At 44.0% G+C, this 72,089-nt stretch overlaps 1 protein-coding gene across 1 annotated transcript; it reads right to left on the reverse strand.

The window, feature by feature from the left end:
* Positions 1-13,470: 13,470 nt before the first annotated feature.
* LOC120975836 (uncharacterized) lies at positions 13,471-17,352 on the reverse strand. The gene is made up of 7 exons (XM_040402565.3): positions 16,413-17,352; positions 16,187-16,342; positions 15,896-16,126; positions 15,726-15,793; positions 15,154-15,648; positions 14,464-14,740; positions 13,471-14,385 (listed from the first exon to the last, which is right to left on the reverse strand). Exons 1-5 carry the CDS (start codon positions 16,929-16,931, stop codon positions 15,375-15,377), a joined length of 1,248 nt encoding a protein of 415 aa, XP_040258499.2. The 5' UTR covers positions 16,932-17,352; the 3' UTR covers positions 13,471-14,385; positions 14,464-14,740; positions 15,154-15,374.
* Between the last annotated feature and the right edge of the window lie 54,737 nt (positions 17,353-72,089).

Here is a 72,089-nt window from a genome sequence, read left to right on the forward strand (position 1 = left end):
GCTCCATCACAACGGAGCAGTACCCCGGGCTCCATCTCAAGATGCCTAAGATCTTCTTCCCCTCCTCCGATAGCCAAGTCAGCCGGATCATCCTCACCGACCAACCCAATCACGCTAAGATCGACATGGCTTCGCCAAAGAGGTTGTACACTTGTTGCATCTCTTTTTTACTCTACATGTTATATATATTGTCCACTGAGCACACGCAGTAACATGAAATACGATTAGTTTCTCCTACTATATGACAAACAGTGAGGTACCAGGCAACTTAGCTATCCGTGATAGACTCTCTTGAACGCCATCATTATTTATCTCTGCGCGTTTGAGCTGTGCATTTGTCGATGGGCCTGGGAGTTGAGCTAGTAGGGCAGTGGCCTTTGTCCAAAGTAGTTGAAGTAGCACAAAAACATTTTTTGAGTGTAGGCTTTTCCTTGCTCAAGCTTGCCTGCTAGAATCACCAGTGCTTGAAAGGAAAAGTGAATGAAAAACATAGGAATAGGAAAGTTTCCTATGCTACTACTATTCATGCATTTGGTTCAAAGGAATGGAGCAATGGAAAACTGTAGGATTTGTTCCTTTAGTGTCTCCTTGAAAGAAAAACCGTAGGAATTTTAATATCCACTGTCCTCCTTTTCAAATTCCTATTCATGAAGCACAAGACTAAGAGATAGTAGCATAATAGCATTACAACCGTACATTTTCTAGTGGATTGACTTAATCTCACCATGCTTCTTTGCATCCTGTGATCTTCCAATTCTTGTGAACCAAACACCCAGATTGGCAGAAATCTTGTGTTTTTAAATTCTCTGTTTTGCACGTGCATTCCTATCCTATTACTGTGTATTATTACCTATCCCTGCGTTGTTAGAATCCTCCAATTCAAACGAGCCCTTACAGAATTACTTCTCTTACAGATAGTTGTCAAAGAAAACCTTGTGTGGTTTGTCCCGATCCTGCTGCGCCGTTGTCCACCCCAGCTCAGCTGCTCCAATGACAGAAGGGTCCAGCACAGCAGGGATCCAGCCTCCAGACTGTCTTTCGCCGCCTTAGATCTTCTTCCCCGCCGCTGGCAACCATGACAACTGCATTACCATCATCAACCAAGCAGATGACCTCAAGGACTACACGGGTCCGCAAGAGAGGTCGCACTCTTTCGTGTCTGCTTACGTTATGCATCGCTTAATATTACATGCTACTTTATCGTCCTGTTCACCGGTTAGACTCTGAGTCAGCTCCAAACTAATGGTCAAACTTGAGTTTTTAAATGGTTGTGGGGTACATATCAGGGCTGCAATCAATAGTATCTATCTACTATCTGGTTAATCTCCGGTGTCTACTATGAGTTTCATGTTGGGTGGGAAACAAACAGTAAAGAAGCCATTATCTGTATTTTTTAAATGAAGCCATTATCTGCCTGCTATCATTGGTTTTGGGTCTATCCACAGGTTGCTACCATCACTCTAGATTTCTGCATGCACTCCCTACATAATCTCACTATGTTTTATTCCTATGCATGTCAGTTATTGTACAGAATGGAACTGAACATGTAGAGCAAAAGAGATGAGCCCTGCGTGGCAATAAAATTTCATGCAGACATCGCTCCATGGTAGGCGCAAAAGCAACCCCCCCTCCACCCATTTCGGATTGTAATCGAGAGGAAGGTATCTGTTCTGAGGGGGATTCAGAAGGAGAAGACCACTCCTTTTTACCCCCTGAAGTCTTCGCTCTAACTTGGCATGCTGATGTTGGTTATATCATGCATATGGTGCCTTGCATTGCTTACTTTATACATCAAATATGTCATATGCTTACTTTAGACATGCTTTGTGTGAATGCCATATGTTTAGTTTATTCATCGTTTATGTGAATTATGCAACGCCCTTATTTAGCCAGGCATCATATATGTGAATTTTGCAATGCCATCCTCCTTATCCAGTCATCTTATATGTGAATTATATCAGGCCATCTTTTTTCCGTTACGTATTACATTTGTCAACAATGTTAGTACATTCAACTACTCTTCGTGTGCATCAGCCATTTGACACGGTGATGGAAAATTCTGGAGTGAAAACAAGGTCTTCAGAGCAGACTATGCTATCTGACGAAGCGCATATCTCGCTGGTTACGGATAGCTCCTCAGAGGAGGATTCAGAGACAGATGACCAGTCCTATTTCCCCCCTCCCCCCCCCCCGAGGTGTATGCTCTAACTTGGCAGGGTTATGTTGCTCATATCGTGCGTATGGTGTCTTGCATTGCTATGTCATTTGATTAGTTTAGACATGCTATGTGTGAATGCCACCTGTTTAGTGTCTAATTACCATATATGTGAATTATGCATTGCCATATTGTTGCAAGACATTATATATGTGAATTATGCAATGCTATCTTGTTGCAAAGGCATTATATATGTGAATTATGCAATGCCATGCTGTTTAGCCAATCATCATGTATGTGAATTATATCATGCTATCTTTTTTTGTATTAAGTGTTCCATTTGTCAACAATGTTTGTATATTCAACTACTCTTCCTGTGCATCAGCCGTTTGACGCGGTGATGGAAGTATCTGGAGTGAAAACAAGGTATTCAAAGCAGACAATGCTACCTGCTGAAGCAAACATCTTGCTGGTTACAGAGAGCTCCTCAGAGGAGGATTCAGAGACTGATGACCAGTCCTATTTCCCCCATGAGGTCTATGCTCAAACTTGCCAGGGTTATATTACCCATGTCATGCATGTCTTGCATTGCTTAGTTTTTACATCATATATGGATTGCCACCTGCTTACTTGCTTACTATATAAATCATATATTTGAATTATATCGTGACATCATGTTTACATACACAGCATCTATCTGAATTATGGCATGGCAACCCATTTAATAAGGACATCATATAGTTATATCATCTCATCATGTTTAGTGTTTGCAGTCATCATATTTTGAATTATGTCATTCTATCCGTGAATTATATCATTCTATCATGTTTCCATAGGCGGCATGTATGTGAATTATGGCATGCCAACCTATTTAATAAACACATTATGTAGTTATATCATGTCATCCTGTTTACATAGTCATCATATTTTGAACTATCTCTTTCCATCTTTATTAGTTAGCCATCATAATGTGAAATTGTGGCATGCTACCCAGTTTAGTTAGCCATCATATATGTGAAATTGTGTCATGCTATCCTGTTTGGTTAGACAACATAAATGTGAATTATTTCATGCCCTCTTTTATTCCCCACTATCCATTGCACATGTCTGTCATACAATGTCTGTACATTCAATTACTTTTCTTGTTTATCAGCCATTTGAATTGGAGAGGGTGTTGGCAGTATCTAAGGGAGTAACAACACGGTCTTCGGAAAAGATAGTGCCACCAGTTGATGCAGATAGAACCACGGTTGTACTTGCCCAAGAACCAGCCCCACCACACATAACCCAGACTCTCGCAGATTGTACCCCTACCCAGTTGGACAGAGAACCAGCTACACCCCTTCTAACCCCAACCCTAGCAGATAGTAACCCAGTTCCAGTTGACACAGCACCGTCTCCACCACAGAGCACCAAAACACGAGCAGTTAGTAAGGGAATTGCGGTACCCAAAGCACGAGGACCACCACTCCGAATCCAACTCAACGCTTAAAGGAGAAGAAGAATTGTTCTCAGGTCAGGTTTTGTAGCTATGGTTCATACTCCTTTGCTCTTGCATCACTGTATTTACTCATACCAACTATTTTCAAATTTGAAGGATGGAATTGAAACTCCAATGGTGCAACAGGTATGTTTTAAACCTGTTTCTTTAACTGGTTTGCTGTTGTAACTTGCTCTATGTTGATTTCAGTTTCAATTGAATAAACAGTTATGTTCTCACGTCATGCACATTACAAGTGTTGTTATTTCTCTATAGTTTCCCACACTTATATTCTGTCTATTCTGCTTTGTCTTGAACAAATATTATTTGAATTGTGTCTCTATCTTGATTTGGCAACAAAAACTAGAATGCTATAGACCATAAAGTGACCATGGTACATAGATATATGTTTGTTTCATGCTGTTATCCTGTCAACTTTACTACTAAACTAATTTACCAAAATGAGTTTCATATACAACATGGTAAACCTGTGATGTGTCTGCTTGTTTCTCTTTTAGAATGCGGACAAAATATTGGAGAACAGTACCCCGTTATGCAATGGTAAAAGAAGTAATGCAGATAAGGTTCAAGATAGTGAGACATCCTTGTTGGTCTCCAAGAAAGCTGATAAAAACTATCTTGATGACAGTGAGAGAACCCATAAGTCCTGTCTTGATGTAGTGTTCGAGTTACTGGCCACTACTGCTAGCACAAGCTCTTCGAACTCACTGCCTGAATCAGTTTGTCTTCTTGAGTCTCAACTTCAAGTTGAAAGACATCGATCAGATGTGCTGCGACAAGAAGCTGAAGGACTGAGGAAGTCCCTGCAGAATTCAGATGCATACTTTCTGGTGCAACAGCAAGCTCTGGAGGATTTAAGCGCCAAACAAGAGAAAGTTAATAAGCTTGCTAAGCATCTTGCCAGCATTATGGGTAACCAGGATATTGTTTCTTGAGATCTTCTAAAGTGGTTTCAGTTCTGGACTTGTTTTGCTGCAGCGTTTATTTGCACTGGTCGCCAACTTTGACAACTAGTGTATATGATATGTTGCTTTGTTGCCTATATTTGCACTGGTGGCGAACTTTGATGTCCAGTGGATGTAATACGTGTAATAGCCGTGATAGCCTAACGTAAGTTGCTTGCTTATTTATTTCCTTGTTGTCTTGTTTATTTGTTTGCTTGTAATTAGTGCAGTTATTTTTCCGTGGTTTGGCCGCAATAACCTATTTTTTAAAACTAAGACACAATAACCATGGGCTACATATTTACTGTAGTTACCATGGGCCTCGTACGGGTCGTAGAAACAATAGGCCTTCTAAGGGCCGTAGAAACAATGGGCCTTCTATGGGCCGTAGCATCAATGGGCCTTCTACGGGCCGTATGATCAATCGACCAAACATGGGCCAATAACAGACCACATTATGGGCCGTATACGGGCTAGATTTGGAATCGTCCGTTCATGGGCCGACAATAACGGGCCGTCGTTAATCGGCCGTATTTGATGACGCTATGAAAATGGCCCAACGGATTAACGGGCCGATTGTAACCACGGCCTCAATTTGGCCCACAAGGAGAAAAGGCCAGTATCGGGACGTAAGTAACCGAATGCTAGAAATAAGCCCAAGAATAACTGGGCCCTGAGAAGGCCGAAAGATAACACGGGTTGGAAACGGCCCAATGGAATAATGGCCGCTAGTGGGTATGAACATTGCGGGCCAGATTAACTACGGGCTGTTAATGGGCCAAGAGTTACAAACGGCCTCGTATGGGCCGAAAGACATCATGGGCCATACATGGTGTTGGGGATATTACTACTAAGTATAAACCGCCCAGGAGGGGCCGGATTATACTCATAGTTGCTTACTTATATTGAAGCCCATGAAGACATACAAGATGGCGTTTTATGCAAGAGATTAGTAGGAAGGCCCAGAGCCCAAGGGCGAGTTAGGGCCCATATGTGTGTAAACCGCCATAGGCGTGTAACTTGTATTGTAAGGCTAGGAATAGTAAATACCGAGCCGGACACGTTTATGAGCCGACCGGGACTCTGTGGACCACCGGGCGTCAACCTCTGTATATAAAGGGACGACCCGGCGGCGGTTCAAGGACAGGAAACAACAATCGAGAAGCCAGGCAAAGCGGATTCGCTCCCTGGTCATCGAAACCCTAGCAATACCACCTCAACTAGATTAGGCCTTTACCTTCACCGCAAGGGGTCGAACCAGTATAAACTCCCCGTGTCCTTTGTTCTATTTAAACCCTTCAGGCTAACCTAGCTGCGATGGCTCCACGTCTAAGTCCTCACACTAGGACATCTGCCGTGACTTTTCCACGACAGTTGGCGCCCACCGTGGGGCCAGCGCATGGTGGTTTCGAGTTCTTGAAGGGCAACTTCGAAGGGCTCAAGGGATACGCTGTGGGCCGGATGACTAAGAGTCGTCGCGGCAAGCTCTACATCGACGACGTAGGCTGGGGCCTCGAGGCTGGTTCAATTGAATACGGGTACCTGGTCCCCTTCGGCGGAATACATGTCTTCATTGGTAAGATCACCGAATCGGGCCCTGAGCCGGACATCTGCACCGACATCATCGAGACGGCTCAGCGTGCGAGACCTGCCCGAGTTCAGCCCGCCAGGAGTCGTGCTTTTGTGGGATTCATCCATGGTGCGGAATCTGAGGGTAATCCAGTGTCTGATGGTGAGACAGCTGTCTATTCTGACGGCGAGTCGTCCACCGGTGAAACAGAGTCGTTATATCTGTTGCAAGACGGCGTGCTCGGGGGCTGTTCCGATGGCGACAGTATTCTGGACCCCTACGAACCGCCAAGCCAGGTTGGAATCTTCATGGCTGGTACGCAGTCGGTTCAAAACCCTTCAGCTGCAAGAGCATTAATTTCCGGTTCAGGAGCGGCAATAGCGGCAGGAGGCCCTGCGCGCCCGCCGGGTCAAGTCTTGTCCGATTTACTTGATGCCTTAGCAACACTGTTGATGAGGGAGGTCACTGCGGCGAATCGGGATCAGCATAACGCAGAGGTCACGAAGTTGCGGGAGGACATAGCTGAAGCTAAGGAAGACCTAGCAGCGGAAGATGTGAGGATGGCCGCGGAGCGGGCTGCTTTGGAGGCTCAGGCGCAACGAATCCAAGCAGAACAGTACCGATTCATGTTGGATCAGAATGCCTCAAATGACGTTATGAGGAGGAGGCACCGGTCTCGTCTGCCGCCGGTGTATGAGGCAAGGAATCTCTTTAACACGCCAGGAGCAGGAACCAGTAATCCGCCGGAGCACAACCGGGTTGAAGCGCCAGGGACAGGAGTACCGGTTCAGCCGCACATCACGGACCCACCTCGTCAGAACACTAATCCGCCGCAGTACGTGCCAACGCCATCGGGTCATTACTCCAACCCTTTGGATAACATGATTGCTGCGGCGTCCCGATTGGCGACTATTCCGGTGGAAGGTGAATCCCCAGCGGCGGTCGAGACACGGAGGGCCAGAGAGCTTCTTCAGACGGCTTTGGTGCAGCAGCAAGCTTATTCTTACAGCCGTGACAGGATTCATTCTACACCTCGCCCGAGCAGGAGTTATAGCAGACACATTGATGAACTAGCTATATCAAGCAGCGGATGGAACCATAATCTGGCGGGCGGTGTCGGTGCTCAGCAGGTAGTGGATTAGGGTAGGGCACGGCGAGAGGCCGAACTGGTGGCGCAATACGCGGCCCGTGAACCTACTCCGGTTCGTCCCACCACTTCGGTGGAACCAGGAGTCACCTTTCGAAATTTGGGTGTGCCATGTTTAGTGCCAGCTATACGTAATGAGCGTTTGCCCAAGGATTTTCAAGGGTCCCCGTAAGGTGCCCAACTACACGGCGGATCAACCCCCAGAGGCTTGGATCGAGAGTTATGAGATGGCCATGGAATTACTGGATGTTAGCGAAGAGGCCTGTGCTAAATACTTCCCCCTGATGTTGGAAGGGACGGCCCGCACTGGGTTGAAGGGGCTCCCTACTAATACCATCGGATCATGGGCTGAGCTGAAGGCCCGGTTTGTCCAGAATTTCAAAGATACGTGCAAACAACCCATGTCAATTGTGGATCTGGATGCTTGTGTCTAGGAGGAGGGCGAGTCAACAACCCATTGGGTACACCGAGTTTCAACTGTTTTGCACTCTTCGGATCGCACCAGTCCCAGTTTAGCGGTGATCATGTTGGAGAAGAATTGCCGTTTTGTGCCCCTGAAACAGAAGTTAGGGCGGCTAAAGTACCATTTCAGTGATATGGGGGAGTTAATGGCGGCTCTGGTTAAATACGCTGACTCTGATGGTACCAAGGACCCCGAGTCTGATGATGATAAGCCGGGAAAGGGAAAGAAGAGCAGCAACAATAGAGGACAGCAGCATAATCCGGCGAGTCAAGGAGGTAATGGTAAGCGCAAAGCTGATGGCAATTTGGATTTTGTAGCTAACACCAATGCGCAGGATAATGGCCACCATCGGAATGGTAGACCGCCCCTGAAGACCGGAGGGTCGGGCTTGAATCTGGAACGCATACTGAATGAACCTTGCCCGAGACATGGAATGAAAGAGAGACCGGCTACCCACCTCTGGAAAGATTGCTACATCATGCAGCTGTTTAAAAATTCCAATAATGGACCGGGCGGCGGTTCAGGTTCCGGTTCTCAGGGGCCGGGTTATGGCAATGGCGGTTCAAACTCGGGATTTCAAGGTCATCAAGGCAGTCAAGGCAATCAGGGTGGCTACCACCAACAGCCAAATCAGGGGAATCAGCTGAGTAGCAGTCTGGATATCAGAGTAACCCAAAGCAGTTGAATAGTGGACTATACCACGTCTTCAACACAAGCTTGTGCAAACGGGATCAAAAGCTTCATAAACGGGCAGTGAACGCTGTTTAACCGGCGGTGCCCCGATATTTGCGCTGGTCTGAGCAGCCTATTGTGTGGAGTCGAGAGGATCATCCGCCCCGGGTTGATAATCCGGGTCACTTGGCTTTGGTTGTTGCACCCCAAGTTGGAGGATACAAGTTTACCAAGGTACCCATGGATGGAGGGAGCAGCATCAATATCCTTTATTATGAGACCTTTCGTCGGATGGGGTTGACAGATAAAAATCTTAAACCTTCGAACACTATTTCCCATGGTGTGGTACCTGGTAAATCGGTATATCCGGTTGGTAAGATAGCTCTGGATGTTGCTTTTGGAGATGATCATGATTCTAGGTCGGAGACATTGACCTTTGAGGTGGTCAAGATTCACAGCCCGTATCACGCTCTGTTTGGACAGCCGGCTTATGCCAAGTTCATGGCACGACCTTGTTATGTTAATCTTCAGCTCAAGATGCCGGGTTATAAGGGGAGCATTATAGTACATGGAAGCAGGAAGGTAGCCTTGGAGTGTGAAGAAGGTGATGCTGCCTATGCTGAGTCAGTTTGTGCAACAAAGGAGTTAAAGTTCTATAAGGACAATGTTGATCCGGCAGACATGACGTCCTTAAAGAAGCCAACTGCAGAGCATGATCCGACTTTAAAGTTTAAATTGGCAGATGACACTAAGATGGTTAAGTTTGTTCCTGGCGATTCATCCAAGCAGTTCAGCATCAGTGCCAATCTGGATCCAAAATAGGAAAGCGCGCTCATCGAGTTCATCCGTGAAAACCGGGACATTTTTGCATGGAAACCTTCTGACATGCCAGGTGTACCGAGGGAAATTGCTGAGCACTCTCTTAATATCGATCCTAAGTTTAAACCGGTCAAGCAAATTCTCCGGCAGTTTAATGAGGAAAGACGAAAAGCCATTGGTGAGGAGGTGGCCCGGCTTTTAGCGGCTGGGTTTATCGTTGAAGTTTTTCATCCTGAGTGATTGGCTAATCCGGTGCTAGTACTTAAGAAGAACGGCACTTGGCGGATGTGTGCGGATTACACGGATTTGAATAAAGCTTGTTCGGCAGATCTTTTTGCTCTCCCTCGTATTGATCAGATCATTGATGCTACAGCGGGTTGTGAGCATTTGAGCTTTTTGGATGCTTATTCGGGTTATCATCAGATCAAGATGGCAGTTAAGGACCAGGAGAAAACAACTTTCATCACTCCCTTTGGAGCCTTCTGTTATGTGTCTATGCCTTTTGGGCTCAAGAGTGCCCAGGCGACTTATCAACGGTGTGTGTGTGCATAATTGCCTTCATAATCAGATCGGGCGTAATGTTCATGCTTTCGTGGATGACATTGTGGTGAAATCCAGAAAGAAGGAAACCCTGATTGATGATTTGAAGGAGACGTTTGATAACCTCCGGGTGTACAAAATGATGCTTAACCCGGCCAAGTGTGTTTTTGGTGTACCAGCAGGCAAGCTTTTAGGTTTTCTGGTGTCTAACAGGGGCATTGAAGCTAATCCAGAAAAGATCAAGGCCATTACTTCTCTGGCTAAACCAAAGTGTGTCAATGACGTTCAGCGCCTGGCAGGACGGATTGCAGCTTTAAGCCGGTTTATCAGTCGCCTTGGAGAGAAGGCCATCCCGTTGTATCAGATGCTGAAGAAGACAGATGACTTTGTCTGGAGTGATGCGGCCAATGAGGCGTTTGAGGATTTAAAGCGGCAGCTGGCTGAACCACCTGTCCTTGCTGCTCCTGTTGATAAGGAGCCATTGTTGTTATACGTGGCCGCTAATGCCCGGGCTGTCAGCATAGCCATTGTGGTGGAGCAGAAGGAAGCAGGCAAGGAGTATCCGGTTCAACGGCCGGTTTATTACATCAGTGAGGTGCTCATTGAGTCCAAACAGAGGTATCCGCATTGGCAGAAGCTTGTGTACGGAGTCTTCATGGCAAGCCGGAAGCTCAAGTAGTATTTTCAAGGTCATCCCATCACGGTGGTCAGTTCTGCTCCTTTGGGAGACATCATTCAGAACAGACAGGCCACAGGCCGGATTGCCAAGTGGGCTATTGAGCTTGGACCGCACAGTTTAAAATACATGCCCCGCACCAGCATCAAGTCTCAAGCACTTGTGAATTTCATCAATGACTGGAGGGAGTTCAGATGCGTGAAGAAAAACCAGATAACACATATTGGACTATTCACTTTGATGGGTCCAGGCAATTGGAAGGCTCTGGGGCCGGAGTTGTATTAACTTCCCCTCGAGGTGATAAGTTTTGTTATGTTCTTCGATTGATGTTCCCTTGTACTAACAATGCAGCTGAATACGAGGCCTTACTCCATGGTCTTCGGATGGCTAAGGAGATGAACCTAAGCCGTGTAAGGTGCTTTGGCGATTCATATCTGGTGGCTCAACAAGTCTCTGGTACTTGGGATTCGAAGGACCCACTCATGGCGGCTTATCGTCGTGAGGTTGATGCTGTGGCGGGTTATTTCAAAGGTTATCTGGTGGAACATATTGATCGCAGAAAGAATGAAGCGGCCGACGCCTTAAGCCGGTTGGGTTCTCAACGTAAACCGATGCCGCCTAATGTCTTTCTGGATGTTTTGCATAACCCGTCTGTTAAGTTACCTACAGAGGAGGATTTGGCTATTCCCGATCCGGAGGCTCAGCTGGTGGCGGCGCTTCATGTTATTCCGGATTGGACCGTTCCCTATTTAACGTATATGACCCAGGGCGAGTTACCTGAGGATGAGATTTTGGCAAGGCAGATCACCCGGCGGTCCAAGTCTATGACTATTGTCAATGGGGAATTACATCATCGCAGTGTCACAGGGGCGTTTCAACGTTATGTGTCATCTGAAGAAGGATGTGAGATCCTACGTGAGATACATGAAGGGGATTGTGGCCATCATGTTGGTTCCAAATCTTTGGTGGCTAAAGCTTTTCGTCATGGATTCTATTGGCTAACTGCTCATGCTGATGCAGAGGACCTAGTCAGTAGATGTGATGGATGTCAGAAGTTTGCACGACGCACTCATATGCCGGCTCAAGAATTGAGGATGATTCCAATTGCTTGGCCGTTTGCGACTTGGGGGCTTGACATGGTTGGTCCTTTCAAGAGATCCAAGGATAAGAACACCCACCTATTGGTGGCAGTTGATAAATTCACCAAGTGGGTGGAGGCAGAGCCAGTTAGCAAGTGTGATGCAGCTACAGCGGTTCAATTCATGAAGAAGGTGATCTTCCGCTTTGGCTTTCCACACAGCATTATAACAGACAATGGCACTAACTTGTCCAAAGGAGCTATGGAGGACTTTTTTCAGCGGGAGCATTTACGGCTTGATGTTTCTTCCGTGGCTCATCCTCAGTCCAATGGGCAAGCAGAACGAGCCAATCAAGAGATCTTGAGAGGCATCAAACCCTGGTTTCTGGTCCCTTTGCAAAGGACGCCGGGTTGTTGGGTGGAAGAGTTACCTTCTGCGTTATGGAGCATTAATACCACCCCCAACAGGTCGACGGGTTATACCCCTTTCCTCATGGTTTACGGAGCAGCGGTTCTCCCTAGCGATATACGTCATGACTCGCCCCGTGTGGCAGCTTACGTTGAAGCCAACAGTGAGCAAGCACGTCAGGAAGCACTTGATCTGTTGGATGAAGAGCGAGATATTGCAGCGGCTCGGTCGGCGGTTTACCAACAAGATCTGCATCGTTATCACAGCCGCCGGGTTAAAACCAGAACTTTTCAAGAAGGTGACTTGGTGCTCCGGCTCATCCAGGATTAGACTGATATGCACAAGCTATCCCCACCTTGGGAAGGACCCTTTGTGGTCAGCAAGAACCTGATTAATGGGTCATACTACCTTATCGATGTTCGAGACCACAAGGACTCACGCACTTCGGAGGAGGAGACCCGCCGGCCATGGAATATTGCTCATCTTCGGCCTTACTATACATGAGCCATAGGATCTTCTTATGTACATATCCATGACAATGTATATATTATGATCAATATAATAAACCGGAGCCTCAGCTAAAGCGGGGTCTCTGTTGTTTTTTACATAATGTGTGGTTACTTAGGGGCATCTGGTTTATGCCGAAGTTTGATTACCCTCTGTGCCGGCTTATAAAGCCAAATAAAAAACTTGGGGGCTTACCACCCAAGATAAACAAGTACCAAAGAGAGTCTGTTGCTAAAGAACAACTCAAACATAGGTACCCCTTGAGCACAACTCAAAATGTTACCTGGGGGCTCTTTGCTTGCACAGCAACAAAGAGTCTTAAACCTTGTAATAGGCTATCAAGCCAGGCTTGGAAGCCATGTGTATTCACCTAAAACCCCGGGTTATCCTACCTCTTTATGTAAGTCACTCCGTCCAGGTAATCCTGGTATGACCCGCCGAACGTTTGACAAGTCAATCTTATAAAGACACTGAACTTGTCAGAGTTAAAACAACGATTGGTTAATGTGAGGTCCATCTTGGATTAACTAAGTAGCCTGGCATCTCATAAAAAGCCTCGACTTGAGGCCTGGCCGCCCACAAAAAGCCTTGCATATTCTTATGTTTTTTATTTGCCAAGTTTTTTCTCCTTTGATGAAGTTTTACAGAAATTTATGATAAACCGGCGTTTATTGACCCGGACTGGTTTTTGACTACAAGTCACCAGTATGAGATATCATCTTAAACCGGTGTTTATAAAACCCGGCCTGGTTTTCATTACAAATCACCAGTATGAAATACAGGTCAATCTGGCGTTTATTAACCCGGTGTCAAGTTGTCTCTGCACAGCGGTCTATGATAACTATTATTGTTCAAAGTTTGGGTTATCACCCTTACCACACTGCCATGGTAAAACCAACAGTATAATCATATACCACAGGTATGCTATATTTTCAATATGATTATATTTCATCCTATCTTAGTTATTAGCTATGATTTTGTTTTGGGCGTCATGACCCATCCAGCGGTAAACCGCCTGGACCCCTTTTTTACTTGTCAAATGCAGGCACAGATTATCTATTATTTCTGTCATAAAAGCATCAAGGGATATCTTAAATATGGCAGATTGTCAGTGTCATGTAAAAGCAAGTATGCATGATGGCATAGCAGAAGAAGTGTTTAATACTAGCCTATTACAAGGCGCTTGGTGCCCACAGAATAATTGTTTCACATAAAGTATTGGAGCATGCAGTTAAACTGGCCGCCGGTTCATGAATCTTGACCCGGCTGGCTTGAGGGTTGCGGATCGTCTTGCGCCGCTTCATCTTCCTCTCTTCTACCCAGCAACTGGAAGTCATTGGTGGTCCAGGCGATACCAGTTAAAGCCCTGAACACTGCTTCGTCGTGTATAAGGGATGAGGGGTCAATGTCAGGGGCATAAGTATGCTTATGAAATGGCGGGATCAGGCTTGGCGCTTCATAGGTTGGCGGGTTGGCTTTCTTGTTATTGGTATCATAAGCCGCATGGTGATATGAAAGATCAGTCTCCTCAGCCAATTTGCTTGCCCAGGGACGCATTTCCCTTGTTAAGGCTCTGAGATCATTGTTATCAAACTCTGACCCGTCCTCCTTCAGGCTGGGATAGCCATTCCCCAAATCAGCCGGATTAAGATCAGGAACCCAGGCTTTGGCCCGGGTTAGCGTCGTAAGGGCACCTGCTCTGGTAGCTGACTTCTTGAACTCAATCAATCGTCCGGGTATCATGGACAGCCATCTCAGAGTTTCCTTGATCAAGGTTGGGGGCGGTTTATCATGAGATGATGTGCAACTAACCCGTTGGACGCCGGTATATAGCTGCTCTATCAGAGTATAGGCAGCCTCCAGTTTTTGCCGTGAATCTGAGCCAAGATGTGCAACACGGGATCCTACATCAAAGAAAGTATCAGTAAAATGGCGTCTCAGATAAACAGTATATATGAAAGGAGAGTGAAGGAATGTCTTACCAAATACAGTAGTACTCATGGCATTTATTTGTTACCTTAAACCGCCCAACTCTACCTTCACCGGATTGAGAGCTGCTTCAGCATCTTCAGCCCGTTTCAAGAGAGTTGCCTTTTCTGCATCCCAATTTGCTCGGTCATTCTTGAAGCTCTCTTTCAACTTTTCTATGTTGGCTAAAGCGTCGTTCAGTTCCTCTTTGGCCTTAGAGGTCTCTGCTTGTTGTGACTTGATATTCTCCTGCAAATCAATAACTTGGGAATCCTTTTTGACAAGCTCAGCCTGCACAGAGTTATAAATTTCAAGAGTTACACAATGCAAGATTCATAAGTCCCAAGAACATAACAAGTTTTATCCTTGGCACTTGGGGGCTAATGTCTATTTGCTCTTTCTTCAAAGGTTTTTATAAGTCCCAAGGTTAATACAAGTTTTATCCATGGCACTTGGGGGCTAATGCACTAATGCTCTTATTGAGGTTACAACTTCAATGGAAAAATTTCAAGCACAGAGATTCTATGATGATCCGTCTACACTACTTTTACTCTAGCCGACTCATGGGGACTACCCAGCTGATTTTCAATATAAGTACAAGGATAAAGTCCCGGTTTACTCATCTTGACTAAACCGGCCCTTAGGGGCTACAGGTGATGACCAACTCAGGGAAGTAAAATTAAAGCAAAGAGTTCAGTATTCACCTCATACCGTTCCTTCATCATGTTTAATAAACCGGCTTCATAGTCACGATTTGTATAGAAGCGGTTCAAGAGGCCGGAATGAAGGTCCGGAGCGTTGAGGTGGGCAAGGTTTTCCAAATTTGCCTTCATCTTGCCTTTATCCATAGCAGCAAATTCCTCTTTGGCACTATGTCTTGATAAAGCCATCGGATTACCCGGAGCTGTGAAACCCAGACCAGTAATCATGACATCGTCAGTCTAATCATCAGCAGGCTTGGAGGAGCTTGGCGGGTTAGCAGCAGACGGTTTAACAATAGGGCTCGGCGGGTTGGCAGCAGGACTTGGCGGATCAGTCTCCATCTGCTCCACATCGGCGTCATGGCTTTCAGGTGGCGGGTCATCCAGGACAGCCTCGTCGGTCTGAGTATGAGCCTCCGGGTGTTCCTCCGGTTCAGAAGTTTGGGTTCAACCGCCGGACTGTTGGGCTTTGCCCGTTTCCTGGCTCTAGCTTGGGCCCTGATATAGACAAATGATAAGTCAGTATGAGTAAGGAAAAGCATAAAGAGATGGCGGATTAAGTTAAGTGTACTCACCCAGGAACTGTCTTAAGGACGGGGACTTGAGTCCCTGTGGACTCACCAGAAGAGGAATGAGAGGTTACCTGGTAATTCGAATCAGACGGATTAAGAGGTTGGCAAAGATAACCCGCCTTGGGATAAGATGCATCAAAAATATTAGAGACCTCAGTGCGGCGTTTACTAACCGGTGTGTTCGGTAAACCGGAGGAGGTGACTTTTTGGCCACTATGCCGGGTTTGGCGGCGAGCTTCGACTTGCTGTTTCTTCAACAGAAAGTTTTTGTCCAAGTGAGCTAGGGGGTGAGAAAATCTTACTTTCCGGATTACTCGCCGAGCTTTTTGAGTGGGCAGAGATTCTGAACCGGATGAGAGAATAATTACCTCTACGTCACCTGCACGACTGACGTCCCCCTCGCCCTGATAATAGTCATCGTTAATGAGGTGCATGAAAAGGGAGCCAAGTGAATCAAGTTCTACCTCTGACTCTTGGTTGTCAAGGGCGTCATCAGCATCAGCTGAGTCAGCGGTCTTCTTCTTGCCAGCCTGTTTAGTGACCTTGTGCTTAGGACGACCCACCCTGGATGGTTTGGGCGCTTTATCCTCAGGCTTTTTCTTCCAGAATGGATCATCACCCTGTTACAAAACGAGAAGATCATAAGTATCCAGAATCTCGATTAAGACAATTGAAAGATAAAGTTCTTACCCCTGGCAGTTTGTTCAAAGCGTAAAAAGGACTAAGTCCTGTTTTGCTGCAGTCCTCGACTGGTTCATCCAGCATTTTCTTCACAGCTTCAGTAATTTCAGCCTCAGACAGCTGAACGTCAGTGTGGCGCAACAGATCTGTCACAGCTCCTGTATACTCACACATTAAACCAGAGCGGCGGCTTAATGGCAAGATACTCCATGATAACCAGCAGCGGACAAAATCATTGCCCGTTAAACCGTTGGCCATAAAGGCTCTGAGTTTTGACAGCTGAGGTGCATATTGGGATCGTTCCTTAGCAGTCATTCGTTGAGGGAAAGGATGAGTGTTGGGAAGCCTGTGAGCACGATAACCCGGCAAGGGATTTTTGCCTTCCGGGGAGGTATCTTTACAATAGAACCAAGTATGGTTCCAATCCTTAGGATGGCTGGCATGTTTTTCATGGGGGAAGTCAACATCTTTTCTTTTCTGAATAGCCACCCCGCCAAGCTCAGTGTTTGGTCCATCTGTGAACTCCATATGGCAGTTTAAGTAAAACAAATCCCGGAATAGGTCAACTGTGGGCTCCTCTTGTAGATAAACTTCACAGAAAACTTGGAAATTACAGATGTTGGACACGGAATTTGGACCAATGTCTTGGGGGTGTAATTGAAAGGCAGCAAGCACATCGCGGTAAAGTTTTGACCCGGGCAGGCTGAACCCTCGTTGAAGATGATCAACAAAATGACAACTTCCCCATCCTTGGGTTGAGGGGGAAATTCTGTGCCCGGGGCTCTCCAGTGGATGTTTTCTTTATTTCCTCAAGCGCCTGTTAGGACGCATCCGTTCAGATATTCCACAGTAATCCGGGACTTGGCCCAGTTACAGGCGTAAAAGGTTTTGGTCATTTTGTGGCAGCCTGGAAAAAGATTATGCCGGTTTAAGATTCATGGTTAAGCAGGTGGTAACTATGGAAGATCATCAAGTAGAGCATATCAAATACAGGTGTTTATTTTTGAACCGGAGAGTAATCTAATCAGATCACGAAGATGCATACATGGCAGTTTATCAGGGGACTAATGGTATATGCCGGCTTATTATTACTTTACAAGACTAAACCAGCAACAGGAATCTGAGAGCTACAGATCTGAGCCTAAGAAAATGATTAAGTGACGGAAAACAAGTTTCACAGATGGATGTGGCAGTTTTGGATCTGTCGCGTTACAGGAAAAATGGCAAATATTCAGGCGTAAATATTGATACAGCGGCAGTTTTCTGTAAGGTTCAGATGCGATTTTTTCAGATTAAAAAGGGATGTTTCTAATGAAGAGAAGGGATCATAGCCATGGATATATAGAATAAATGTCAAGATTTGGGTCCACAGGCCGTTCTACAGAGAGGAACGCCGACGAACACCGATGAACACGACGAACACAGAAAACCCTAATGGCAGATCCATAGCAAGGGGAAAGAAGACTTACTGATGCTGATGAGACAGCGGAGGGGCGCCACGTTTCTCTGGTGCGTTCAGGTTGATGCAGCGGCCGGAGTTGAGGTCGAAGGCGGAGCTTGGCGGTGGCGGCTGCGCTGAAAGATCTAGGGTCGTCGCGAGGAGAGGGATGAAGCGAAGAGGCACGAGGGGGGGGGAAATGGAAAGGACCCCCGGCTTTATTTATAAGGCGAAGGGATAAAGTGACAGGCGCGAGAATCAAGGAGGTCAAAAACAGATCTGTAGGCGTGCGGACGCTTCGTTTTTCAAAGACTCATTAAAGAAAAGGGTGTGCATTAAAAGATTTGGGTACAGTTTGAGGATAATGGAAGGTGACGTCACGGCGGATTATCAAGATCTCAGAAGATGACGTCATGGCAAATTACAGGTTTTTGTGAAGATGATGAAGAAGAAATTTTCCTAAGTGTTGAAGATTGACATGAACAAGTTCGTATCAATCTGGGGCCTAATGTTGGGGATATAACTACTGAGTATAAACCGCCCAGGAGGGGCCGGATTATACTCATAGTTGCTTACTTATATTGAAGCCCATGAAGACATACAAGATGGCGTTTTATGCGACAGATTAGTAGGAAGGCCCAGAGCCCAAGGGCGAGTTAGGGCCCATATGTGTGTAAACCGCCATAGGCGTGTAACTTGTATTGTAAGGCTAGGAATAGCAGATACCGAGCCGGACACGTTTATGAGCCGGCCTGGACTCTGTGGACCGCCGGGCGTCAACCTCTCTATATAAAGGGACGACCCGGCGGCGGTTCAAGGACAAGAAACAACAATCGAGAAGCTAGGCAAAGCGGATTCGCTCCCTGGTCATCGAAACCCTAGCAATACCACCTCAACTGGATTAGGCCTTTACCTTCACCGCAAGGGGCCGAACCAGTATAAACTCCCCGTGTCCTTTGTCATGTTTAACCCCTTCAAGCTAACCTAGCTGCGATGGCTCCACGTCTAAGTCCTCACACTAGGACATCTGCCGTGACTTTTCCACGACACATGGATCGGAAGTTACAACGGGCTGGAATCATATTGGACGGCCCAGATGAAGCTACTGGGCTTAATTCCGATAGGCCGTAACGGGCCGTAAATGGGCTATATAGGAACAGGCTTTCCGTGGGCCGGCCCGTTACCTTTTGACCAAGTCAAACAGGCCGGCCTTTCACCGGAATGGGCCTCTGTTGGGCCGTGCCACGTGTTGACCTATCATAGGCACCTCCTATCCAATGAATGGATGACATCTGTCCCAACGGTGAGCCAACACGTGTTTCCTTCGGCCAATGACAATTTTACACGTGGAAAATCCTAATTGGTCCGGGCTGTTAATGGGTTATCGGATCCAAAACTGGACCCGATAGCTTAACGGCGTCCCTTTACGGTGGATGCCACGTGTCGGTCACCCTTGACGAAAGCACTTCTACGACACGCGATTTATCGTCATGGAAGTGGACACTTGCGTGATGATAATTTTGGTAATGTCATGGAACACTTCTACGAGCACAGGTATGACTATCTTGATTATGTCATAAAATCGTCATGGATGTACATGCATGACAGAAAACATGACCTACTGTGACAAACACGTATCATCACGGAAGTGTTTTTTTGTTGTAGTGATAGCGTTGTCATTCTGGTTGCGAACGTGTACGTACATACTTATCGATCGGTCTGTCTGCAGGCTGCAGCGATGAACCGTGGCCGAGTAAGGAAGGGCACGTGTCGTAGTAGAGGCACGGACGTAGCATGTACATGTACGTACATCTAGGGTGCAAGAAAGTAAATACGGCCACATACGTACATACGGGCGGGGTCTTGAATGCCTACTCGCGCATACGTACGGCCAGGGCGTGTGTACATGGCTGGGTCGGAACAGAGAAACTGCGTCCTCGTGTTCATCAGGAGGCAACGAAATGTGTGATGTTCATCGGGAGCCAACCGGCTTGGACGGAACAGCCGATCGAAACGAGGCCTGGCGTACCACAGAACAGAGGAAACGGCCTTGTGTTCGACCACCTACGGTTGAAACGGGATCTTGGTCACCGGGAGGGGTGTGGCATACCGCAAAACAGAGGAAATAGACTACTCTTTGACCTCCTACGGTTAAAACGGGGTCCTGTTGATCGGGAGGGGTGTGGCGTACCGCAAAACAGAGGAAACGGACTTGTGTTGGAGCGCGACCTTCGAAACGGGGTCCTGTTCATCGGGAGGGGTGTGGCGTATGGCAAAACGGGACTCCATGGGCTACTGTTCATCTCCACCGTCGACCTCCTCCAGCCTCCACGGGCTACTGTTCATCCACCGTCGACCTCCTCCAGCTTCCATCTGCGACTGTTCATCAAGCCTCCACCGGCTACTGTTCAACCAGCCCTCTCCCCGGGGTCCTGTTCAACCACCCCTCAACGGGCTACTGTTCATCCAGCCCTCCACCGGCTACTGCTCAACCAACCCTCCACGGGGTCCTGTTCATCCACCCCCAACCGGCTCGATCGATCGGGGTCCTGTTCATCCAGTGACAACGGCCTCTGCTACCATGGGGTCCTATTCATCCAACCCCCACCGGGAACTGTTCATCCAACCCCCCAACAATGCTCAATGTTCATCAAGAGGCAGCAGGTTCGATCGGCTTCAGCTAGCAGCAGTAGCGAAGGAATCGCTCGATTGGGTTTAGTTAACAGCCAGATCGATCGATCGCCCGGCTTCAGTAATGCTTAGCCTGCAGTGCAATCGCTCGGGTTCAGTAGGCGAATGCCTCGCCCGGGTTCAGTTAGAGCCCAACGCCTCGCACCCATGCGCGTACGTGTACGAGAGAAACGTGCATCGCTCGGCCCCCGACCACCCACCGTAACCAGGAACTCCCCGATATTTTCCTCGCCCACGCTTCTGCCACGGTTTTTTCCATCATGGACAGCCCAAAGAATGTCATGCAGCTGCGTCTCCGGCCCGCCCAGGACGAAAAGCCCATTTTCTATCATGATTTTTTGTCATAGAAGTAGGAGCCCACCACATCTATGATGATACCGTGTTTTGTCACAATTATCGTCATAGAAGTGTCATAAGCATGACAGAAAAAAATTCATTCGGCCCAAAATGTAACGGATGTGTCTTTTTTTTGTAATGCCCCCAAGGCGCTTGGAGCGAGCTTGTCGCTGCCTTGTGGACCCCCTTGACGTGAGACCGATGCCAAAAACTCCTATAAATACCCAAACCCCCAGGAAGAACCCTAGATGAGAAGTTCCGCCGCCGCAAGACTCTGTGGCCATGAAAACTCAATCGAGACCCTGTTCCGGCACCCTGCCAGAGGGGGAAATCATCACCAGAGGCCATTGATGGTTGCTAGGACTACGTTGGTTTTTTCCCCCAAGAGGAAGGGATGATGTAGCACAGCGATGGTAGGTATTTCCCTCAGTGATGAAACCAAGGTTATCGAACCAGTAGGAGAACCAAGCAACACAACGTAAATGGCACCTGCACACAGATAACAAATCCTCGCAACCCGACGTGTTAAAGGGGTTGTCAATCCCTTCCCGGGTACGGCGCCTCAAGATAGGCAAAATAACGTGAAGTAAATTGTGGTAGATTGATAGATCGAACACTAAATAAAATAAATAGAAATAAAACTCGGCGGGGTATTTTTGTATTTTTGGATTAATAGATCTGAATAAAAACGCAAAGGAAAAGTAGATCGCAAGGCAAATATATGAGAAAGAAGACCCGGGGGCCGTAGGTTTCACTAGTGGCTTCTCTCGAGGAAAATAGCAAACGGTGGGTAAACAAATTACTGTTGGGGTAATTGATAGAACCTCAAATAATTAGGACGATATCCAGGAAATGATCATTACATAGGCATCACATCCAAGATTAGTAGACCGACTCCGGCCTGCATCTACTACTATTACTCCACACATCGACCGCTATCCAGCATGCATCTAGTGTATTAAGTTAATGGAAAAATGGATTAATGCATTAAGAAAGATGACATGATGTAGACAAGATCCGTTTATCTATTGCGGCAAATATGTATCTCATCTTTTTATCCTTAGTAGCAACGATACATACGTGTCGGTTCCCTTTCTGTCACTGAGATCAAGCACCGTAAGATCGAACCCACTACCGGGCACCTCTTCCCATTGCAAGATAAATAGATCAAGTTGGCCAAACAAAACCCAAATATTGGAGAAGAAATACGAGGCTATAAGAGATCATGCATATAAGAGATCAAAGAAACTCAAATAACTTTCATGGATATAAAAAGATATGACTGATCATAAACTCAAAGTTCATCAGATCCCAACAAACGCACCGCAAAAAGAGTTACATCATATGGATCTCCAAGAGACCATTGTATTGAGAATTCAGCGAGAGAGAGAAAGCCATCTAGCTACTAACTACGGACCCAAAGGTCTACGATGAACTGCTCAGGCATCATCGGAGAGGCACCAATGGAAGTGGTGAACCCCTCCGTGATGGTGTCTAGATTGGATCTGGTGTTTCTGGACTCTGCGGCGGCTGGATGAATATTTCAACGACGCTTCTAGGGTTCTGGGATTTTTGGGGTATTTATAGAGCAAAGAGGCGGTCCAGGGGGCACCCGAGGTGGGCACAACCCCCCAGGGCCCGCCTGGGCCTCCTGGCGCGCCCTGGTGGGTTGTGCCCTCATCGGGCCTCCCCCAGGTGCAACCAGGGCCCAATATCTTCCTTCTAGTCCATAAAAATTCTTCGTGAAATTTCGTTACATTTGGACTCCTTCTGATATTGATTTCCTGTGATGTAAAAACCATGCAAAAAACAGCAACTGGCACTTGGCACTATGTCAATAGGTTAGTGCCAAAAATGATATAAAATGACTATATAATGATTATAAAACATTCAAGATTGATAATAAACCAGCATGGAACAATCACAAATTATAGATACACTAGTGCGCATCAGTCCTAAACAAACAGTTTTTAACCCCTTTCCGCGACGGCATTTGGAACCGTCTCCAAGTGAGTGTGGGCGATAGGGGGAGTCCTTCCCACACGACCCAGAAACCGTCGGGGATATGCCCTCCTGGCACACACGTTCGGCAAAATGAGGTCGTGTGCGACCGGCGAGCGCTCAACTACGGAAATACGTACAGTAGAGCTAAAAAATACAATTATACAGCAAAATTGTTTCCGGTCGCAAGTACATCCCACACAGTCAGTCCCCGCTAAACAATTCTGTTCGTATGCACATCCCACACAGCCGCTCCAAGGAAAACGTTTCCGTTCACAGGTACATCACACACAATTTTTCCCGTTAAATCGTTTGCGTTATTGAATGTATCACACACGGTCCGTAGAAGAAACTGTGTGGCAAAGGCTGTCCATCACACATAGTTTTTATGTGGTAAACGTTTGCGCTAGGTGGCCTAACGCAAACTGTTTTCAAGAGAAAGTCGTGTGTGATTGTTCATTGATCCAACACGGTTTATTCCTAGAAACTGTGTGCGTTGCCTGAGGTCATCGCCCACGGTATTATTTCAACAACCGTTTGCAATAGCAAAACCCAATTGGCAGGCAAATTTGCCATTAGCAGGCTAATTATCCGATTATTCATAATCCATTTATTAATCTAACTGACATTACGTATTAAGCACACAATATATTTCATTTCCATTTTAGGGAAGCAAAATTTCATAATTGAAATACATCAGAGTATAACATGATATAGCTTCAGCACTCAACTACCCCATTACACAACTGCACCAGCACCAAGTTCCACATGCAACATGTAGAACCTTTCGAAATTAGCATCATAGACGATATATAGACAGATGCATCTCATCTGGAAAACTGCTGAAGCGGAAGGCGAATATTGAGCCTTCATTCATGTTGAAGGTATTTGCAACTTTAGGCCAGTGCCTGTGGATGATTGACCGTCCGTCCTTCGTCCTCTTCAGGAACACTTCAATATTGAACCGTGGGTGTTGTAGGAAAACCTTCCTCGCCTCCTGACCATAGAGGTGGTTTGAGAGGTAATCGTCAGTGAACTACTTTGGAAAGGCCTGAAACAAGGATGTGCATAAATATCTTCTCTATATTTAAAATGGGGCAAAGGAATAAAAAAAGGCAAGGTATAATAGTTAGTACCATCTTGTAGTGAACTGATGTCTTCTTCATTGTGCAGACAAAGATCTTGTTGTTTTTTGTCGGTAATTTCTTTATCCTAACAATCTTTCTGAATTTCTTGATTTGATTGATATTCATGGACAACTCATTTCCCCATATGCAAAAAGGGTCGAACAGTGGGTGAAAACCTCTGACAGCAGGACCTACATGTGCAAGACCAAATTGTTAAAAACCTAAATATTAGAATGGTTCATGCAATTGCACAATAATGTGCTATTAGACAACGGACCTTGCACATGCTAACCTCGATTGTAAACCTCAGTGCTTCCCATTGTTTCCCTGCAACACATAGAAGGTAGTTAGTCATCAGGTTAAGTAAGGGTTCGCATGCTATCAGTAAAATATGTTGATGAAAAATAAGCACATTGCATATTCATCAGATTAATTCAAGCCACACGGAAAACCCATTTACCCAAACCAAGCATGATTAAGAACTAGGAAATATAGCACTTGTATATGTTTTCTCATGTATTAAGTGCAGCCAAATTCGATTTATTCCTCACATGCACAACAATACAAAATTCTACCCATGAAAATTGGACATTGCATTGCAGAATTGAACCAAGCAGTTAACTAAACACCACAACAAATGAACCAAACATTAACTGAGCACCACATTGCACAATATAACATACTCCTAATACAAGATCAGATAGTTAACCAAACAGTTAACTACAGCCAATTGTAGTAATTGTATTTGTTTCTCATGTATTTACTACAGCCAAATTCAATTTATTCCTCACATGGTATACAATAACAGAATGCGCCCACAATTTTGTAAAGATAAATTTGATTTATTTCTCACGTGGAAGACAATACAAAATTGCAGCCTGAAGAATTGAACATCACATTTGCAGAATTGAACCAAACAGTTAACTAAAGACGACAACTAATTAACAAAACAGTTAATAAGTGAGCACCACACTGCACGACATATAGAACATATACACTAGAGGAACAGATTGCATGGTAAAATTAGATAGCACAATTCACTAGAATTTGTGAAGGAAAGGCAGGAGCAGCACACGCAACGGGTAAACCAAGCATGCTTAACCGGCGTTGCTAGCAATTGGCAAGGTGCCCCTTTAAGATCTGGGGGTCGGCACGAATAGCAGCCATCGTGACCTCATCCGCGTGTGCGGCAGTGATTTGCTTCTCCGCTGCCAAATGCTCCTTGAGGTCCTGGCTATACTGCGTGCACCATGGCTTTGGTCGGCGCTTATTTGGTGGAGGGGTTGGTGATTAGGGTGGAAGGTGTCGCGCTCGCGCCGGCAATCGGGGCATGTGGGATGTGGAAGGAGGAGGAGGATGGGGGTCGGGTGTGGATCACCTGCCTGGATGCAGGAGGTCGAGCAGGGTGAAGGAGGGTCACCGACGAGGAGGCGGCTCTGCAAGCAAGGACTGAAGGTTTCAACTTGGAAAGGAAGGCGGAAAGAGGGGAAATGTGGCTTTTGGTAGGGGGGAGGGGGCGGGGAGGTAGATATTTCCGTGGAAGCCGAAAATTTGGAATCGCTTCAGCGAAAAAACTAGCGTGCAAAGTGTCATCAGACACGGTCCCTTATTCAGAACTGTGTACTCAAAATTTGGAGTACGATATGTGGACATCACAAACGATTTAGATAGCTTAACCCGTATGTGATGAGTTTGAACGTCAAAAGTTTTGGTTCGAATTTCCATGGTTACAGTGGTCATCCACGACATTGCATAATTTGGGTACACAAAGGAGAGTACAACACACCCACACTTCTTAATCGAGCAAGTTCAGCAATTAAACAAAGCTAGCTGACCTAAACATTACTCTAACAAATTAAAGACCGGCGCTCTTAATTAAACAAAACAAAGAGTACTACTACGGCTGGTACTCGTCGATCTCCGCCGCCGCCTCCATGTCCAGCTCATGCCCGACGGTCTCCTGGGGAAGGGGCTCCATGGCATCCATCGCACCATACTCAGCAAGCATCTCGCCATCCGCATCCGCCATCTCTTTGGAAAAGGCCGCCACGAGCTGGGCGTGGGCGGACGGGGTCTGGGCTCGGACGGGCTCCGTCGTTGCAAGGTATGTGGCGGAGGAACGGACGGCTGCTCGAACGCTCTCGGCGATTGCCAGCTCTTCGGCCGTGGGTTGCCGACCGTTGTCGGAGAAGCTTCGTTCGATTTGTGCGGTGAACGCCAGGAGCTGGGCGTGGGCAGCCTCGACATGGTCATGGGCGGCCTCCATCGGGGCTAAGGCCGCCGCTGCGGAACGGACAGCTGTTGTGCCGCTCTCGCCAGTTGCTATCCCCGAGGCAGATGTTGCTGCCGCCACCTGAGAAGCAACAGCAGCCGTTTGGGCTGCCTTTGCTGCCTGGTCGCAGATTGCGGCCGCGCTCATGCACCTTGTTAGCACGCACATGGCGGCTGCGGCCGCGCTCTCGCCGGAGTGGGCCACCGAAGATGCCCACACGACGCGGGTCCACGTGCCCATCTTTCACCGGCGACGATTGAACAGTGAAATGATATTGGGGGAGCGAGCTAGTGTGCTTGAGATGCCGGCTGTGGACTGTAGCCGATGCACCTTCTCGCGTAAGCCATAGGCGTACTATAGAGCGACGGTGCTCCAGGGTATTTTGTGCTGCATCTCACACGGTTGCTGATAATAAACTGTGTGCGATCTACTTGATTTTTCATCTTGATTTGAATTACATAATGGGGTCACAGCGGCAATGGACGGTATTTGAATTGCTAGTCCTTTTATCTGGAGTGAAAATGCAACTATATGTGTGTCGTAAAAGAATTGGAATTATTCAGGGTTCGTTTGAACATTTAATACATTAAATTGGATTTCTAGCCATTTCAGGTCAACAATTCAAATTAGAACTACATGCACATGCTCCAGTGCATATAAATTGGCTGAAAAATCAAATGTGTGTCCTTGGGTGCATGCTTTGGGCTCATGCAAGAAATGGGAATGAATTTCAAACACCAGGGCACCGTTGATTGCCGGCAAAACATTAAGATGTCTGGTTTTTAAATTCTAGTAAATCAAAAACTCTTCTGAAATTCATGAAACTTGGCATGCTATCATGGAGCGGCATCAACATGTGGTGGTAAAAATTTTGTCCCATTTGGGGCAGGTTGGGGTATATGCTTCTCACAAACCGGAGCTTCTCACAACAAGCATGATGGTTTTTGGTAGGGAACGTACCACCTTTGGGGACGAAACGATATCCATTGCCTCTTATTGCTTTCAAATTTTTCTCGTGTCAACATAGAACAACAGGGGTGTTGTGTGAATTTTTGTGATTTTTCGGGGTTCGTTTGGACAATTTTATGCATTAACTGAGTTTTCAATGCATTTATGTGCATAATTCAAATTTGAAATACATGCACATGCTCCAGTGCATATAAATCGGTTGAAAAATCAAATATGTATCCTTGGGTGCATGCTTAGGTCCCATGCAAGAAATGGAAATGAATTTCAAACACCAGGGCACCGTTGATTGCCGGCAAAACATTGAGATGCCTGGTTTTTAATTCTAGTAAATCCAAAACTCATCTAAAATTCATGAAACTTGGCATGCTATCATGGAGCGGCATCAACATGCCGTGGTACAAAGTTTGTCCCATTTTGGGCAGGTTTGGGTATATGCTTCTCACAAACCAGAGCTTCTCACAACAAGCATGATGGTTTTCGGTAGGGAACGTCCCACCTTTGGGGACGAAACGATATCCATTGCCTCTTATTGCTTTCAATTTTTTCTCGTGTCAACATAGAACAAAAGGAGTGGTGTGTGAATTTTTGTGATTTTTGGGGTTCGTTTGGACATTTTTATGCATTAACTGAGTCTTCAATGCATTTATGTGCATAATTCAATTTTGAACAACATGCACATGCTCCATTGCATATAAATTGGTCGAAAAATCAAATTTCTGTCCTTGGGTGCATGCTTAGGTCCCATGCAACGAATGGGAATGAATTTCAAACACCAGGGCAACGTTGATTGCCGACAAAACATTGAGATGCCTGGTTTTTAAATTCTAGTAAATCCAAAACTCGTCTGAAATTCATGAAACTTGGCATGCTATCATGGAGTGGCATCAACATGCCGTGGTACAAATTTTGTCCCATTTGGGGCAGGTTTGGGTATATGCTTCTCACAAACCGGAGCTTCTCACAAAAAGCATGATTGTTTTCAGTTGGGAACGTCCCATCTTTGGGGATGAAATGATATCCATTGCCTCTTATTGCTTTCAATTTTTTCTCGTGTCAACATAGAACAGCAGGAGTGTTGTGTGAATTTTTGTGATTTTTTCGGGATTTGTTTGGATGTTTTTACGCATTAACCGAGTTTTCAATGCACTTATGTGCATAATTCAAATTTGAACTACATGCACATGCTCGAGTGCATATAAATTGGTCGAAAAATCAAATATGTGTCCTTGGGTGCATGCTTAGGTCCCATGCAACAAATGGGAATGAATTTCAAACACCAGGGCACCGTTGATTGCCAGAAAAACATTGAGATGCCTGGTTTTTAAATTCTAGTAAATCAAAAACTTGTCTAAAATTCACGAAACGTGGCATGCTATCATGGAGCGGTATCAACATGTCGTGGTAAATTGTTTTGTCCCATTTGGGGCAGGTTTGTGTATATGCTTCTCACAAACCGGAGCTTCTCACAACAAGCATGATGGTTTTCGGTGGGGAACGTCCCACCTTTTGGGACAAAACAATATCCATTGCCACTTATTGCTTTCAAATTTTTTTCTCGTGTCAACATAGAACAACAGCAGTGTTGTGTGAATTTTTTTGATTTTTCGGGGTTCGTTTGGACATTTTAATGCATTAACTGAGTTTTCAATGCATTTGTGTGCATAATTCAAATTTGAACTACATGCACATGCTCCAGTGCATATAAATTGGTTGAAAAATCAAATTTGTGTCCTTGCGTGCATGCTTAGGTCCAATGCAAGAAATGGGAATGAATTTCAAACACCAGGGTACCGTTGATTGCCGGCAAAACATTGAGATGCCTGGTTTTTTAGTTCTAGTAAAATCCAAAACTCGCATGAAATACATGAAACTTGGCATGCTATCATGGAGCGGCATCAACATGCCGTGTACAAATTTTGTCAAATTTGGGGCAGGTTTGGGTATATGCTTCACACAAACCGGAGCTTCTCACAACAAGCAAGATGGCTTTCGGTAGGGAACGTCCCACCTTTGGGGACGAAACGATATCCATTGCCTCTTATTGCTTTCAATTTTTTTCTCGTGTCAACATAGAACAAAAGGTGTGTTGTGTGAATTTTTGTGATTTTTGGGGTTCGTTTGGACATTTTTATGCATTAACTGAGTTTTCAATGCATTTATGTGCATAATTCAATTTTGAACTACATGCACATGCTCCATTGCATATAAATTGGTCGAAAAATCAAATTTGTGTCCTTCCGTGCATGCTTATGTCCCCTGCAAGAAATGAGAATGAATTTCAAACACTAGGGCACCGTTGATTGCCGGCAAAACATTGAGATGCCTGGTTTTTAAATTCTAGTAAATCAAATACTCGCCTGAAATTCATGAAACTTGGCATCCTATCATGGAGCAGCATCAACATGTCGTGGTACAAATTTTGTCCCATTTGGGGCACGTTTGGGCTTCTCACAAACCAGAGCTTCTCACAACAAGCATGATGGTTTTCGGTAGGGAATGTCCTACCTTTGGGGAGGAAACGATATCCATTGCCTCTTATTGCTATCAATTTTTTTTCTCGTGTTAACATAGAACAACAAGAGTGTTGCGCAAATTTCTGTGATTTTTCGGGGTTCGTTTGGACATTTTTATGCATTAACTGAGTTTTCAATGCATTTATGTGCATAATTCAAATTTGAAGTAAATGCACATGCTCCAGTGCATATAAATTGGTTGAAAAATCAAATCTGTGTCCTTGGGTGCATGCTTAGGTCTCATGCAAGAAATGGGAATGAATTTCAAACACCAGGGCACTGTTGATTGCCGGCAAAACTTTGAGATGCCTGGTTTTTAAGTTCTAGTAAATCAAAAACTCGTCTGAAATTCATGAAACTTGGCATGCTATCATGGAGCGGCATCAACATGCCGTGGTACAAATTTTGTCCCATTTGGGGCAGGTTTGGGTATATGCTTCACACAAACCGGAGCTTCTCACAACAAGCAAGATGGCTTTCGGTAGGGAACGTCCCACCTTTGGGGACGAAACGATATTCATTGCCTCTTATTGATTTCAATTTTTTTTCTTGTGTCAACATAGAACAACAGGAGTGTTGTGCAAATTTTTGTGATTTTTCGGGGTTTCTTTGGACATTTTAATGCATTAACTGAGTTTTCAATGCATTTATGTGCAGAATTCAAATTTGAACTACATGCACATGCTCCAGTGCATTTAAATTGGTTGAAAAATCAAATCTGTGTCCTTGGGTGCATGCTCAGGTCCCATGCCAGAAATGGAAATGAATTCAAACACCAGGGCACCGTTGATTGCCGGCAAAACATTGAGATGCCCGGTTTTTAATTCTAGTAAATCAAAAACTCACCGAAAATTCATGAAACTTGGCATGCTATCATGGAGTGGCATCAACATGCTGTGGTACAAATTTTGTCCCATTTGGGGCAGGTTTGGGTATATGCTTCTCACAAACCGGAGCTTCTTACAACAAGCATGATGGTTTTCGGTAGGGAACGTCCCACCTTTGGGGACAAAACGATATCCGTTGCCTCTCATTGCTTTCAAATTTTTTTCTCGTGTCAACATAGAACAACAGGAGTGTTGTGCAAATTTTTGTGATTTTTCGGGGTTCGTTTGGACATTTTTATGCATTAACTGAGTTTTCAGTGCATTTATGTGCATAAATCAAATTTGAACTACATACACATGCTCTAGTGCATATAAATTGGTTGAAAAATCAAATCTTTGTCCTTGGGTGCATGCTTAGGTCCCATGCAAGAAATGGGAATGAATTTCAAACAACAGGGCACCGTTGATTGCCGGCAAAACATAGAGATGCCTGGTTTTTAAGTTCTAGTAAATCAAAAACTCGTGTGAAATTCATGAAACTTGGCATGCTATCATGGAGCGGCATCAACATGTCGTGGTACAAATTTTGTCACATCTGGTGCTGGTTTGGGTATATGCCTCTCACAAACTGGAGCTTCTCACAACAAGCATGATGGTTTTCGGTAGGGAACGTCCCACCTTTGGGGACGAAACGATATCCATTGCCTCCTATTGCTTTCAATATTTTTTTCTCGTGTCAACATAGAACAATAGGAGTATTGTCTGAATTTCACGATTTTTCGGGGTTCGATTGGACATTGTTATGCATTAACTGAGTTTTCAATGCATTTATGTGCATAATTCAATTTTGAACTACATGCACATGCTCCATTGCATATAAATTGGTCGAAAAATAAAATATGTTTCCTTGGGTGCATGCTTAGGTCCCATGCAAGAAATGGGAATGCATTTCAAACACCAGGGCACCGTTGATTGCTGGCAAAACATTGAGATACCTGGTTTTTAAGTTCTAGTAAATCCAAAACTCGTCTGAACTTCATGAAACTTGGCATGCTATCATGGAGCGGCATCAACATGCCGTGGTACAAATTTTGTCCCATGTGGGGCAGGTTTGGGTATATGCTTTTCACAAACCGGAGCTTCTCACAACAAGCATGATGGTTTTCGGTAGGGAACGTCCCACCTTTGGGGACGAAACGATATCCATTGCCTCTTATTGCTTTCAATGTTTTTTTTTTCTCGTGTCAACATAGAACAACATGAGTGTTGTGTGATTTTTTGTGATTTTTCGGGGTTCATTTGGACATTTTTATGCATTAAGTGAGTTTTTGATGCATTTATGTGCATAATTCAAATTTGAACTACATGCACATGCTTGAATGCATATAAATTGGTCGAAAAATCGAATATGTGTCCTTGGGTGCATGCTTAGGTCCCATGCAAGAAATGGGAATGAATTTCAAACACCAGGGCATCGTTGATTGCTGGCAAAACATTGAGATGCCTGGTTTTAAATTCTAGTAAATCCAAAATTCTGTTAACCATTCACGTGACGCCATGTGTCTTGTTTTCAATGGCTGTAGGAGGTGCTGCTACCTCTTGAGCTTGCGTTAGATTTTTCCCTTGAAGAGGAAAGGGTGATGCAGGAAATTATTGTAAGTATTTCCCTCAGTTTTTGAGAACCAAGGTATCAATCCGGTAGGAGACTACGCACAAGTCGCCTTGTACCTACACAAAGCAAATAAGAACCTCGCAACCAACGCGATAAAGGGGTTGTCAATCCCTTCACGGTCACTTACGAGAGTGAGATCTAGTAGAGATAATAAGATAAATATTTTTGGTATTTTTATGATATAGATTAAAAGTAAAGATTGCAAAATATAAGTAGATCGGAAAATTATATGATGGAACATAGACCCAGGGGCCATAGGTTTCACTAGTCGCTTCTCTCAAGATAGCATAGTATTACGGTGGGTGAACGAATTACTGTCGAGCAATTGATAGAAAAGCGAATAATTATGAGAATATCTAGGCATGATCATGTATATAGGCATCACGTCCGCAACAAGTAGACCGAAATGATTCTGCATCTACTACTATTACTCCACACATCGACTGCTATCCAGCATGCATCTAGAGTATTAAGTTCATAAGAACGGAGTAACGCATTAAGAAAGATGACATGAAGTAGAGGGATAAACTCAAGCAATATGATATAAACCCCATCTTTTTATCCTCGATGGCAACAATGCAATACGTGCCTTGCTGCCCCTACTATCACTGGGAAAGGACACCGCAAGATTGAACCCAAAGCTAAGCACTTCTCCCATTGCAAGAAAGATCAATCTAGTATGCCAAACCAAACTGATAATTCGAAGAGACTTGCAAAGATAACCAATCATACATAAAAGAATTCAGAGGAGAATCAAATATTGTTCATAGATAAACTTGATCATAAACCCACAATTCATCAGATCTCGACAAACACACCGCAAAAGAAGATTACATCGAATAGATCTCCAAGAAGATTGAGGAGAACTTTGTATTGAGATCCAAAGAGAGAGAAGAATCCATCTAGCTAATAACTAAGGACCCGAAGGTCTGAGGTAAACTACTGACACATCATCGGAGAGGCTATGGAGTTGATGTAGAAGCCCTCCGTGATCAATGCCACCTTCGGCGGAGCGCCGGAAAAGGCCCCAAGATGGGATCTCACGGGTACAGAAGGTTGCGGCCGTGGAAATAGGGTTTCGGTGTGTTCCTGGATGTTTTCGGGGTATATGAGTATATATAGGAGGAAGAAGTAGGTCGGTGGTTCTACTAGGGGCCCATGAGGGTGGGGGCACGCTGTGGGGGGTAGGGCGCGCCTCCCTGCCTCGTGGCCTCCTCGTTTCTTTCTTGACGTACACTCCAAGTCCTCGAGATCACATTTGTTCCAAAATCACTCTCCCGAAGGTTTCATTCCGTTTGGACTCTGTTTGATATTCCTTTTCTGCGAAACACTGAAATAGGCAAAAAACAGCAATTTGGGCTGGGCCTCCGGTTAATAGGTTAGTCCCAAAAATAATATAAAAGTGTATAATAAAGCCCATTGAACATCCAAAACAGATAATATAATAGCATGGAACAATCAAAAATTATAGATACGTTGGAGACGTATCAAGCATCCCCAAGCTTAATTCCTGCTCGTCCTCGAGTAGGTAAATGATAAAAACAGAATTTTTGATGTGGAATGCTACCTAGCATAATTCTTAATATAATTCTTCTTATTGTGGCATGAATGTTCAGATTCGATATGATTCAAGATAAAAGTTTAATGTTGACATAGAAACGATAATACTTCAAGCATGCTAACCAAGCAATTATGTCTTATCAAAATAACATAGCCAAAGAAAGCTTATCCCTACAAAATCATATAGTTAGGCCATGCTTCATTTTCGTCACACAGAACATTCTCATCATGCATAACCCCGATGACAAGCCGAGCAATTGGTTCATACTTTTTAATGCGCTTCAGCCTTTTCAACCCTCACTCAATACATGAGCGCAAGCCATGGATATATCACTATGGGTGGAATAAAGTATAATGATAGGGGTTATGTGAGAACACAAAAAAAGAGAAAGTCTCACATCGACGAGGCTAATCAATGGGCTATGGAGATGCCCATCAATTGATGTCAATGCAAGGAGTAGGGATTGCCATGCAACGGATGCACTAGAGCTATAAGTATATGAAAGCTCAACAAAAGAAACTAAGTGGGTGTGCATCCAACTTGCTTTCTCACGAAGACCTAGGGCATTTTGAGGAAGCCCATCATTGGAATATACAAGCCAAGTTCTATAATGAAAATTCCCACTAGTATATGAAAGTGACAAAATAAGAGACTCTCTATCATGAAAATCATGGTGCTACTTTGAAGCACAAGTATGGTAAAAGGATAGTAACATTGTCCCTTCTCTCTTTTTCTCTCATTTTCATCATATTTTTTTATTTGGGCCTTCTCTTTTTTTGGCCTTTCTCTTTTTTGTTTCTTTTTTTTAGTCCGGAATCTCATCCCGACTTGTGGGGGAATCATAGTCTCCATCATCCTTTCCTCACATGGGACAATGCTCTAATAATGAAAAATTATCACACTTTTATTTACTTACAACTCATGGATTACAACTCGATACTTAGAACAAAATATGACTCTATATGAATGCCTCCGGCGGTGTACCGGGATATGCAATGAATCAAGAGTGACATGTATGAAAGAATTATGAATGGTGGCTTTGCCACAAATACAATGTCAACTACATGATCATGCAAAGCAATATGACAATGATGGAGCGTGTCATAATAAACGGAATGGTGGAAAGTTGCATGGCAATATATCTCGGAATGGCTATGGGAATGCCATAATAGGTAGGTATGGTGGCTGTTTTGAGGAAGATATAAGGAGGTTTATGTGTGATAGAGTGTTACATATCACGGGGTTTGGATGCATCGGCGAAATTTGCACCAACTCTCAAGGTGAGAAAGGGCAATGCACGATACCGTAGAGGCTAGAAAATTGCGGAAAGGTAAGAGTGCGTATAATCCATGGACTCACATTAGGCATAAAGAACTCATATACTTATTGCAAAAGTTTATTAGCCCTCGAAGCAAAGTACTACTATGCATGCCCCTAGAGGGATAGATTGGTAGGAAAAGACCATCGCTCGTCCCCGACCGCCACTCATAAGGAAAGCAATAAAAGAACACCTTATGCTACAAATTTGTCACACAACGTTCACCATACGTGCATGCTACGGGACTCGCAAACTTCAACACAAGTATTCCTCAATTTCACAATTACTCAACTAGCACAACTATAATATTACCACCTTTATATCTCAAAACAATTATCAAGTATCAAACTTCTTATGAAATTAAAATTAAAGCGAATTGCCATGCTGTTTTAAGACTCTCAAAATAATATAAGTGAAGCATGAGGGATCAATAATTTCTACAAAATAAAACCACCACCGTGCTCTAAAAAGGTATAAGTGAAGCACTAGAGCAAATTTTAACTAGCTCAAAAGATATAAATGAAGCACATAGAGTATTCTAATAAATTATTCATGTGTGTCTCTCCCAAAAGGTGTGTACAGCAAGGATGATTGTGGTACACTAAAAAGCAAAGACTCAAATCATACAAGACGCTCCAAGCAAAACACATATCATGTGGTGAATAAAAATATAGCTCCAAGTAAAGTTACCGATGGACGAAGACGAAAGAGGGGATGCCTTCAGGGGCATCCCCAAGCTTAGGATTTTGTTTGTCCTTGGATTTTACCTTGGGGTGCCTTGGGCATCCCCAAGCTTAGGCTCTTGCCACTCCTTATTCCATAATCCATCAAATCTTTACCCAAAAACTTGAAAACTTCACAACACAAAACTCAAAACAGAAAATCTCATGAGCTCCGTTAGCGAAATAAAACAAACCACCACTTTAAGGTACTGTAATGAACTCATTATTTATTTATATTGGTGTTAAACCTACTGTATTCCAACTTCTCTATGGTTCATAAGCTCTTTTACTAGCCATAGATTCATCAAAATAAGCAAACAACACACGAAAAACAGAATCTGTCAAAAACAGAACAGTCTGTAGTAATCTGTAACTAATGCAAACTTCTGTAACTCCAAAAATTATGAAATAAATTGGTGGACGTGAGGAATTTTTCTAGTGATGAGTTGCAAAACGAATCAACTAAAAATCACTCTCTGGTAAAAAATGGCAGCTATTCTCGTGAGCGCTAAAGTTTCTGTTTATTACAGCATGATCATATAAACTTTACCCATGTCTTCCCAATGGTTCTACTTGGCACAAACACTAATTAAAACATAAAAACACATCGAACCAGAGAATAAAAAAATTATTTATTACTAAACATAAGCAAAAAGAAATAAACAAAAATAAAATTAGGTTGCCTCCCAACAAGCGCTATCGTTTAACGCCCCTAGCTAGGCATAAAAACAAGGATAGATCTAAGTATTATCATCTTTAGTATGCAATCCATAAGTGGCTCTCATAATAGATTCATAAGGCAATTTAAAATTCTTTCTAGGAAATTATTCCATGCCCTTCCTTAAAGGAAATTGGAATCTAATATTTCCTTCTTTCATATCAATAATTGCACCAATCGTTCTAAGGAAAGGTCTACCAAGAATAATAGGACATGTAGGATTGCAATCTATATCAAGAACAATAAAATCTACGGGCACATAGTTCCTATTTGCAACAATGAGAACATCATTAATTCTTCCCATAGGTTTCTTAATAGTGGAATCCGCAAGATGCAAATTTAAAGAACAATCATCAAATTCATAGAAACCTAGAATATCACATAAAGTTTTAGGAATCGTGGAAACACTAGCACCCAAATCACACAAAGCATTGCATTCATAATCTTTAATTTTAATTTTAATAGTAGGTTCCCACTCATCATAAAGTTTTCTAGGGATAGAAACTTCCAATTCAAGTTTTTCTTCATAGGATTGCATCAAAGCATCAATGATATGTTTAGTGAAAGCTTTATTTTATTCATAAGCATGAGGAGAATTTAACACGGATTCCAACAAGGAAATACAATCTATCAAAGAGCAATTATCATAATTAAATTCCTTGAAATCCGAAATAGTAAGTTCATTGCTATCTAAGGTTTTAACTTCTTCAATCTCACTTTTATCAAGATTCGTATTAGAAAACAAAGATTTGATGGGAGACGCATCAATCACTTTTAGATCTTCATCTTTATTACCTTCCAAATCTTCCGGTTTGGCGGCCATCCTATTAAATAAGGTGGCCTGCTTATCCGAAATTTGGGCTATTAATTTTTCAAGATGAGCAAATTAAGATTTCAAACCATAAAATTATTTAGACATATCATCAAGCTCCTTATTCATGTATTCCATAAAGCTTTTTTTTTCTTTAAGCTCGTTCCGGAAAAAAAATTGTTATGCTCAAATTGCAATGTCATAAAGCTTCTAATCTTATTTTCAATCTCTTCCAATCTTCTAAGATGAAGATCGACGTTTTTAGGTAAGGCCATTAGGGAAGGCAGGAACACGAGAGGCAAACGAAAAAGATGGCGGATAAAACGACAAGGGTGAAGTGCGGGAGAGGAAAACGAGAGGCAAATGGCAAATAATGTAATGCGAGGGATAAGAGTTTGTGATGGGTACTTGGTATGTCTTGACTTGCAACGGTGCGAAAAATGACTTGTTGTAGATGTTGACTTGACTTGGCGAAGATCTCCCCGGCAACAGCGCCAGAAATTCTTCTTGCTACCTCTTGAGCTTGCGTCGGATTTTTCCCTTGAAGAGGAAAGGGTGATGCAGCAAAGTAGCGTAAGTATTTCCCTAAGTTTTTGGGAACCAAGGTATCAATCCAGTAGGAGACTACGCACAAGTCGCCTTCTACCTACACAAAGCAAATAAGAACCTCGCAACCAACGCGATAAAGGGGTTGTCAATCCCTTCACGGTCACTTACGAGAGTGAGATCTGATAGAGATAACAAGATAAATATTTTTGGTATTTTTATGATATAGATTAAAAGTAAATATTGCAAAATAGAAGTAGATCGGAAACTTATATGATGGAAAATAGAACCGGGGGCCATAGGTTTCACTAGTATCTTCTCTCAAGATAGCATAGTATTACGGTGGCTGAACGAATTAATGCCGAGCAATTGATAGAAAAGCGAATAATTATGAGAATACCTAGGCATGGTCATGTATATAGGCATCACGTCCGCAACAAGTAGACCGAAACGATTCTGCATCTACTACTATTACTCCATACATCGACCGCTATCCAGCATGCATCTAGAGTATTAAGTTCATAAGAACGGAGTAACACATTAAGCAAGATGACATGATGTAGAGGGATAAACTCAAGCAATATGATATAAACCCCATCTTTTTATCCTCGATGGCAACAATACAATACGTGCCTTGCTGCCCCTACTGTCACTGGGAAAGGACACCGCAAGATTGAACCCAAAGCTAAGCACTTCTCCCATTGCAAGAAAGATCAATCTAGTAGGCCAAACCAAACTGATAATTCGAAGACAGTTGCAAAGATAACCAATCATACATAAAAGAATTCAGAGGAAAATCAAATATTGTTCATAGATAAACTTGATGATAAACCCACAATTCATTGGATCTCGACAAACACACCGCAAAAGAAGATTACATCGAATAGATCTCCAAGAAGATCGAGGAGAACTTTGTATTGAGATCCAAAGAGAGAGAAGAAGCCATCTAGCTAATAACTATGGACCCGAAGGTCTGAGGTAAACTACTCACGCATCATTGGAGAGGCTATGGAGTTGATGTAGAAGCCCTTCGTGATCAATGCCCCCTCCGGCGGAGCGCCGGAAAAGGCCCCAAGATGGGATCTCACGGGTACAGAAGGTTGCGGCGGTGGAAATAGGGTTTCGGCATGCTCCTGGATGTTTTCGGGGTATATGAGTGTATATAGGAGTAAGAAGTAGGTAGGTGGAGCTACGAGGGCCCCACGAGGGTGGGGCGCGCCTCCCTGCCTCGTGGCCTCCTTGTTTCTTTCTTGACGTCCACTCCAAGTCCTCTGGATCACGTTTGTTCCAAAAATCACTCTCCCGAAGGTTTCATTCCGTTTGGACTCCGTTTGATATTCCTTTTCTGCGAAACACTGAAATAGGCAAAAAAACGGCAATTTGGACTGGGCCTCCGGTTAATAGGTTAGTCCCAAAAATAATATAAAAGTGTATAATAAAGCCCATTGAACATCCAAAACAGATAATATAATAGCATGGAACAATCAAAAATTATAGATACGTTGGAGACGTGTCAGGTGCCGTGCGGACAGCTGCTTGACCTTGACTGAACGGGAGGCGTGCAAGTGTTGTCCGGTGCGCAGGCTGACCGAGAGGCGTGCAAGCTGTCCTCGAGTGCGCAGGCTCACCAGAAAGCGTGCGAGTTGTACTCTGCGCAGGTCACTGGGAAGCGAGCCCTTTGACTTCCATGGCCGCCCGCCTTGCTGGCATCCTCTCCATTACTGGCGCCCAAGCCGCGTTTAATTCGCTTTTTAAATATAAAACACTCATCGCAAACATTTTAGTTAGAACACCCGTATGCAAACCGACAGCTTCCCTAGGAAGCCAAGAGAAAATGTGCCGAGCAGGATTTCTGCAGCTCTTGATTGCAAACGTTTTAGATAGAACACCCGTATGCAAAGTGAGAGCAGCGCAGGATTTGTGCATCCCTTCAACGCAAATGGTTGTGTTTGGATGACCCGTGTGCAACCATGTACAAACAATTTGGTAAGATTTGTCAATCCTTGTAACACTGCTATTTGTCAAAATTCAGTAATTAAGCATAGATTTCATTCATAGATTAAGAAGTTGTTCTTAATTTATGTAAACAGTTCAACTCGACAGCTGAACCAACCAAACTTTTCCCCAATTGTTGCCAACCACGTACTGAAATAGCTAGTTCAACTATATATACTAGCTAATTTTAAGTACGTTGTACAGTTCCACCACATCTATAGTCAGATGAACTGAACAAAATAGCCCCTAAATACTATGACTACTACTACTGCGGAGGGTCTTTCTACTACTTCCAGCTGCCTCTCCTCTACCGAGCGCGCTCAGTAAGAGGCGTTGGAGGAGGAGCCTACCGACTAGCTGGGCAAACGCAATGCGGTGCCTGCCGCTAATGCAGCTTCAGCGACGCTCACCTCGAACGCCCTCTGCCGCTCCAAACGACCCCTCTCGAAGCGGTCGTTCTCCTCGTAGCTCTCCTAATTCCTTGCCTCTGAGGCAGCATGTGCCGCAGCCACGGTGGCGGTAAGGCTCTTTGCGTGCTCGACGAGGCGCTCCTCCTCCTCCCGCAGGAACACGGTGTAGCGCGCAAGGTCACTGACGCACGTGCGGGCATCCACCTCCGCCTCCCGCCTTTGGGCAGCGGTGGTGGAGCGGGTGATGACCCCGGCGGTCGACGGTGGGCTGGTGGCTGATACGTCCATTTTGCATCATGCTTTTATATTGATATTTATTAGATTATGGGTTGTTATTACACATTATGTCACAATACTTATGCCTATTCTCTCTTATTTTACGAGATTTACATGAAGAGGGAGAATGCCGGCAGCTGGAATTTTGGGCTGGAAAAGGAGCAAATATTAGAGACCTATTCTGCACAACTCCAAAAGTCCTGAAACTACACGGAAGATATTTTCAAAATATATAAAAAATACTGAGCGGAAGAAATACCAGAGGGGGGCCACCCACTAGGCACGAGGGTGGGGGGCGCGCCCTACTCCCTGGGTGCGCCCCCTGCCTCGTGGGCCCCCTGTTGGCCCTCCGGTGGCCATCTTCTGCTATATGAAGTCTTTCGTCCAAAGAAAAATAGAGGACAAGCTTTCGAGACGAGACTCCGCCGCCACGAGGCGGAACATTGGCGGAACCAATCTACGGCTCCGGCAGAGCTGTTCTGCCGGGGACACTTCCCTCCGGGAGGGGGAAATCATCACCATCGTCATCACCAACGATCCTCTCATCGGGAGGGGGTCAATCTTCATCAACATCTTCGCCAGCACCATCTCCTCTCAAACCCTAGTTCATCTCTTGTATCCAATTCTTGTCTCATAGCCTGGGATTGGTACCCGTAGGTTGCTAGTAGTGTTGATTACTCCTTGTAGTTGATGCTAGTTGGTTTATTTGGTGAAAGATCATATGTTCAGATCTTATATGCACATTATTACCCCTCTGATTATGAACATGAATATGCTTTGTGAGTAGTTGCGTTTGTTCCTGAGGACATGGGAGAAGTCTTGCTATTAGTAGTCATGTCAATTTGGTATTCGTTCGATATTTTGATGAGATGTATGTTGTCTCTCCTCTAGCGGTGTTATGTGAACGTCGACTACATAACACTTCACCATTATTTGGGCCTAGAGGAAGGCATTGGGAAGTAATAAGTAGATGATGGGTTGCTAGAGTGACAGAAGCTTAAACCCTAGTTTATGCGTTGCTTCGTAAGGGGCTGATTTGGATCCATATATTTCATGCTATGGTTAGGTTTACCTTAATACTTCTTTTGTAGTTGCGGATGCTTTCAAGAGTTGTTAATCATAAGTGGGATGTTTGTCCAAGTAAGGGAAGCACCCAAGCACCGGTCCACCCACATACCAAATTATCAAAGTACCGAACGCGAATCATATGAACATGATGAAAACTAGCTTGACGATAATTCCCATGTGTCCTCGGGAGCGTTTTCCTTCATATAAGAAATTGTCCAGGCTTGTCCTTTGCTACAAAAAGGACTGGGCCACCTTGCTGCACTTTATTTACATTTGTTACTCGTCACTTGCTACCAATTATCTTATCACAAAACAATCTGTTACCTATAAGTTCAGTGCTTGCAGAGAATACCTTACTGAAAACCGCTTGTCATTTCCTTCTGCTCCTCGTTGGGTTCGACACTCTTACTTATCAAAAGGACTACGATAGATCCCCTATACTTGTGGGTCATCAAGACTCTTTTCTGGTGCCGTTGCCGGGGAGTGAAGCGCCTTTGGTAGGTGGAATTTGGTAAGGAAAAGTTTCTATAGTGTGCTGAAAATTACTGTTGCTTGTTACTATGGAAAGTAATCCTCTGAGGGGCTTGTTTGGGGTATCTTCACCCCGACCAGTTGAGCAAAGAGTTGCTCCTCAACCTAATGAACCTACTGAAATTGAAAATGAAATTGAAAATGTTTGGTTTGAAATTCCTTCGGGTATGTTGGAAAAACTGCTGGCTAAACCTTTTGCAGGAGATGGAACATCACATCCTGATGAGCACTTAATATATGTGGATGAAGTTTGTGGATTATTTAAGCTTGCAGGTATATCCGGAGATGTTGTTAAGAGGAAGGTCTTCCCTTTATCTTTGGAGGGAGACGCATTGACATGTTATAGGCTATGTGATGATACGAGATCATGGAACTATAAAAGATTGAAATTGGAATTTCATCAAAAGTTTTATCCTATGCATCTGGTTCATCGTGATCGCAATTATATATATAATTTCTGGCCTCGTGAAGGAGAACGCATCGCTCAAGCTTGGGGGAGGCTTAAGTCAATGTTATATTCATGCCCCAATCATGAGCTCTCAAGAGAAATTATTATTCAAAACTTTTATGCTCGGCTTTCTGATAACAATTGCACCATGCTCGATACTTCCTGTACTGGTTCTTTTATGATGAAGACTATTGAATTCAAATGGGATTTATTGGAAAGAATTAAACGCAACTCTGAAGATTGGGACCTCGACGAAGGTAAGGAGCCAGGTATAACTCCTAAGTTTGATTTTGTTAAATCTTTTATGGATACCGATGTTTTCCGTAAATTTAGCACTAAATATGGACTTGACTCTAAGATAGTAGCTTCTCTCTGTGAATCCTTTGCTGCTCACGTTGATCTCCCTAAGGAGAAGTGGTTTAAATATCATCCTCCCATAGAAGTAAAAGTAGCTACACCTATCAAAGTTGAAGAAAAGAATATCACTTATAATGATCCTATTGTTCCTACTGCTTATGTTGAGAAACCACCTTTCCCTGTTAGAATAAAGGATAATGCTAAAGCTTCAACTGTGGTTCGTAAAAGCAATATTAGAACCTATACACCTCCTGAACAATTTAAAGTTGAACCTAATATTGCTATTGTTAAAGATCTCTTGTCTGATAATATTGATGGGCATGTTATTTATTTCTGTAATGAAACTGCTAGAATTGCTAAACCATGTGCTAAAGATAAACATAGACCTGTGGTAGGCATGCGTGTTATTTCTGTTAAAATAGGAGATCATTGTTATCATGGATTATGTGATATGGGTGCTAGTGCTAGTGCAATACCCTTTGACTTATATAAAGAAATTATGCATGACATTGCACCCGCTGAGTTAGAAGATATTGACGTCACTACTAAGCTTGCCAATAGAGATACTATCGCACCAATGGGGATTGTTAGAGATGTTGAAGTTTTGTGTGGGAAAACTAAATATCCTGTTGATTTTCTTGTTCTTGGTTCCCCAAAAGATAGCTTTTGTCCCATTATATTTGGTAGACCCTTCTTAAACACTATTAATGCTAGGATAGACTGCGAAAAGGATGTTCTTACAATTGGTCTAGGTGATATGACTCATGAGTTTAACATTTCTAAATTTCGTAGACAACACCGAGAAGAGGAATTGCCTAGTAAAGATGAAATTATTGGTCTTGCTCTATTGTTGTGCCTCCTAATGATCATTTAGAACAATATTTGTTAGACCATGAAAATGATATGTTTATCAATGAAAGAAGGGAAATAGATGAAATATTCCTTAAACAAGGACCTATTCTGAAACACAACTTGCCTGTTGAACTCTTAGGGGATCCCCCTCCACCCAGGGTGATCCCGTGTTTGAACTCAAACCATTGCCTGATACTCTTAAATATGCTTATCTTGATGAAAAGAAGATATATCCTGTTATTATTAGTGCTAACCTTTCAGAGAAGGAGGAAGAAAAACTATTGAAAACTCTGAAGAAGCACCGTGCTGCTATTGGATATACTCTTGATGATCTTAAGGGCATTAGTCCCACTCTATGTCAACACAAGATAAATTTGGAGGAGAATTCTAAACCGGTTGCTGATCCTCAACGACGGTTAAATCCTAAGATGAAGGAAGTGGTAAAGAAAGAAATATTAAAGCTTCTAGAGGCAGGTATAATCTATCCTGTTGCTGATAGTCAGTGTGTAAGTCCTGTCCATTGTGTCCCTAAGAAGGGAGGTATTACTGTTGTTCCTAATGATAAAGGTGAATTGATCCCCCAAAGAATTATTACAGGTTATAGAATGGTAATTGATTTCTGCAAATTAAATAAATCTACTAAAAAAGATCATTACCCTTTTCCATTTATTGATCAAATGCTAGAAAGATTATCCAACCATACACATTTTTTCTTTCTAGATGGTTATTCTGGTTTCTCTCAAATACCTGTGTCAGCTGATGATCAATCTAAGACCACTTTTACTTGCCCTTTCGGTACTTTCGCTTATAGACGTATGCCTTTTGGTTTATGTAATGCACCTGCTACCTTTCAAAGATGCATGATGGCTATATTCTCTGACTTTTGTGAAAAGATTTGTGAGGTCTTCATGGACGATTTCTCCGTTTATGGATCCTCTTTTGATGATTGCTTGAGCAACCTTGATCGAGTTTTGCAGAGATGTGAAGAAACTAACCTTGTCTTGAATTGGGAGAAGTGCCACTTTATGGTTAATTAAGGCATTGTCTTGGGCCATAAAATCTCTGAAAGAGGTATCAAAGTTGATAAAGCTAAAGTTGATGCTATTGAAAAGATGTCGTGTCCCAAGGACATCAAAGGTATAAGAAGTTTCCTTGGTCATGCCGGTTTTTATAGGAGGTTCATTAAGGACTTCTCAAAAATTTCTCGGCCTCTGAATAATTTATTACAAAAAGATATACCATTCGTTTTTGATGATGATTGCGTAGAGGCATTTGAATTACTTAAGAAAGCATTAATCTCTGCACCTATTGTTCAGCCTCCTGATTGGAATTTACCTTTCGAAATTATGTGTGATGCTAGCGATTATGCAGTAGGTGTTGTACTAGGGCAAATAGTTGATAAGAAATTAAATGTTATTCAATATGCTAGTAAAACTCTAGACAGTGCCCAGAAAAATTATGCCACTACTGAAAAAGAATTCTTAGCAGTTGTATTTGCTTGTGATAAGTTCAGACCATATATTGTCGATTCTAAAGTAACTATTCACACTAATCATGCTGCTATTAAATATCTTATGGAAAAGAAAGATGCTAAACCTAGACTTATTAGATGGGTTCTCTTGCTACAAGAATTTTATTTGCATATTATTGATAGAGAAGGAGCTGGGAACCCCGTTGCAGACAACTTGTCTAGGTTAGAGAATGTTCTTGATGACCCACTACCTATTGATGATAGCTTTCCTGATGACAATTAAATGTCATAAATGCTTCTCGTACTGCTCCATGGTATGTTGATTATGCTAATTACATAGTTGCTAAATTTATACCACCTAGTTTCACATACTAGCAAAAGAAAAAGTTCTTCTATGATTTAAGGCATTACTTTTGGGATGACCCACATCTTTATAAAGAAGGAGTAGATGGTGTTATTAGACGTTGTGTACCTGAGCATGAACAGGAACAGATCCTACGCAAGTGTCACTCCGAGGCTTATGGAGGACACCACGCTGGAGATAGAACTGCACATAAGGTATTGCAATCCGGTTTTTATTGGCCTACTCTCTTCAAAGATGCCTGTAAGTTTGTTGTATCTTGTGACGAATGTCAAAGGATAGGTAATATTAGTAGACGTCAAGAAATGCCTATGAATTATTCACTTGTTATTGAACCATTTGATGCTTGGGGCTTTGATTATATGGGACCGTTTCCTGCCTCCAATGGATATACACATATTTTAGTTGCTGTTGATTACGTTACTAAGTGGGTAGAAGCTATTCCAACTAGTAGTGCTGATCATAACACCTCTATTAAGATGCTTAAAGAAGTTATTTTTCCGAGGTTTGGAGTTCCTAGATATTTAATGACTGATGGTGGTTCACATTTTATTCATGGTGCTTTCCGTAAAATGCTTGCTAAGTATGATGTTAATCATAGAATTGCATCTCCTTATCACCCTCAGTCTAGTGGTCAAGTAGAATTGAGTAATAGAGAACTTAAATTAATTTTGCAAAAGACTGTTAACAGATCTAGAAAGAATTGGTCCAAGAAACTTGATGATGCATTATGGGCTTATAGAACTGCATATAAAAATCCTATGGGTATGTCTCCTTATAAAATGGTTTATGGAAAAGCATGTCACTTGCCTCTCGAACTAGAACATAAGGCATATTGGGCTATTAAGGAGCTCAACTATGATTTCAAACTTGCCGGTGAGAAGAGGTTATTTGATATTAGCTCACTTGATGAATGGAGAACCCAAGCCTATGAAAATGCCAAATCGTTTAAAGAAAAAGTTAAAAGATGGCATGACAAAAGAATACAAAAGCGTGAGTTTAATGTAGGTGATTATGTATTAGTATACAACTCTCGTTTAAGATTTTTTGCAGGAAAACTTCTCTCTAAATGGGAAGGTCCTTACGTTATCGAGGAGGTCTATCGTTCCGGTGCCATAAAAATCAACAACTTCGAAGGCACAAATCCGAAGGTGGTGAACGGTCAAAGAATCAAACATTATATCTCAGGTAATCCCATAAATGTTGAAACTAATATTATAGAAACCGTAACCCTGGAAGAATACATAAGGGACACTTTCCAGAAAGTTTCAGACTCCGAAAAGGAATAGGCATGTGGTACGGTAAGTAAACCGACTCCAAAACAGTTCTAGTGGCAATTTTTCTCCGTTTTGGAATATTTAGAAAAATAGAAAAATAAGAAGCAGTCCGGGAAGGACACGAGGCCTCCACGAGGGTGGAGGGCGCGCCCTACCCCCTGGGCGCGCCCCCTGCCTCGTGGGCACCTCGTGCACTCTCCAGACTCCGTTTTCTTGCACAATACGTATTTTGGTCGGTAAAAATTCATTATATAATCTCCCGAAGGTTTTGACTCCCGTATCACGCAAATCTTCTCTGTTTTTGTTTCAAGCTATTTCTGTAGCAGATTCAGAGCGAGATGTCGTCCCAAGACTCCGACGGTGAGAGCTTTCTTTCTCATCTCATCGCCAACCCAAGGATCTATGCGGACCTACCCTCTGGTGTCTGAACCACGGATGATGAGGAGGATGCTTACTCAATGAAGATCGATGATTCAAGCTCGGAGGAGGAGGATGTCCCTCTACCTCAACCTGGGGATATGCACGTGAAGTTCAAGAAATCTAGTTTCCCTAAGAGAGCTAACCTGTCTAACAACAAATCTATTCCTCCCTGTTTTCGGCAGAAAAGCAAAGGAGATTTATGTGACAAGATCTTGAAGCTAGAATCGAAGGTCGATGATTTAGAGGAGGAAATTGCTCTTCTAAATTACAATATGAAAAAGCTGAAGGCACAACTATCACCAACAACCCCATCGTCACCATCTCCGAAGCCAGAGGCATAATCACATGGTATGGGCACTCCCCTTGGCAACTGCCAAGCTTGGGGGAGGTGCCCGGGTATCGTATCACCATCACACTCCTATCTTTACTGTTTTTCCTAGTTCGATCCTTTTAGTCTTATCATGATTTAGTAGAATAAAGTTTTTAGTATGATCTAGTTGTGAGTTTTGCTTTATGATTCCTCTATGTAATCGAATTCGTGAGCTATATAATAAAGATTAGTGTTGAGTCAAGGGCTTGGTTATCTTGCTATGATCTTGAATGAATAAAAGAAAAAGAAAGAATAAAAAGAAATAAAGAGATCATATTAATCTTATGAGGAGTAATGACTTCACATATAAAGAGTATGATGATTAAAAGTTGTTGAGAATTGACAAACATAGTTTTGGTCATCGTTGGAATTAATAGGAAGTAATAAAGAAAGAGAGGTTTCACATATAAATATACTATCATGGACATCTTTTATGATTGTGAGCACTCATTAAAATATGACATGCTAAAGAGTTGATGTTGGACAAGGAAGACAACGTAATGGGTTATGTTTTATTATATCTGAGATAAAGTATGTAGTCATGGATCATCCAACATGTTGAGCTTGCCTTTCCCCCTCATGCTAGCCAATTCCTTGCACTAAGTAGAAATACTACTTGTGCTTCCAAACTCCTTTAAACCAGTCTTGCCATGGGAGTCCACCATATCTACCTATGGATTGAGTAAGATCCTTCAAGTAAGTTGTCATCGGTGCAAGCAATAAAACTTGCTCTCTAAATATGTATGACTTATTAGTGTGGGAGAAATAAGCTTTATACGATCTTGTGATGTGGAAGAAATGAAAGCGACGGACTGCATAATAAAGGTCCATATCACAAGTGGCAATATAAAGTGACGTTCTTTCGCATTGAGATTTTGTGCATCCAACTCTAAAAGCGCATGACAACCTCTGCTTCCCTCTGCGAAGGGCCTATCTTTTACTATTATCTTTCTTATGCAAGAGTCATGGTGATCTTCACCTTTCCTTTTTACATTTTATCCTTTGGCAAGCACATTGTGTTGGAATGATCCTGATATATATATCCAATTGGATGTGAGTTAGCATGGACTATTATTGTTGACATTACCCTTGAGGTAAAAGGTTGGGAGGCAAAACTATAAGCCCCTATCTTTCTCTGTGTCCGATTAAAACTTCATAACCACAAGTATTGCGTGAGTGTTAGCAATTATGAAAGACTAAATGATAGTTGAGTATGTGGACTTGCTGAAAAGCTCTTACATAGATTCTTTCTGATGTTATGATAAATTGCAATTGCTTCTATGACTGAGATTTAGTTTGTTAGTTTTCAATAAAGTTTCTGATTCATACTTTACATTGTGGATAGATTATTACTTGAGCATAAGAGATCGTATGACAATATTCATATATGTTGCTGTTATAAGAATGATCATGATGCCCTCATGTCTGTATTTTATTTTTGTCGACACCTCTACCTCTAAACATGTGGACATATTTATCATTATCGGCTTCCGCTTGAGGACAAGCGAGGTCTAAGCTTGGGGGAGTTGATATGTCCATTTTGCATCATGCTTTCATATTGATATTTATTACATTATGGGCTGTTATTACACATTATGTCACAATACTTATGCCTATTCTCTCTTATTTTATGAGATTTACATGAAGAGGGAGAATGCCGGCAGCTGGAATTCTGGGCTGGAAAAGGAGCAAATATTAGAGACCTATTCTGCACAACTCCAAAAGTCTTGAAACTCCACAGAAGTTATTTTCAGAAATATATAAAAAATACTGAGCGGAAGAAATACTAGAGGGGGGCCACCCACCAGGCACGAGGGTGGGGGGCGCGCCCTACCCCCCTGGGCGCGCCCCCCTGCCTCGTGGGCCCCATGTGCCCTCCGGTGGCCATCTTTTGCTAATGAAGTCTTTCGTCCAAAGAAAAATAGAGGACAACCTTTCGGGACGAGACTCCGCCGCCACGAGGCGGAACCTTGGCGGAACCAATCTAGGGCTCCGGCAGAGCTGTTCTGCCGGGGACACTTCCCTCCGGGAGTGGGAAATCATCACAATCGTCATCACCAACGATCCTCTCATCGGTAGGGGTCAATATTCATCAACATCTTCACCAGCACCATCTCCTCTCAAACCCTAGTTCATCTCTTGTATCCAATTCTTGTCTCATAGCCTGGGATTGGTACCCATAGGTTGCTAGTAGTGTTGATTACTCCTTGTAGTTGATGCTAGTTGGTTTATTTGGTGAAAGATCATATGTTCATATCCTATATGCACATTATTACCCCTCTGATTATGAACATGAATATGCTTTGTCAGTAGTTACGTTTGTTCCTGAGGACATGGGAGAAGTCTTGCTATTAGTAGTCATGTGAATTTGGTATTCGTTCGATATTTTGATGAGATGTATGTTGTCTCTCCTATAGTGGTGTTATGTGAACGTCGACTACATAACACTTCACCATTATTTGGGACTAGACGAAGGCATTGGGAAGTAATAAGTAGATGATGGGTTGCTAGAGTGACAGAAGCTTAAACCCTAGTTTATGCGTTGCTTCGTAAGGGGCTGATTTGGATCCATATGTTTCATGCTATGGTTAGGTTTACCTTAATACTTCTTTTAGTTGCGGATGCTTGCAAGAGTTGTTAATCATAAGTGGGATGTTTGTCCAAGTAAGGGCAGCACCCAAGCACCGGTCCACCCACATACCAAATTATCAAAGTACCGAACGTGAAGCATATGAACGTGATGGAAACTAGCTTGACGATAATTCCCATGTGTCCTCGGGAGCGTTTTCCTTCATATAAGAAATTGTCCAGGCTTGTCCTTTGCTACAAAAAGGATTGGGCCACCTTGCTGCACTTTATTTACATTTGTTACTCGTTACTTGCTACCAATTATCTTATCACAAAACTATCTGTTACCTACAATTTCAGTGCTTGCAGAGAATACCTTACTGAAAACTGCTTGTCATTTCCTTCTGCTCCTCGTTGGGTTTGACACTCTTACTTATCGAAAGGACTACGATAGATCCCCTATACTTGTGGGTCATCAGTGACCACGGCGGCCGACGACGGGGTGGTGGCCACGACCACCACCTCCCGCCTTCGGGCCGCGGTGGCGGAGCGAGTGATGGCCACAGTGGCCGGCACTGGGGTGGCGGCCACGACGGCTACCTCCCGCCTTCGGGCCGCGGCGGCGGAGCGGGCGATGGCCCTGGCTTTTGACGGTGGTGTGGCGGCAATGGCGGCCGGCAACAGCTGCCTACGAGCACCGGCGGCGGAGCGTGTGGTGGGTGTTCCGCGCACACCCAACAGGGACGCCACGCGCACTACACTATGCCGGGGACTGCGCCACCGCCGCGGTGTAGCCTCCCAGCTGGAGCTGTCCTCTGATGACGGAAGAGTGGCTGAGCGACGATGACGGACCGGTGCCATTGGCGATTGTGGGAGAAGCAGATGAGATAAGCTACAGGGATGGAGGGGAAAATGCGACGCAGGAGTCGCCGGCCGTGAGGGTTTTTATAGTAGGCCGGTAAGCATTGGGATTTTGGGGGATTTCACCGAGTTGGGCGGGAAGCTTGCACGGGAACCTGCGAGGTTGCGCGGGAATGGGCTCACCGACGATTCATTGGTGCCACCGTTTGGCACAAAGAACGCCCTCGCGCGCTGCGCAAGCTTGCGCTGTAAGCCATCTGCGGCAGCGGGGTGACAAGACGTGCGAGAGGAGGACGAAAGGCCACATACACATACGGTTAATAAAAAAACGTTTGCGATTTAATTACCTACTATACCACCTTCCTGGTTTATAAGTATGATTTAACTAATAAAATATGAATGCATGTCGCCAAAGATTATATAGTTTGATTTGTATTTGAACATAGTTTCCAATTATATAATTTTTTAAACATGCATTAACATTTTAGTTGGTTAAATTTGAGGGCAAAATATGCCACGGAATATAAAGGAGACTATATACAAGACGAAGGTGGTACCACACGGCCGCTCTCTACGCAGAGACGCAACTGTCGGCCGGCTTGTAGGCGACCATTTCCTGCATGTTCTACTACTCTATGCGTGTGGTTGCTTGCGGTTCAGGCGGCCGCGGCGCGTTCTGCTCGCGTCCTGCCGCGTGCGCTCTGCTCTCGTGTCCCTCCGGGTGCTCTGCCCTCGTCCCTCCACGTGCGCTGCCAGTGTTTGGGGCCGGTGCACGATCACGCGCGTTCGTGTGCAAGCGGTTGCGCCGGGCATGGCGCAACAATGCAGTTACCCGCTGCAAAAACTGCCATGCAGATGCGCCGACAATCCACGCCGCCCAGCCCCCTTTTATTCCTGTGGCAATTTACCTTCATCTCTCGTCTCACATGACACAATAAGCACACCCACGAGGACACATATAGAGAGGACATCCGGTGTTTCCAATGGCGCTCCCCGTGGCTCCAATGGCGCTCCCAGCGGCCGACGACGACAACGGCGGGCAGTTCACCACGCATCACATAGTGGACACCCACGTGAGGGGGAAGGCCCTCTCGGTGGTGTACACGAACGATCCGGTCTCGAAGGAGAGCTCCATCCAAACTATGGAGCAGTTCCTTGCCGAGGACAAGTACCGAGTGGTCGGCTTCGACCTCGAGTACACCATCTGAACTCCCTGGTCTGGGGTAGCAACAAAAACAAACTGAACTCCCTGGTTGACCTCGCCTTGGCCATCATCGACCCCTACTATGCGAAGATGAAAGAAGAGAGCAATAAGGACAAGAACGCCTGGCACAGTGTGTGGCATAAGAGACTGGATGAACAACATGTCAAGTACGCGGCCATGGACGCGTACACAAGCTACGAGATTTACAGGCAGATCGTTGACATGAGGAACTGTCTTCTTCCTAACAAAGACGAGGGATCGAGCCACATAGCAGTGGCGTGAGCGTCACAAGAAGTAGATGACTAGACGATCGTTTCTCCTACTTTAGAATGCATGGAATTGTTTATTGAGGTGTGTGCGAATGATCTGTATAATCACTTATGTAATTGGATGTTTATTTCAGTTATATATATATATACATGTTCTTCTACTTTAGACAGAGCAATTCACACGGCTTATTAGCAGCAATCGTCTGCGTTATTATTGGTCTTCGCACACATTTCAGATTACGGACCTGTTTGTCGCGTATCACACACATCTTGTTCAGCTGAACCATTTCCATTGTGTTGCCTAATCACACATAGTTCATCCCAGTGAAGCGTATGCTGTATATCGCACACGCCTTCATCTGGCTGCCCGTTTCTTTTGTGCCTCCTCATCCCAAATAGTTAATTGAGCTGAACCGTATGCCCTGCATCGCACACGCAACTAAATTCTGAACCGTGTTTGATGCATCTGTCATCGCAAACATTTTGCACCTTTTCTGATGGTTTTTTTACACCACCGTTTGCGATTATGGCATCGCACACTGTTTCGTCGAAGGGTCTCTGATCGTAGTGTCGCGTTTGGACCATCCTGCAGTAGTGATACATTGGAGACGTATCAGCATTCCCAAGCTTAACTCCTACTCGTCCTCGAGTAGGTAAGTGATAAAAAACAGAATTTTTGATGTGGAGTGTTGTTCATCATGTTGTATCATATTCTTTCTTTATAGCATGGACATTTGGACTTTTATGTGATTCAAAGCAATAGTCTATTTTTGACATAATAATTTAGATACTCAAGCGTATCAACAAGCAACCATGTCTTTCAAAATATCAACGCTAAAATAAGTTATCCCTAGCCCATCATGCTCAAACATTGATCCGTTCATGAAACACACTCGAATGCTAGCTACACCCAATAGTTACTCATGATCATAGTGCTTCCTAGTTGGTTCTTTTTATAAGATAAGTGGAGACTCAATTTCAAAAATAAAAATTGCATAAAGTAAAAGAAAGGCCCTTCGCAGAGGGAAGTAGAGATTTGTAGAGGTGCCAGAGCTCAAAGCGAAAAATTAGAGATAAAAAACATTTTGGTAGGTGTATCCATCCCACCCACGAAAATGACTTACAGCTCCCAACACTTTCCATGCTAGATATATCATAGGCGGTTCCCAAACAGAAAATAAAGTTATTCCTTTTTCCACCATATTTTCACTTTCCATGGCTAACCGTATCCACGGGTGCCTTCCATGTGAACACTTTCCAAGGAATTTATTATTTGACAACATAAAGTAAATATTTTTTTCATTTCGGGACTGGGCATCCCTAAAACCTTTGCCTTACTCTCGTGCAATGACAAGTGAATAAACACTCATCGTGAGAATAATACATCTAGCATGCAAAATATTAGTCACCCCTCACCGCTCCGCGAGCGAAACAAACACACAAAAGAGAAGTTTATTTTGAAAATTAGAGATGGCACATACAAATTTGCTTAGAACGGCAAAAGAATACCGCATATAGGTAGATATAGTGGACTCATGTGGCAAAACTGGTTTAATGGATTTTGGATGCACAAGTAGAGATCATACTTGGTGCAAAATGAAGGCTTGCAAAAGATTGAGAAGCGACCAACCAAGAAACGAATAATCTCGTAAAGCAAGCATTAAGCATAAGTAACACCGAATAATGCACCACAAGTAGGATATAATTTTCATTGCATGATTATTGACTTTCGTGCATGCATAGGGCATCACAAACTTTAACACCAATATTCTTACTAAAGCATAATTACTCATCAACATGACTCACATATCACATCATCATATCTCAAAACTATTACTAAGAATCAAGTTTATTTTGTCCAATGATCTTCATGACAATTTCTACTTTATCCTTCTTGGATATCTATCACTTTGGAACTAATTTTCATGTGTTGCTTTTCATAAGCCCAAACAAATATAAGTGAAGATCATGAGCATAAAACAATTTCTTTCTCTCAAAATAATTTAAGTGAAGCAAGAGAGAATTTCTTCAAAATTTTACTAACTCTCAAATAAATATAAGTGAAGCAAGAGAGCATTTCTTTCAAAATACTAAAGCACACCGTGCTCAAAAAGATATAAGTGAAGCACTAGAACAAGTCCATAGCTCATAAAAGATTTAAGTGAAGCATAGAGAGCAATTCTAACAAATCATGATATAATTTTGGCACTCTCAAATAAGTGTATTCAGCAAGGATTGATGACTAAAAAATCAAAATAAAACAAGCAAAGACTCATATCATACAAGACACTCCAAGCAAAACACATATCATGTGACGAATAAAAATATAGTTTCGAGTAAAATACCGATGGTCGTTAGAAGAAAGAGGGGATGCCACTCGGGGGCATCCCCAAGCTTAGTTGGATGCTATTTCTTGGATAAAAGCTTGGGATGCCGGGGCATTCCCAAGCTTAGGCTCTTCTATCCTTCTTTCATCCATCGTAAGATAACCCAAAACTTAAAAACTTCAGTCACACAAAACTCAACAAAACCTTCGTAAGATCCGTTAGTAAAAGAAAGCAAACCACTACTATAAGTGCTGTGTCAAACCAATTCATATTTTGTTTTGTATTATATCTACTGTATTCCTACTATTCTATGGCAAAAACTCATCAAAGAAAACCATGGAGCCATGAAAATAAGCACACAACACAAAGAAAACAGAATCTGTCAAAACAGAACAGTCTGTAGTAATCTGACACTTTCGAATACTTCTGTAACTCAATAAATTCTGAAAAAATTATGGCGACCTAGATAATTTGTATAATGATCTTCTGTAAAATGAATCAACTTAAAATCACTCTCTGATTAAAAATGAGGCACGTTTTCGTGAGCGCAAAGTTTCTGTTTTTCAGCAAGATCAAACAACTATCACCCAAAGTAATCATCAAAGCTTTACTTGGCACAAACACTAATTTAAACACAAAAAACACAATCATAACAGTAGCATAATTGTGCTATCACACAAGAACAGAAAGCAAAAAGAAAAAATAATTTTTGTTCATTGGGTTGCCTCCCAACAAGCGCTATAGTTTTACGCCCTTAGCTAGGCATAAAGCAAGGATCTAAGTTTTGTCATCTTTGGTTTGAGATCCGTAAGATGCCTGTCGGTGTAAAAACCGGCAGATCTCGGGTAGGGGGTCCCGAACTGTGCGTCTAAGGTCGATAGTAACAGGAGACGGGGGACACGATGTTTACCCAGGTTCGGGCCCTCTCTATGGAGGTAATACCCTACTCCTGCTTGATTGATCTTGATGAATATGAGTATTAAAAGAGTTGATCTACCATGAGACCGTAATGGATAAAACCATAGAAGTCTAGCCTGTAAGATTATGATTGCCCCAATGGACTAAGCCCTCTGGTTTATATAGACACCGGAGGGGACTAGGGTTTGTACAAAGTCCGTTACAGAGGAAAGAATCTATATGTCTTGCACGCCAAGCTTGCCTTCTACGCTAAGAAGAGTCCTATCCGGATACGGGAAAGAGTCTTCGGTCTTGTATCTCACAGCCCAGCAGTCCAGCCCGCGTACATAGTCCGGACGCCCGAGGACCCCTTAATCTAGGACTCCCTCAGTAGCCGATGAACCAGGCTTCAATGACGAGATGTCCAGTGCGTAGATAGTCTTAGACATTGCAAGGCAGGTTCCTTTCCGAATAATTCAATCTCAGTCCTTGAATACAACGACCGTGTCCGGCTCTGCAAAACATATACCATATACCACCATAGAGAGTATAATATTCCACGAATCCAATCTGCTGACAACTTTTTGTAGCGTGACATCACATCACCACTCGGCTATTGTCTTGAACCGTTTCTTATCCTGCCCTCCACGTTTCGAGACGCGGTTTTATTGGCACATCTTGTCAAAGCAGAGATCGTGTCCCCTTATTGCAGGATCCTCATCAATACAGGCGTGGGTAACTCAACCGTTCGGCTGGCATTATCCCTTAGGAATAGGCAGGTTTCAAGGCCTGGGAGGAGGAGACGTTTGATATTCGTTGCCTTTATAAAGGGACCGAGACCTATCTATCTCCTTTACGTCAACATCTCCTCCAACCTCTCCAGCCTCGAGTTCCAACACCCAAGGCTCAAATCAATTGCTACGAGCTTCCCAGTCATGTCTGGATCCAGCCTTCGGGGCCGGTGGGTGGCTTCCTTTGTCACAGAGGAGGATATTGTGAAACTCCGGGCGGCAAGATACCTCACCGCGGAAATCCCCCATAGGCTTCCTGCTCAAGGGCAGGTTATCCCCACTCCTAGATCCGGCGAGAGGGTCGTCTTCATCTCACACTTCCTCCGAGGGCTGACGTTTGCCCTTAATCCCTTTGTTCGAGGGTTCATGTACTATTACGGTCTAGATTTTCACGATCTAGCTCCGGACTCCTTTCTTCATATCTTGGCGTTCATTGTCACTTGCGAGCCTTCCTCCGAATTCCCCCACACTTTGGCTTGTGGCTCAAAACCTTTAATGTGAAGCCGAAGGTAGTCGATGGGAAGCAAGCGGAGTGTGGCGGTGCTATGGTGAGCAAACTTACCAATGCACCTTGGCCAAAAGGCTCTTTCACGGAATCTTCCGACCTATGGCAGCGGGAGTGGTTTTACATCACCGAACCCCGCGGCACGAAGTGGGAAGCTACACCAGCGTTCCGGTCTGGCCCTCCATTAAGGCTCGCTTCATGGATTAACAAGGGGCTGGACTGGGGATCAACGGACGAAGTGCAGACGCTGCAAAGCCGTATCTGGAGCCTTCTCAAAAAGGACACCGGTCTTATCAACGTAGTCAAGGTGATGCTAGTCCGTCGGGTCCTGCCGTGCCAGCGACGGCCCCTCCGTATGTGGGAGTTCAACCCGGAAGGACCACGGACTCTCCAACACTTCTTTGGCATCACACACAAAGGAATGTGGAAGTTATTCTTCGGGATACGAAAACAATGGCCGGATACTACTGAGGACATCGGCCTCGACTGCAACCATCCGGATAGCTCGGTAAGCCCTCGACTCCCGAACACATTTTAGTCGAATATCTCGTGACCATATACTGAGGGAACCGTCTTTGACCAGGGATGGATCAAGAAGGTGGAGAGAATTAGGTGTTCGGCCCCTCTTCCCGAAGACTCGGCGGATCCTGTGTTAACAAGGATGCTGACTCCGGTGCCACATCAAGAGTCGGCAAAGGAGGACGAAGAGGAAAGCGAGGAGGCCAAAGGTACACCAGGCACGATGTCCGGAGAGATTGAAACCCTCTCTCCCGATGGGAAGAAAAGGGCCGCCTCCGAAGATTTGGAGGCGAAGACTCCTAAGCGCGGGAAGATGTCCTCAACGGGTGGTTCGGGCTCAGAAGGCGACGCTGTCGCACAGTTCCTCCATAAAGACAAGCCTTCAGCCGAATCGTAAGTGAACACAGGCGTCCCAAACATGTCCCATAGCTTTCCGATTACCATAGTAACATTCAAAATATATGTTTGCAGTCCGGCACGCAGTCTTCCTCAATTGTCTTCCTCTTCGGGGGATCTTCTTCCGGAGATGATGGAAAGCGAAACGCCTCCTCGGACCTTCTCACCTAACAGGGCAGATGACTCCGAGGTGTCGTCCCGGAGGTTTCCTCCCGATCAACAAGTGGTGCAGGGGACAATAAAGACTGGGCCCGCAGGTTATGCTTCGGCCGTCCTGAGTCCGGGGCGTGCGGATCCTACGGGGACCAACAGTAAAGGGCCCGGTTTATCCGGTTCAGAGCCGGGACAATTCTAGAGTCAAGTAAACATATCCCTTTGAAGGGAGTCCCGACTTCGACGGCCGCTCCCAAGGATCCGGGGATGCCGAATACAATGACGGGCATGCTGCAACATGCGTCTATCTCAGACGAGCACCGTACCTTAATGAGTACAGTGGTTGAGAGGATTCTGTCCGTGAGAAGCGGATTAAATGAAGCCTGCATGAGCCTGCTAAGAGGCTTCGAGGTATGTATTATTTTTAATGGCATTTTGACGTGCAAAATGCACCTGTATATAGGTAGTAGCCCCTGAGACTCTGATTGGTGTTTTTAGAGGGGAGGCGATCAGAGGATCAAAAGATATTCCCCCTGAAATGATTTGATTAATTGCCACACAGGCTGTTACATCCATGACGACTACTCAAGCTTCACAGGTGGCAAGGCTGAAGCAGAAACTTGATGTAGCGGATGACGACATCACGCTTATCAACAGGCGGCTCAACGAGGCGCTAGGTATGTTTAGGGGACAGTCAGTATACGTACGTGTTATGACATGAGCATGACGCTAAAAAATTGTGTACTGGTATATGCATAACTGCAGATAGTGCTGCCGCCATGGAAGCCCTTCGAGCTGAGCTGGGCCAAGACAAGGAGCAAGCCAGGAAGAGGAATGCAGCTGCCGAGAAGGCAGCTGATGAGTTAAAGGCCGAACAGGCCGCTCGATGCTAGTGCGAAGAGAGAATATCTATCATGACGCGCGCGCTGAAGGATGCCAATGTTCGATGTGAAGTCCTCGAGAACGATAACAAAGCCAGGACGGTCGATCTCGACAAGGCCTTACAAGAGGCAAGAGAGGCACGATCCGAGTCTAGGGCAGCTCGGGAGGAAATATGGCAAGCTGGAGAGATAGCGACTGGTAAGCCGTTTTATTACAAACTAAATTCGGCGATCTGAAGTATGCCCCACTTAGACAAATGTGGAGCTCTCCGGATGCTTTCTTGGACTTGCCGAAGAGTGTCTCCGATGCGACGCAGTTTTTCCAAGCGCAAGAAGGTCGCGCGATGGAAAAACTGTTCTAGTCACAATTCAGCATGCCAGAGCGTCCACTGTTGCTGAACGAACAGATGATCCAGTGGGCCGAGCTCCATAGGATATTCGGATCTTCCATGAAGGACGTCGTGGTCCGGTTTTGGCCAACTGAGCCAGTTCCGAATAGTTACTTTAGGTTGGTGCAGCGACTTGTTGATGCGGTGCCGCGTATCGACGTCGTTAAGCGGTCAACGTGCATAGAAGTTGCACGGATGGCCTTTGCCCGCGTCAAGACGTACTGGGCATAGATGAAGGCCATCGATATTGCAGCGAGAGGTCCGCCCAAGGGCAAGGAACATCATACGCTAGAATGTTATTTTGAGGACGTCCTAGAAGGTGCCCGCTTAATAGAGGGCCAGTGCTCGAAAGAGGCAATGTTCAGGTAAAATATACCATGATTGAAAGAAACAATATTATGATATATTATGGCTATGCTTTTTTTCTACTTTTCGCCTGAAAGTTTTCGGTGCCTCCTGTGCGGCCGTCTGTATATAATCTAAAAGTTAACCAGTCGTCGGCTTCTACCCCCTCGCATATAATGCGGGGGTGTTTGGAAAAAGCGCTTGATCACTCTTGACCAACGTATTGGTCCATTAAGGAGGTGTCAATGCGGCGAACCAGGCAATCGGACTATAGGGCTTTAACACTTTCACTTAGCCATAGGAGTTTGACGGCGGGTCTACGATATAGCCCCTGGTATGTACGCGGTTGTCCGGGTGCGTTTACATATGTGACCAGAAGAACGGTCCTTCGTGGAACACGGAAGGAATCGCGAAGATTCCGGTGAGTCGTCGAGTGGTTGACCAGCTCTCGCCGCATCATGATAGTCAGTTTTCGGCTTTCTCTACTGAGGTGCTCATCCAGACGAACCAGGACACAATCACGATAGTTCACCCTTTACCACCTTAGCCGATAGAGCAGAACGTAAGGTAGTAAGCACAGGAACCGGGCAACCCAACTATTGACCAAAGACATGATTTGGAGCTGATGCATATAAGGCCAAACTCGTGACGCCGAAGTGCACTGAAAAAGCTGTTCGGACTTTTTGGCAGCTCAAAGGCTGCCTTGTCGAGCCCCTGGCAATTTGCGCCTAGGTGCATTCGTGAGATAACCGAAAAAAGAAATTCAGTTCGTATAAAAAGGCGAGTACTGAATACAGGTTACGTTCACTGGAATCTTATTGACACGTCAAACATGATCATACAGTATATAACACCTCTACGCGGGCTATATAACATGCCGGGGGCCGAAGGCTGAGAAAAAGGGCATTTTACAGGTTTGAAATGAAAAGGTGTGGTCTTACAAGAATCATTCGGACCTCCTGTCGCACGTCTGCGTTGCCATGCCTTGGTGAAAGGACTTCTCAGCTGGAATAGTTTTAGGCTATTGAAAGAAAGAAAATGGTTCGGAAAGAGTCCGAAAAGTGACCAGGCTTTGAATCACCTGTGGTAAAGAATGAAAGTTAGTTTAGAAAAGAAACATAAAGACTGTAAGAGTGCGGACCGCACTGTAGGCCTGTCCGTATAGTGCCTCTGCCGAGGACCAAGGTATTTTAAGTGCATAGTTGTGTATGCGTGGTATAGACTTCGCGGCTGTATGGGGCGGACGACGAAGGCCGAACTGCTAATCCAGCTCCGAAATTGTTCGATCCTGTTTAATAAAGACCGGCGGCCTGATGGCCGATGAGATATGCGGCTTGAGAAGGTCGCTTTGTACTCCGGCTATGATAGCCGTAATATGTACTTTAATGAGATGGGACCCATCGATAATTGGATCATAGATCAGAGCTGCCGATCTGTTGTGATGGACTGGGGTCCATGTGATCAAAAGTGATCGGGCAGGTCGCCCAATGGCGCAATTTGGGGGTGACTGGCTCGATGGCGTCGACGTCCCCTAGTGCGCGCTTGCATCCCCCTGTCACGTATACCATGTTCACTGTTTTTACTTCGGGGGGAAATTGCTTCTGACCCCCAGGGTGTGATCGGTCGGTCTCTTCATCGTCGCTGCTACTGGGCGGCCCCTTCCCCTTGTGTTCGGCATTTAGCCTGCCTGCTTGTTTAAAGACCCAACAGTTTCTGTTAGTGTGATTGGCTGGCTTATTCGGGGTGCCATGGATCTGGCAGGGCCGATCTAGTATTTTGTCTAGATTGGATGGTCCATCTCTGTTTTCCTTGAATGGCTTTTTCCGTTGACCGGGTTTGGAACGGCTGAATCCGGCGTTGACGGCCGTATCGTGCGTTCCTTTATTATTAGTGCGACGCTTATGTTTGACGTGTCGTGGCTTGCCATTGCCGTCTCAGACTTCGGAAGTGTCAGGATCATTGGCACTGTTGCTTTTACGAGCGAGCCAGCTGTCCTCTCCCGCGCAAAAGCGGGTCATCAGGGAGGTAAGGGCTGACAAGGATTTTGGTTTTTCTTGGCCAAGGTGGCGGGCAAGCCACTCGTCCCGGACGCTATGTTTGAAGGCCGCGAGGGCTTCCGCGTCTGGGCAGTCGACAATTTGGTTCTTTTTAATTAGGAACCTAGTCCAGAGTTGCCTGACTGACTCTTCGGGCTGCTGGATGATGTGGCTGAGGTCATCAGCGTCTGGTGGCCGGACATATGTACCATGGAAGTTACTCTAGAAAGCATCTTCCAGGTCTTCCCAGCTACCAACGGAGTTCTCAGGCAGGCTGTTTAACCAGTGCCGAGCTGGTCCCTTTAGTTTCAGTGGAAGGTATTTAATGGCATGGAGATTATCACTACGAGCCATATGAATATGGAGAAGAAAATCTTCAATCCATACTGTGGGGTTTGTAGTTCCATCGTATGTTTCGATGTTCATGGATTTAAACCCTTCGGGGAATTCGTGCTCCATTACTTCGTTAGTGAAGCAGAGGGGGTGTGCGGCGCCTCTGTATCGGGCCAAATCGTGACGCAGTTCGGATGGAGTCTGTATGCGGCTTTGGGCCCGGGCGTGGTTATGCCTGGCGCGTCCGGCCAAGTGGCCGTCGTCGCGCATTGGGGCGCGCCCCCCGCGATCCGTAGATCGATCTTGGACTGCCCCGCTCTGTTATCCAGGTCTTGTCGTAGGTCAGTGTGTTCCCGAGCTATAGTGCCTCTGCTTGTACGGCGAGGTAATACGGGCTGGCGTTCGGCTTGGACTGCCGTTTTGTCCCGGCCACGTGGTGGTCAGTCACCCATATTGTGGGTTGTTCGGACGGGCTCTAGCGCCTCATCGTCGAATTGGGGTAGGAGTTTACGCTTCGGGTAACTCTTGGTTGGGCGTATGAGGCTGTATTCCTCGGTTGCCAGGACGTGAGTCCATCTGTCGTTGAGCAGATCCTGATCAGCTTGAAGATGAAGCTGCTTCTTTTTCAGGCTCCTTGAAGTGGCTATTAGCCGGCGCTTGAAGCGCTCTTGCTCAAGAGGTTCCTTAGGCACGATGAAATCCTCATTGCCGAGGCTCACCTCATCCTCAGAGGGTGGAAGATAATTACTGCCCTCCGAGTCTTTGTTGACGGTCTGTTCCTGAGGGCTAACTTGCCCATCTTCCCGTTAATCCTGTTCGCACTACTAGGAGAAGGCGTACTAGTGGCGCACCAGTTTTGCCTACTAATGGCGTACTACTGGTGCGCCACTAGTACCACGCCACTAGTATTAAATACTAATGGCGCACCACTGGTGCGCCATTAGTATCTGGTATACTAATGGCGCACCACTGGTGCGCCATTAGTATAGCCCACGGTGCGCCATTAATATCTCGTATACTAATGGCGCACCACATAGAAGTGCGCCATTAGTAACAATTTTTTTTAAAAAACCAGAATTTTTTTTTCGATCTCAGGTCACTATGGCTTAATGCACTCTGTGGTCAAACTTCCCGAAAGGTCACCCATCCTCACACTACTCCAGCCCGAGCACGCTTAACTTTGCAGTTCTAACCAACCCCAGCACCAGCTCACTTCACAGGCACTTGTTGATATATCTACCATATCAATCCTATTAAACCTTGTTGATGTCTAGGACTTTGTTCATGTTCATGAGTATGATGAAATTTTGAAAAATATTTCAAACTTCCCGGTCATATTACGTATCATTTTTTGAAAAAAATTCCAAAAAAAATTCAACACCAATTTTTTTTCTATTACTAGTGGCGCACCTAGCAAACGGTGCGCCACTAGTAAGTTCGAATTTTTTTTGAATTTTTTGCCTCTAGATCTTGAAAGCCCCGTAACTTTTTTTCTATTAGGTTTTTGAGGATTTTGAAAATGTTTAACGGGGTTCCCCGTGTTAAATTCGGATGTAACTTTTCGAGTAGATGATTTTTCATATAAAAAACTTTTTAATCCGAGTTCGTATGCAAAAGTTATGCCCATTTTACAAATTCCAGAGAGATTTTGCAAATAAAGTCGAAATTCATATTTGTAAATTTTCCCAACAACTAGACCACATATCACATGGGAAACTTATTTTCTTTTATTTTTTTGACATTTCCATCATTTTCTTTTATTTTTTTAACTGAAAAGGCGGTCCAAGGGGGTGCATTCGGTGGAATTTTTGGGCCAAGTTAGTAATGGCGCACCGTGGGAGTGGTGCGCCATTACTAGTCTTGAAAAAAATTTGAAAAAAAATTTGAAAAAAAATTTGAAAAAAATTTACTAGTGGCGCACCGTGGATGTGGTGCGCCATTACTAGTTTAACTAGTAATGGCGCACTATCCTCTGGTGCGCCATTACTAGTTTTGAAAATAAAATTGAAAAAAAATTGAAAAAAAATTACTAGTGGCGCACCGTGGATGTGGTGCGCCATTACTAGTTTAACTAGTAATGGCGCACTATCCACTGGTGCGCCATTACTAGTTTTGAAAAAAAATGAAACAAAAATTGTTATTAATGGCGCACCGTGGATGTGGTGCGCCATTAGTATTTGGACACTAATGGCACACCGACACATGGTGCGCCATTAGTATATAGTAGTGGCGCACCACATGTCTGGTGCGCCATTAGTGGCCATATCATCTATAGCCCTTTTCCTAGTAGTGTCGGAAGTTGGCTCAACGGGGTCTTCGTTGTCTTCGGCGTCGTCCAGAGTAGTATTATCTCCTGTGCCGGTATTACTGTTTTTCCCGCGGCGTGGTTTATATCGGCGCCGCCGACGTCGGCATTTTTGCTGTGTCTCAGGAGGTATATCCTCAACTGGATCCCTCTCCTTGTCGTCGTTGTTCTCTTTGGGTGTATCCACCATGTATACGTCATACGAGGAGGTGGCTGTCCAGCGCCCTGTACGCAGTGGTTGTTCAGCCTGCTCCTCTCCGGCATCGTTGTCCATACCGTCAATGTCTTCGGAGCCGTAGTCAAGCATGTCGGTTAAGTCTTCGACAGTGGCTATAAAGTGGGTGGTGGGCGGGGAGAGAAATTCTCCATTATCAGCCTTTAGTGAGTTTAGCACATCGCCTAAAGGCGAGTGCCAGAAGATATCCGCGGAGCCGACGATCGACGCCCGATCGAGCTTGTTGGGCGCGGATCCACGCGGTTCAGATCCTGTGGCCGGAGATGGCTCCGTGGTTCCGATGACACAGATCCCGTTCTGGGTTGGGTCTGTGTGCGGCTCCATTGCCGCAGAGTCTGCAGCCTCCGTGGCAGGGTTGAGCTTCCCGTCCTCGGATGGCGCCATCTACTCCGGATCTAAGGACGAAGCAGTTACAGGTGTTATCTCCTTAGTATGGACCGATGACAGATTTAGATCATGTTCATCGTGGTGGCAGGGAGCGACTGCCATTGGCTTGAATCCGTCGAAGATCAAATCTCCATGGACATCGGCAATGTAATTCAAGCTCCCAAACCTGACCTGATGGCCAGGGGAGTAGCTGTCGATCTGCTCTAAATGGCCGAGCGAGTTGGCCCGCAATGCGAAGCCGCCGAATACGAAGATCTATCCAAGGAGGAAAACCTCTCCCTGGGCTGCGTTGTTGAAGATGATTGATGGAGCCATCGAACCTCTTGGAGACGACGCAGTGGAACTCTCAATGAAAGCACCAATGTCGGTGTCAAAACCGGCGGATCTCGGGTAGGGGGTCCCGAACTGTGCGTCTAAGGTCGATGGTAACAGGAGACGGGGGACACGATGTTTACCCAGGTTCGGGCCCTCTCTATGGAGGTAATACCCTACTCCTGCTTGATTGATCTTGATGAATATGAGTATTACAAGAGTTGATCTACCACGAGATCGTAATGGCTAAAACCCTAGAAGTCTAGCATGTATGATTATGATTGTCCCTATGGACTAAGCCTCCGGTTTATATAGACACCGGAGGGGACTAGGGTTTGTACAAAGTCGGTTACAGAGGAAAGAATCTTTATGTCTTGGACGCCAAGCTTGCCTTCTACGCTAAGAAGAGTCCTATCCAGATATGGGAAAGAGTCTTCGGTCTTGTATCTTCACAGCCCAGCAGTCCGGCCCGCGTACATAGTCCGGACGCCCGAGGACCCCTTAATCCAGGACTCCCTTAATGACCTCATGATGATTCATAAGGAGGCTTAATTTTTGTTCTAGTAAAGTGTTCCATACCTTTCCTCAAGGGAAATTGGAACTTAATATTGCCTTCTTTCATATCAATCACGGCACCAATAGTGCGTAAAAATGGTCTACCAAGAATAATAGGACAAGACAGATTGCAATCAATATCAAGAACAATAAAATCTACGAGCACATAATTCCTATTTGCAAGAATAAGAACATCATTAATTCTTCCCATAGGCTTTTTAATAGTAGAATCCGCCAAGTGCAAATTCAAAGAACATTCTTCAAGATTGGTAAGACCAAGCACATCACATAAAGATTTTGGAATAGTAGAAACACTAGCACCCAAGTCACACAAAGCAAAACACTCATAATTTTTTTCTTGACTTTGATAGTAGGTTCCCACTCATCATGCAATTTTGTAGGAATTGAAACTTCTAATTCCATTTTTTCTTCCAAAGCTTTCATCATAGCATCAACAATAGGTTTAGTAAAAGCTTTATTTTGTCCATTAGCATGGACTACACCAAAGAAATACAATCAATCAAAGAGCAACTATCAAAATTAAAGTCTTTGTAATCGAAAATAGTGGGCACATCACTAGTTAAAGTCTTGACCTCTCCAAACCCACTTTTATCAAAATTTTCAACAAGATTTTCACCCTCCGAAATATTGGGACGCCTTCTACCTGAAGTTGACTCTTATCTAGTCCCTTTTTCATCAATCTTAACTTTACTAAACAAGGAATCAATAGAAGAAACACCAATCATTTTAAGATCTTCATCATTTCTATGCAAGCAGTCACTAGAAAACGCTTTTTCTAACCATTCTCTTCTAGCTCTAAGCATAGCGGTTATTTTCTTACTTTCATCCATAGAGACATAAAGAGCTTTAATTGATTCATCAACCTTAGGCACAAAAATTTTCATCTTTAGATTTTCCACATCATGAGCAATTCTATCAACACTTCTAGAAAAATCATCAATCTTATTCAACTTTTCTTCTATGGAAGTGTTGAAAACTTTTTGTGTGTTGATAAATTCTTTAATATGATTCTCAAGATCAGACGTGTTCCTATTATCATTATAAGATTGATTTCCATAGGAATTACCATAATTATTAGATGAATTGCTAGGAAAAGGCCTAGGATTAAAATTACCTCGATAAGCATTGTTATTGAAATTATTTCGAGAGATAAAATTCACATCAATGGCATCACTATTTTGCTCAATCAAAGTAGACAAAGGCATATCATTAAAATCAATAGGAGCATTTCTACTAGCAACCAAGTTCATAAGAGCATCAACTTTTTCACTAAAGAAGAAATTTCTTCAACCGAATTAACTTTTTTACTAGTGGGCGCTCTTTCGGTATGCCATTGTGAATAATTTGCCACGATATTATCAAGCAATTTGGTGGCTTCACCCAAAGTAATTTCCATAAAAGTTCCACCCGCGGTGGAATCTAAAAGATTACGAGAAACAAAATTCAATCCTGCATAAAAAAAATTGTATGATCATCCAAAGATTTAACCCATGAGTTGGGCAATTCCTTAGCATCATTTTCATACTTTCCCAAGATTGAGCAACATGCTCATGTTCAAGTTGCTTGAAATTCATGATCTGGGTTATAAGGGAAATAATTTTTGCGGAAGGAAAATACTTAGTGATAAAAGCATCTTTGCACTTATTCCAAGAATCGATACTATTGCGAGGCAAAGAAGAGAACCAAATTTTTGCAGAATCACACAAAGAAAACAGAAATAATTTCATCTTCACCACATCATTGTCCACATATTTTTTCTTTTGCATATCGCATACTTCCACGAAGGTATTAAGATGGGACGCGGCATCCTCATTAGGAGTACCGGAAAATTGATCTTTCATAAAGCAGAGCGGTATTAATATCACAAGACTCCGCACTAGTGGCGGGAGGAGCAATCGGAGTGCCAATAAAATCACTATTGTTGGTATTTCAGAAATCACATAATTTGGTGTTCTCTTGAGTCATGATGACGACACAACAAGATTGCACTCAAAAACAGATCCGGCAAGAAAACGGTGAATGGAAAAACAGAGGCGAATAAAACGGCAAATTTTTGTGAAGTGGGGGAGAGGAAAACTATAGGCAAATGGAAAATAATGTGAATTGCGAGGAGATGAGGTTGTGATTAGGAACCTGGTTATGTTGAAGATCCTCCCTGGCAACGGCGCCAGAAATTTCCCTTGATGGTTGCTAGGACTACGTCGGTTTTTTCCCCAAGAGGAAGGGATGATGTAGCACAGTGACGGTAGGTATTTCTCTCAGTTATGAAACCAAGGTTATCAAACCAGTAGGAGAACCAAGCAACACAACGTAAACGACACCTGCACACAGATAACAAATCCTCGCAACCCGACGTGTTAAAGGGGTTGTCAGTCCCTTCCGGGGTATGGCGCCTCAAGATAGGCAAAATAAGGTAAAGTAAATTGTGGTAGATTGATAGATCGAACACTAAATAAAATAAATAGAAATAAAACTCAGCGAGGTATTTTTGTATTTTTGGATTAATAGATCTGAATAAAAAACGCAAAGGAAAAGTAGATCGCAAGGCAAATATATGAGAAAGAAGACCCCGGGGCCGTAGGTTTCACTAGTGGCTTCTCTCGAGGAAAATAGCAAACAGTGGGTAAACAAATTACTGTTGGGCAATTGATAGAACCTCAAATAATTATGACGATATCCAGGTAATGATCATTACATAGGCATCACGTCCAAGATTAGTAGACCGACTCCTGCCTGCATCTACTACTATTACTCCACACATCGACCGCTATCCAGCATGCATCTAGTGTGTTAAGTTCATCGAAAAATGGAGTAATGCATTAAGAAAGATGACATGATGTAGACAAGATCTGTTTATCTATTGCGGCAGATATGGATCTCATCTTTTTATCCTTAGTAGCAATGATACATACGTGTCGGTTCTCTTTCTGTCACTGGGATCAAGCACCGTAAGATCGAACCCACTACCGGGCACCTCTTCCCATTGCAAGATAAATAGATCAAGTTGGCCAAACAAAACCCAAATATCAGAGAATAAATACGAGGCTATAAGAGATCATGCATATAAGAGATCAAAGAAACTCAAATAACTTTCATGGATATAAAAAGATATGACTGATCATAAACTCAAAGTTCATCAGATCCCAACAAACGCACCGCAAAAAGAGTTACATCATATGGATCTCCAAGAGACCATTGTATTGAGAATTCAACGAGAGAGAGAAAGCCATCTAGCTACTAACTACGGACCCGAAGGTCTAGGTCGAACTACTCACACATCATCGGAGAGGCACCAATGGAAGTGGTGAACCCCTCCGTGATGGTGTCTAGATTGGATATGGTGTTTCTAGACTCTGTGGCGGCTGGATGAATATTTCGTCGATGCTTCTATGGTTCTCGGATTTTTGGGGTATTTATATAGCAAAGAGGCGGTCCAGGGGGCACCCGAGGTGGGCACTACCCCGCAGGGCGCGCCTGAGCCTCCTGGCGCTCCCTGGTGGGTTGTGCCCTCCTCGAGCCTCCCCCAGGTGCAACCAGGGCCCAATATCTTCCTTCCGGTCCATAAAAAATCTCCGTGAAGTTTCGTTGCATTTGGACTCCGTCTGATATTGATTTCCTGCGATGTAAAAAACATGCAAAAAACAGCAATTGGCACTTGGCACTATATTAATAGATTGGTACCAAAAAATGATATAAAATGACTATATAATGATTATAAAACATCCAAGATTGATAATAAAACAACATGGAACAATCAAAAATTATAGATACGTTGGAGACGTATCAGCCATCTTCATCATCCCGGCGGCCACCATGATGAGGAGGGAGTAAGGATGGCAATTTTACCCATGGACATGAATACCCATGGATATCTGACTCGGATGGATAGGGTTTGGATATGCTTTTGTGCCCATGGGCAGCACCCAAACCCGACCAGGTTGCTCGTGGGTAGGGCATGAATCTAATCTTGTACCCATGGGTATACCCAAACCCGACCCGATAGTATGATTTCATGGGCCAAAATCTGCTATCCTTACCCCACAGTCACATGTCCCACTGCAAGTTTCCACTTTGTTATCTAAAACATGTAAAAGGAATTGCATAATCCCTGCCGTAACTTCTATTAGTTAACATTCAATCCCCACCGCAACATACTCCACTACCCCTTCCCTTATTTTTTTCTCCTTGTTAAATGACTCGTCAATGATATTAGGTTGTTAGTGGACGTTGATTTGCCATAAGTTGATGTTACCATAAGTGAAGCCTAGCCTGCCACGAGGTGAAGAATGGAAGAGCTTACGTTAACATTCTGTTATGTCTTATTTATATGTCTTGAGAGGACCCAGTGGATATCCAATGGGTATGGATATCCATCGGGTTTGGACATGGACACAATTTTTCACCCGTGGATTTTTTCATGGGCGGGCAAAGAATGTCTTCATGGATATGGATATGTATTGTTCAACCCGATCCAAACCCGACCCATTGCCATCCTAGGAGGGAGTAGTTCACCCTCGCGGCTGAGGGTATATACCATTAGCTAGCTATCTGTTTGATCTCTCTCTCGTGTTCTTGATTTAGCACGATCTTGATGTACCGTGAGCTCTATTAATATAATTGGATCTTGTGGTGTTCTTCCCTCTCTACCTTCTTCAGATGAATTGAATCTTTTCCTTTGAGGATTTGTTATGTCCGATTTAATATTTTGGATGTGAGAGCACTTGATGTATGTCTTGCAATAGGATATCCGTGGTGACAATGGGATGTTCTATTGATTCACATGATGTATGTTTCAGTTATCAACTTGCAAATTCCCGTGGTGACACTGGGGTAATCTATGCATACGGGTTGATACTCGTTTTCATATTCCTTTCTCCGATAGAAATCTTGGGGTACTCTTTGAAGTTCTTTGTGTTGGATTGAATATTATGAATTTAAAATTGTGTGATGCACATCGTATAATAACCCATGGATACTTATGGTGACATTAGAGTATATAGGTGACATTAGGGTTGAATTATGCGTGTCATATGATGTTATTTTAGTACGAACTCTAGGGTTATTTGTGACACTTATAGGAATAGCTCAAAAGATTGACCAGAAAGAATAACTTCGAGGTGGTTTCGTACCCTACAAACAATTTCATCTTATATTCTCCGCGATAGGAACTTTGGAGTGATTCTTTGTTGCACGTTGAGGGGTTATTATATGATCCAATCATGTTATCTTTGTTGAGAGATTTTGCACTCGTGAAAGTACGAACCCTAGGCCTTGTTTTCAAGCATTGCAATACCATTTTTGCTCACTTTTGTTACTAGCTACCTTGTGATATGTCTCCAACGCATCTATAATTTATGAAGTATTCACGCCATGTTACAACAACTTTATATGGTTTTGGTATGATTTGCATAGAACTAACCCGGACTGGCGCTGTTTTCAGCAGAACTACCGTGGTGTTGTTTTTTGTGCAGAAATGAATGTTCTCCAAATGAGCTGAAACTTTTGGATGATTTTTTTTGGAACAAAAGAGGTACTAGAAGCTTCGTGGGAGGGCCAGAAGAGCCACGAGGAGGGCACAACCCACCAGAGCATGCCAGAGGGGCCTGGCTTGCCCCGGTAGGCTGTGCTCCCCTCAAGGCCCATCTTAGCGTGAAACCAACGATAAAAATTCCTACAAATACAAAAACCCCAGAAATAACCCTATATCAGAAGTTCCATCGCCGCAAGTCTCTATAGCCACGATAAACCAATCTAGACCCTGTTCCGGCACTCCGCCGGAGGGGGAAATCATCACCGGTGACCATATTCATCATCCCAACGGCCACCATGATGAATAGGGAGTAGTCCACCCTCGGGGCTGAGGGTTTGTACTAGTAGCTATGTGTTTAATCTCTCTCTCTCTCTTGTGTTATTGAGATGTCACGATCTTCATGTATTGCGGGCTTTGTTAATATAGTTGGATCATATGGTGTTTTCCCCTCTCTATCTTGTTGTGAATTGAGTTTTTCCTTTGAGATTTCGTTCTTATCGGATTGAATA

Source organism: Aegilops tauschii, chromosome 3 (genome assembly GCF_002575655.3).
Source record: "Aegilops tauschii subsp. strangulata cultivar AL8/78 chromosome 3, Aet v6.0, whole genome shotgun sequence".
Classification (NCBI taxonomy): domain Eukaryota; kingdom Viridiplantae; phylum Streptophyta; class Magnoliopsida; order Poales; family Poaceae; genus Aegilops; species Aegilops tauschii.

Bases quoted from the DNA above. Each gene is read 5' to 3' on its own strand.
- LOC120975836 (XM_040402565.3), bottom strand. From the start codon at position 16,931: ATGGAGTTCACAGATGGACCAAACACTGAGCTTGGCGGGGTGGCTATT. The intron at 16,127-16,186 runs GTAGAACTTGAT...GACTATTATCAG, and splicing joins TTGACAACCAAGAGTCAGAG to GGCGAGGGGGACGTCAGTCG. The intron at 15,649-15,725 runs GTGAGTACACTT...TGTCTATATCAG, and splicing joins GTCCTTAAGACAGTTCCTGG to GGCCCAAGCTAGAGCCAGGA.